The sequence below is a fragment of the Gorilla gorilla genome, chromosome 4, assembly GCF_029281585.2.
Source record: "Gorilla gorilla gorilla isolate KB3781 chromosome 4, NHGRI_mGorGor1-v2.1_pri, whole genome shotgun sequence".
In the NCBI taxonomy this organism is placed as follows: Eukaryota; Metazoa; Chordata; class Mammalia; order Primates; family Hominidae; genus Gorilla; species Gorilla gorilla.
Genome location: NC_073228.2, coordinates 50,838,668 through 50,907,497, shown reverse-complemented (window position 1 = coordinate 50,907,497; position 68,830 = coordinate 50,838,668). Strand labels below are relative to the sequence as shown.

The window sequence follows — 68,830 nt, the reverse complement described above, 5'->3', positions numbered from 1 at the left end:
GTGGCAGGGCTGTCAGAGGCCCATGCCCTAGATGCAGGTGAGCTCGGAAAAGCAAGTTTCTGACCTCTCCCTTGGGGAGCTTCACACTTAAGGTGGAGAATTTCCCAAATTGAGGTAGAGAAAAGATACATAAAATGGGCCAGGCCTTGTGGCTCACACCTGTAATCCCAGCACTTTGGGAGGCCGAGGCAAGTGGATCACCTGAGATCAAGAGTTCAAGACCAGTCTGGCCAACATGGTGAAACCCCCGTCTTTACTAAAAATACAAAAATTAGCTCAGCGTGGTGGCAGGTGCCTGTAGTTCCAGCTACTCAGGAGACTGAGGCAGAAAATTGCTTGAACCCGGGAGGTAGAGGTTGGATTGAGCTGAGATCGTGCCACTGCACTTCAGCCTGGACGACAGAGTGAGACTCCGTCTCAAAAAATAATAATAATAATTACTAAAATAAATAAAAAGATATGTAAAATGGTAGATGAGGAAGACAGCATGTAGCAGAAAAAGAACCAGAGAAGAGTAAACAATTGCATATTAACAGCGGAGCGCTAGAAAAGAGATCACAGACTCTCACTGCTCAGGTGTCTTGCTAGAGCCACCTTTGACCCAGAGACACTGATGACCTGCCTGCTCCCATATCCACAAATTCCAGGATCTTGAATCCCCCTGGGTTTCTGTGTCACTTCATGCCCTAAGTGTACTCTTACATAACCCCTCTGCCAGTGATTTGAGCCAGCCTGTGGCAATTTGTGTTTTCCAAAAATGACCACATCAATATATCCCATTGCATATGCTGTTCTTCAACGTGACATGGACACACCTCCATCTGGAGACGGGGTCTGTATTTGCTTTCTATTTCTGCTTAACAAATTACTGCAAACTCAGCAGCTTAAAATAGCACCCATGTATTAGCTGACAGTTCCACAGGCGTAACTGGATTCTCTCTGCAGGATATCACAAGGGTGAAATCAAGATGTCAGCCAGGCTAAGCTCTCATCTGAATTCTCATCTGGGGGTAATGTGCTTCCAAACTCTTTTTTGATCTTGGAAAACTTCAGTTCTTTGCAGCTGGAGGACTGCAATCCTTTTTCTTGCTGGCTCTCAGCTCCTAGAGCCCATCCACATTCCTTGTTCCATGACCCCCTTTCATCTTCAACCAGCAAGGGCACATTGAAATCTTCCCAGGCTTCAAATCTCTGACTTCTGTGACCAGCCAAGCAAAACTCTTGGATTTTTAAGGGTTCATGTGATGAAATCAGGTCTGCCAGATAATCTCCCTCTCTTAAAGTCAACACATTTCAGAACTTAATTACCAAAATCCCTTCACAGTAGCACCTAGGTTAGTGTTTGATTGAATAACTGGAAGAAGATATGTGTACAGCAGGACCAGAAATCTTGGGAAAGCATCTCAGAATTCTGCCTACCACAGGTCTATTCCCTTTCCCTTGAATCTAGGCAGGCCTGTGACTACAGAAGAAGTGGCACTGTGTGACTTCCCCTTCCAGGTGATAAAGTCAAACAGCCTCTTTCTGGCGGTTTCTCACTTGGGACATGTGTCTTGGGAGCCCTGAGCCAGCATATAAGAAGTCGGGCTACCCTGAAGCTACCGTGCTGGAGGGATCACATTGAGACTCTCCATAGAGATAGAGAGAGATGTCCAAGGAGCCCCAGCGAGGCCAGGTATGTAAGTGACTAAGACTTCAAATGACTCCAGCCCCCAGCCTGTAAGCAGCAATGAAACCAAGAGGAGCAGAGACAAGCAGTCCCCACCAAGCCCTGTCAAAATTGCAGATTCATGAGCAAAATGAATTTTGTCATTTTAAGCCTCTATACTTTGGGGTAGCTTAATAAGCAGCTATAGTGTCTGGTACATAGGCTGAGGGGGGCTATTTGTCCCTAGTAATAAAAAGGATTTTTGACTATCAGAATCTTTAGAGAATATTGTTGGCTGATGTCTTGTGGAATGTCCCTTACTTTGCCTTGAAGGACTTTATATTTTTTATATTTTTTACTTGAAATCTTGCAAGCAAAGACCACATCATTTTTGTCTTGTTTTCCTCCATAACTAACACACAACGTGACAATAGACTATGGTAGATTGTTTGCAAAAAATTGCTTCAGTTATTGCCCTCCCTATATCCATGCCCATTGCCATGTGACTTTGCAGTTCCTCCCCTCAAGAGAAGTCTATTTCCCCTGCTCTTGAATCTGGGCTAGGTTGCGACTTGCTTGGCCAATATAATACAGCCAAAGTGACTTCTCTGAACCTAAACCTCAAGATGCCTTGCATGTTTCTGCTCATGACCTTGGAACACATGCTCAAGCTAGTTGGCTGGAGGATGGGAGTCACAGACCCCATTCATCCTCATCACCCCAGCCAGCATCCAGCCAACTGCCAGAGGAAAAGCCACCTGGCTGACTTGCAGCGAACCATAGATGCATAAAGGGAACCAGAGCTTCCCAGTCTAAACTGCAAAACTGTTAAGCTAAATGAATGGTTGTTATTTTCAGCCACTAAATGTGGGTTCCTTTGTTACAAGCAAAAGTTAACTAATAGAAAAGTGAACCCACACTCTTTATAACAGATTGATTATCCCTTTACTCTGTCACCAAGGATGGAATGCAATGATGCAATCATAGCTCACTGAAGCCTCCAACTCCTGGGCCCAAGCAATCCTCCCACCTCAGTCTCCTGAGTAGCTGGGACCACAGGTGCCTGCAACCATGCCTGTCTAATTTTTGTTTTGTTTTGTTTTTAGTTTTTTGTAAAGACAGGTCTCACTATGTTGCTCAAGCTAGTCTTGAACTCCTGGCCTCAAGTGATCCTCCTGTCTCAGCCTCCCAAAGTGCTAGGATTACAAACATGAGCTACTGTGTCCCACCCACCCTATCCCTTCTTAATCCCAAAGAACAAATGGGTCAAAGTCTGAGTTTGATTTGCAGTAGGGAAGCTTTATTATAGTCAAGATCATGCAGGGTGTGAGAGCACCCCAGGCCAGAGAGAGGAAAGAGGTCTGTCTCCCCAACCCTGAAGGCATCAAAGCCAAGCAGGGTTGGAAGCCAATGGAAAGCCAGAGGCACATATGCCAAGTCAGTTCAGTCCCAAACGGGCACAGGGGCTTGTTGCCAGCTATTCCTGATGTCAGGATCCAATAAGCAGGCTTCATCGGGAGTCTGCCCATCTGGGGATGCTCAGCTGGGGCTGGGCAGGAGAAGTTTACAGAGGCTCTAGTATCGCGAAAGGAAGTCTGTGGAGAGATGGAAGGGAGATGAGGGGGAGAAGGGAGGACTGTAAGCAGGAGCAGAGAGGTTGGGACTTGGGGAAAGATGGGGAAACTCGAAGCAAGGACACTAGAGCTCAAAGAGCTGGACAATCCTGAGGTAGAAGGACCCTGGGGTCTCCCAATCTACTGGTCCTCATCTAATTCCTGAATCTCTGTGGCAGCAAACCTGACAGATGCACCCCCAAGTCTGAGGATGGGGGGCTTATGAGGCAGCCCCCTCCATTCAACAGATTTGTTAGTCAATTTTTTGTATATTGAGGCAAAAGATGGCCCCAGCCTCACTCCTAGATGTATATCCATGGACCTGCAGTGCCACTGGACTCACAAAACCACATTAGACACCCTGCACGGCAGCTCCCAAGCACCTCAAGTCTTCTCTGAGCTAAACATTCCCAGTTATATTACCCAGGCTTTTACTATAATTTCATATTACATTTTTATTTTATAAAATTCAATGTGTACATGGGAAAATGTTCCCTGATCTAGAGACCAACTCACCTGTGTGAGCCTTTCTTACATTTAGATTATGTTCATCCTTTTGGCAGTTGCATCATGTAATACTTGTGCAAGCCAACCACTGACTAAAATCCCTGAGTCTCTTTTCCACCTGAACTGTTGCTGATCCAGGTCCCCCATCCTCATGAAGGTTGAAAATACTGGCTGTGAAGCCCCACAGAGCTGAACCCTTCATTTGTGATTGTATGACTTTGAGCAAATTATTTTCTCTGAACTTCATTTTCCTTAAAATGGGGATTATAATAAAACCTACCTCATAGCGTGTGTCATGATAATGCACAATTTTCAACCCATCTCCTACACTACTGAGACTCAGCCATGTGTAGATTTGGTCCTAGCCTCATCCTAGGCTCTGTCAAAAATAATGATCAATTCAGAACCAAGGGTAGGTCTCTGACACCTCACTAGAGATTTCCCTAACATCTAGCTCTATTCAGAATCTGTGTTCCCCAGAGATTCAAAAATACTCAAAAAAAAAAAAAAAAAAAAAAGGTGAGACCTTGACTCTCCACCCCACAACCTAGGATTGTCCCTTACCTTTTGTCTCATCTTGGTCACCAGATTTTGAGGAAGAAGACTAGGAATGGGATGATTTTCCGCTTCCTCCTCCATAGCCGCCACCACTTCCACTCGCTTCTTCACCGCCTCCGTAGCTGCCTCCACTTTCACCTCCAAAGCCACTTCCTCCACCATGGCTGCCTCCACTTCCTCCCCTGGACCCACTTCCTCCACCATAGCCACCCCCACTTCCTCCTCCAGAGCCACTTCCTCCTCCATAGTTGCCCCCACTTCCTCCACTATGGCCACCTCCACTTCCTCCACTATGGCCACCTCCACTACCTCCTCCAGAACCACTTCCTCCACCGTAGCTGCCTCCACTTCCTCCCCTGGACCCACTTCCTCCACCATAGCCACCTCCACTTCCTCCTCCACCATAGCTGCCTCCACTTCCTCCCCTGGATCCTCTTCCATAACTGCCTCCACTTCCTCCTCGACCTCCAAGGCCAATTTTTCCAGCTCCGGAGGATTCACTAAGAAAGAAAGAAAACAAGAGAGTTAAAATGAGCGGCCCCCACACACATATATGAGGATGGACCTGGACAGAGTCAGGACCCAAACATGAATCTTTCTGTTTTCCTTCCTGGGAGGCAGAGGACAGAGTCTGGGCGGGCACCACAGCTGGGAGAGGAGAGCCTCCAGCTGAGACTGTGGAGCCCTCCCCTCCCTGGAGCAGGGAGGCAGCCCGTTCTCTCAGTGTCACCATCCTCCTTTCCCAAAGCCCAAATGCACTGAGGTCCCCCTGGCCCCCAGGATGAAGAAGTCCTCAACCCATAAGACCCTGTGTATAAGAACTTCCCCCAGCTGCCTCTATCCAGAGGGACAGAAGTAGTATCAGAGGCCTAGGGACCCCCAGGGGTTCCACCAAATCCTGGGGCACCTACAAGTCTTCCTGGCCTCCCTCAAGGAGGTTGTGGTAGGTCTCGATTTCCTTCTCCAGCCGCATCTTAATGCTGAGCAGAAGGCTGTATTCCTGATTCTGGCACTCGATCTCTTGCCGGACGTCAGTGATCTGGGCCTCCAAGTTACTGATCTGCTCCTGGATCATCTGCAGCTGGCCACAGTAGCGGTTCTTCGTGTCTTCCAAGCTCTTCTCCAGAGCTGCTTTCTAAGGGTTAGGAGAAGGCTTTAAGAGGGATGCTACATCATAACTCCTCTTCTTCCCACTCCTGGGCTGCAAAGACTTCCTGTGCCCCCGCTTGGCAAAGGGTCTATAGCAGAACTACCAACCTTGCTGAGCTGAGACTGCAGCTCAATCTCCAACTCCTGGACACCGTGCCGGAGCTGGGTCACCTCCTTGGCACTGGACTGCACCTCCTGACCACTACTGGATACCTCATGCTCGATCTGGGTTATCTGCAAAACCAAAGGCTCAGTAAGCATCAGGCTGTGCCAGGAGCTTCAATGAGTGAGATTCTGCCCCATTCACCAGGATCTTCACCTCCAGGGCCAAGGCTGATCTGAAGCCAAGGACAAGTCATTCTGAGCTCTGGGTACCCTCCAGCCATGGAGGGTTGTCCAGTCCTCTCAACATGACATTCCCTCTCAACAAAGTTGCAAGACCCTTCACGCTTTGTCTCACAACCATCTTTCTAATCTAACCTTATTCCAAACTTCCCCCACCTTTCAAACATACACACACACACACACACACACACACACACACACACACACACAGCACAGACCATGCCTTCATGTATGTGCCAGACTCTGGCTGGGCACTGGAGACTCAAGGACGAAGGGAACCACCAAGGAGCTCAGTACAGTATGGGAGACACACTGTATCCCTCTCCTATAGTCTTACATTACATAGCATTAGATTAAATTGTTCACATTCTGCTTTTGTTCACACACATCTAATAAACTGTGAGCTTCTCAAGGGTAGCAGTCTTGTTTGGCTCATATCAGACATCAATACCTCTGAGACATCAATACTTTACATATAACATGGCACTGAGAAGCTACTTTGTAATGATGTTTGTATGCAGTGAATGAAGATGGTTGAATGACTTCCATTGGAAGATGGATAAATGACAGCTGCACTGAGAGATGCAGAGATAGGAGGATGAAGGAATGGGAGGTGGGAGGGATGGAGATAGGAATAGATGGAGGGGAGGAGGATGAATGGGCAGCCCACTCTGCTCACCTGAGTCTCATATTGATTCTCGATGTCCTTTCTGTTCTTAGCAATGAGCTGCTCATACTCCTGACGCATGTCATTGAGGGTCTTGGTGAGATCTTTGCCAGGAGCAACGTTTATCTCCACATTGACATCTCCACTGTTCTGCCCAGTCAGCTGACTCATCTCCTGCCAGGGAGGAAGGGGAGATGAGGTCACGGATAAAGTCCTCTGCACCACCTTTCAGAATTCTCCCTCTGGTCCCCCCAGGGTACAAAAAGGGGACACAGTTGTGAAGCCAAAGCCCAACCACTACCATAGGTGATGCCAAGGAGAAGGTGAAAGTGTCCTCAAGAGCAAAGGAGAGGGTGTCTCCCAGGTAATGTTCCAAAGCTCCCCTGCTGTCTCTGCATTTCTGCTCCTCCCTCTCCCCGGTAAGCCATAAGCCCCAGCACCCTACCTCCTTATGATTCTTCTTGAGGGCCATCAGCTCCTCCTGCAGAGTCTCATACTGCATCTCCAGGTCAGACTTCTCCATGGTCAGATTGTCCAGCACCTGCCGCAGGCCATTGATGTCAGCATCCACTCCTTGCCGCAGGTTTTGCTCCATCTCAAACCTGCAGACCAGCCAGGGGTAGAAAACAATCAAGAGGGAACCAGGCCCTACCAGGACCTCCAGAGCACTGAGGTTCAGGGGTAAGGGCTGATGACAGGAGAGGAGAAGAGGAGCAGGACTCACTTTATCCTGAAGTCATCCAGTGTCATGCGAGTGTTGTCAATGTCCAGGAGAGTTTTGTTGTTGCCCACTGTCAGGTCCACAATCTGAAAAAAAAAGGACACAGCCATGAAATCATGCTGTGGACCACTGCTGAGAGGGCAAGAGGCCAGGCAAAGCCACAGGAGGTGAGGATTCCATCCAGGAAGATTCTCAAGAGGAATGAGGAACTTCCAACAGCTGGGACATGGCACAGACCCCTTCCAGCCTTCAGCGAAGATGTTTGGTGTGGCCTTCATTCATTCATTCAACAAATATTTGAAGATCTACTGCAAAGGGCATTGTAGGATTTAGAGATTACTGACATCCTGTTCCTCAGGGAGCCCACCATTGACTACAAAGTCAAAAGTGTCCTAAAAGAGTTCAAGGAAAGGAGAGGTGGCTTATGGCAATGGGAGATCAAGAAAGACTTCAGGAAGGAGGTGGCTGGCAATTGAATTGGGACCTGAAGGATGGCTAAGATGTAACATTAATAAATAAATGGAAGAGGTTTAGAGTAGAAGAAACAGCACATCCAGAGACATGCAGGAGTTAAAACAAGAGGAATCACTGAGAATACTGAAGAGCCAGACCGTGAGCTCCACCAGAACTAAGTCTAGCACATCACTATGTCTACCCAGAGCAACCCTGAGGGTAGGCACTCACTGAACTGAGTGGCTGAATAAATGGATAGATAGATAGACATGTGGGTGGAGGGAGGAAGGGATAGATGGAAGGATGGATGGATAGATAGCTTCCATTCCCAGATTTCTGGATCCTCTCCAACACTTGAATAACCAACATGTACAGTCAGGTCCAAAATACCTTAAAAGATCAAGATACACTCCTGAAGAAGCCCAGGAGAAGTACAAAGGAAGAGAAAGTATTGACTTAGACCAAACCTAAAGGAGGTTCCACATCCAGTCCCAGCTCAGCTCACGTTAACCCAGGTCTCTTCTCTGCTCTGCCCAAACTCTGAAAGTTGAGGAAATGGAAGTGAACACTCAGAGCACAGGCCAAAGTCCTATCCTGGGATCCCCAGAAACCAAACACAAGTTTGTTTCTGATGAAAGCGTACATTTCCAAAAGGTGGATTCCCTGGCTATTATCTGAGCTTAGAGTTTAGCATTTTAACTTTTTTGGAAGATAAAGAATGAAAGAGAAAGAGACCGAGACAGAGACAGTTTCCTGCACCTACCTGGTCCTTGAGATCATCAATAGTGTTATAATAAGGGGAGTAGTTCTTCTGGATAGCAGCAGGTCCCTTCTTGTCGTACCAATCCTGGATCTTATTCTCCAGGTCGTTGTTGGCCTCCTCTAGAGCCTGCACCTTATCCAAGTAAGAGGCCAGCCGAGAATTGAGTTCCTGCATGGTGCTCTTCTCATTAGCAGTCAGAATACCACCATCACCGCCTCCAGCACCACCTCCAAAGCCCCCAAACCCCCCAAACCCACTCCCATAGCCACCACCAAAGCCACCTCCAGAACCACTACCAAAGCCACCTCCAAAACCCCCAGAACTACTATAGCCTCCTCCAGAAGCACCACCAAAACCTCTGGAACCACCCCCAAAGCCACCGCCTAAACTACTGGCACTAAAACCACCCCCAGATCCTCCGCCGTAGCTGTAGCCAAAACTGCCACCACCTCCCCTCCCACAGACACGAGAGCTTCCCCCACCATAGCCACTAGAAGAGCTGAATCGGCCCCCTCCTCCACCGCCCCCTGAGGAGCTGAAGCGGCTGTAGGAAGACCTTATGCTGCCCCCGCTGCCCAGGCCGCCCCCGCCACCTCCGCCGCTGCGGCTCAAGTAGGACGAGGAGAACTGTCTGCAGCTCATGACACAGCTGGTAGCTCACGGGTTGAGAAGCAGTGATAGGAGTGCTACCGGCTCCCAAGTGCAGGGTACAGAGCTGTCCCTGGGGCTGCCTACTTATACCCCCAGCTGAAGGTGGCACGCCTGGGTGTGCCCTTGTTCTGTGCCAGCCTCCCCCCACAGACCGGAGGGAGGTCTGGGATACGGAGGCAGCCGGGCTGCCCCAGGCTCAGCGTCCTTTGGTGACTGCCTGGGGGTGGCCCAGCCTCTCTCCATTGTGTGGGATAATTTGATGACATTAGGCTGTCAGGGCCACCATAAATCAGCTGTACTGCCACAGGGGTGACCTAGATCCTGGAGTCTGGTCTCTGGCTGGCCCCAACAGCAGGTCTGAGACTTAGCCCCTTCGGGATAGAAACTCCCAAGAGCAGAGTCACCTCCTCTATTGATGGTCGTTACTGTCTGCACCCCTCATCCCTCCTTGCTCCCACCTTGTGCCCACTGTGAGCTGAGCTGGAACTAGGGTACTAAGGAGTTATCATAGAGGAGGGGGAAGCACAGCCCCTGCCCTTGTGGAGCCCCAAATGGATGAAAACCAATCCTTGCTCTCAGGATCCTCAAGGCTTTCTGCAGTCTGAGGCTCTGCCCTTGGGAGACTCCAGTTTGATGAGGAGGCAACTGGCATGGCCAAAAGATGGAGACGGGCACCGAGACCATGCCCGCCAGCACTAAAGGACAGCGTGCAGAGTTCACACAAAGGTCTGGAAGAAGAAAGTGGACCAAATAAACAAGGTGGTGCTGACACTAGCTCACCTCTGAGCAGGAATGCTAGTGGCTCGACTGTCCTGGTCCTTTTGCAGGGCCCAGCAGGGAGTGTGGAATTGACCTTGGTTGAGTGCCTACCCCATACAGAACTCGGGAGGGGATACAGAGATGTGTGACTTATCCCTGCTCCTGGCAGAAACTTGGATGTATATTCTGGTCACCAAGGCCAGAAGAGAATGGTAAAGAACATGCTGGTCTCCGGTGTGCCTACCTGAGCTCCATCCAGCTCCATGCTCATGAGCTGTGTGACTTTGATAAGTTACTTAAATACTCTGTGCCTCAGTTTCCTCCTTGAAAAAGGTTGATATGAATAGTTTGTCCATCTCCTAGTAAGAGACTTGTGAGAAATGCTCAAAAAATGTTCGGCTGCCTCTGATCATTCAGCCCCCTAACTCCCCGTTAACTCTGCCCTCACCCAGACCTTAGCCATGAGCTTCTAACTGCCTTCCCTGTCTCTCCCATTCCCTCTGACTCTTCCTGCACAGCAGCCAGAATGATCTTTCTAATCCATGTCTGACAACATCACTTCACCAGTTTCCCTCCACCCTCAAGATAAGGTCCACATTCCTGGCACTTAGGCCCATCCCCATCTTTCCATTCCTGCCCCATCTCCCACCATCCCCCAGGCCCCCTAGAAAATCACACAATGCTCCCCAAATGCCCTTCTTCCCTCCAAGAATACTCGGCACTTGCAGTGACCTCTGATTGAAATGTCCCACTCCATCTTTTCTACACAGAAAACTGCTCATCTTCAGTGATCCCTCTGACTGCCTCCTCCTCTGTCTTCCTGTACTCTCGCCCCCTGGGTTTGTACTGTGCTCTGTTATAGTGTCTCACACTTATCTCCATGGCTCTATGAAGCACTTGATGAAGAATAAAAGTTCATGTACTGAAAAAATAGAAGAAACCTCTCTCCGCGGGCAGCCAGAGCTCCTCTAAGCCTGCCCCTGCTCATCTCGTACCTGCCCCAGTGCCCAGCGCCACGTCTGATCCAAATAGGATCCCAACACATATGAGATGGAGGAAAGATACCAGTCATTCCAGAAAGATGCTCATTGCTGAAAAGGAGCTAAAGGTAAGGAAATCTCTTTGCCAGGATGGTCAGCAAGGGCCTGAAAGAGGCAACGCCTGCATGTGTAGGCGGCATAGATGACTGGTATTTCTTGAGGGCTTTTAAGTGATGCTCAACAACTGTTAAATAATACTGAAGTGGCCGGACACGGTGACCCATGCCCGTAATCCCAGCACTTTGGGAAGCCGAGGTGGGCAGATTGCCTGAGATCAGGAGTTTGAGATCAGGCTGGGCAACATGGCAAAGCCCCGTCTCTACTAAAAATACAAAAAATTAGCCAGGTGTGGTGGCGCACACCTGTAGTCCCAGCTACTCAGGAGGTTGAGGCATGAGAACAACTTGAGCCCAGGAGGCACAAGTTGCAGTGAGGTGAGATCTGCGCCACTGTGCTCCAGCCTGGGCGACAGAGCAAGACTCCATCTCAAATAATAATAATCATCCTAATCATAATAATACTGAAGCACTTGGAGGAAGATTTCCTTTTTCCATGTTTGTTTGTTTGTTTGTTTTGAGACAGAGTCTCACTCTGTCATCCAAGCTGGAATGCAGTGGCATGATCACAGCTCACTGCAGCCTTGACCTCCTGGGCTCAAGCCATCCTCCAGCCTCAGCCTCCCAAGTAGGTGGGACTACAGGCACACACCACCATGCTCAGCTAATTTTTTTTTTCATAAACATGAGATTTCGCTATGTTGCCCAGGCTGATCTTGAACTCCTGGGCTCAAATGATCCTCCTATCTCAGCCTCCAAAGTGCTGGGATTACAGGCATGAGCCACTGCACCTGGCCTCTTTTTCTATTTTTCAATCTTCTGATTAGTCAAGGATGAAATCTCATTTGGACACTATGGCTTCTCTAACGCCCCACACACTTGTCAATCACCCTGTTCAAAAAAAGAGAGCCAACTTTGGGCTCAGAACCTTTAGAAAGTAACAGCATCTAGTTAGAAGTTAAGTATTTCTGTATGTCATTTCCTTCTGCTTCTGGCAAGTGATTATGATTTTCCTTTTTTGTAGTAATGTAAGACTTCCTTTATAAATATATTTATTGAAATGAAAGGTGAGTTAATTTACCAAAATGTGTTAAATAAATATTTAAATGGGTGTTACAGAATATGTTACATTAAAAATTAAACAGGTAGTTTAAGTTTTGAAAATTAAAAGAGAATATAATTCTCTTTTATTCAATATTCAGAGAATACTGAAGGCATTTTATGAATAGTTAATACATGGAAGACTCTTAGATCAAGGCTAGTGGGTATAATTGATTCCCTTTCTACTTTCTCAAATGGTTTTAAACCATTCAAGGTCTTTGCCAAGCTCTGCTGGGAAGCCCAGAATCTGCCGCAATGTGTTCCAAGGCCTGGAAAGTTACCCTCTTCCCCATGCCCGTGCTGATGCCGCCACTCTGGTTGGGATGTAAGCCCCAGGTCCTGGGTCCCTGAGCTGGGTAGGGAAGTCAGTGGTGCTGTGGATGGGCCACCCTGGAGAGAGCCAGCAGAGTGGCACTTTCAGAACCCTGCTCTGTCATCTGCAAATGTATCTGTTTGGGGGATCCTAAGAACAGCTGAGACCCGCCTGACTGAGCAGAAGCTCCCAGCTGGGGCTCTCCTGGCCAGCTAAGCCTCTTGACAGATGGCCCTGGTTTCCAGGACTGGTGCCAAACCCCAACCCCTGTCCTCACCCACCTTCTCCACTTCCCACCCTCCAGCCCTGTCTTAAGCCTCACTCAGCCCGAAGCAGCAGGCTTCGTCCCTCAGAATTCCTCCCAGCTGCCAGGGAAAGAAAGCTGTGCATGAGGACCACTGTGGGGTGGACAGCACAGTAACTCCCCAGCCAGGCAGGGCTGGGCCACCTGCCAGTTTCACCCTCCCTTTCCCTGTGGTCCTCAAAGTTGGCCTCAGTTTCCTCATGAGAAGCCCCTTCATGCACTGTTGCCAAGGGCCATAAAGACAGAGGGCTGCCGCCTGTAATCCCAGCACTTTGGGAGGCTGAGGTGGGCAGATCACGAGGTCAGGAGATCGAGACCATCCTGGCTAACACGGTGAAACCCTGTCTCTACTAAAAATACAAAAAATTAGCTGGGTGTGGTGGCAGGCGCCTGTAGTCCCAGCTACTTGGGAAGCTGAGGAAGGAGAATGGCGTGAACCTGGGAGGCGGAGCTTGCAGTGAGCAGAGATCACGCCACTGCACTCCAGCCACTGCACTCCAGGGTGACACAGCGAGACTCTGTCTCAAAAAAAAAAGAAAGAGGGCTCCCTAGATGAATGCCCAACTGCTGCCCACATGTAGCCCCTGCCACATTGGCCCTCCTCCCCCCACATCTGGCCTTGTTCCAATACAAAGAGGATCTTGCTGTGCTTGCAGCTCCTGCGGTCCAGATAGGAGGTCTTGTTCCAGCTGCAGCAGGGCAGCATCTCTTCCCTTCTCCCAAGCTCTCTGTCTGGCATGGGAACCAGACTGGGCAAGATGGGGCCAGGGATGAGGAAGGCCAACAGCCATGGCCTGAGTGAGTGATTTCTTCTAGGTCATGTGGCATGGCTCACTCTTCCAGCCTCTCAGGGCTCAGGGTCTGCCCTCTGAGCCCCACCTTCAACACCTCCCATGGGAATCCTCCAAAGAATGAACCAGGAATGGAAACCATGGAGCCCACGGCACCCCGGCACCTGAGACCCAGCGAGAATCAACACTGCCTCTCTACAGCCAGTGTGCAAGGCTGCAAGGCTGCAAGCTAGACCCAGTGCCAGCAACCCAAATGCAGGCCCTCCCCTTGGGGAGTGGATGGAGTAGGAGAGAAGGGGCTGCAAGGACCCAGAGAGGTTGACAGAGGGACAGAGAGAGAACCAAAGATCCCACTTGCAAGGTGTCCCCAGAGGCAAAGGTATCGTCCACTGGGGACATAGGGACCTGGAGACAGCTCAAGGACAGCTTTGCTCTGGTCGTGGGAGCCCTCTTGCTTGCCTGCAAGCAGCCTCCCACACCCCCAACTTACTCCCCATTGCTGTCTGTCATTGATCCCCAGGTGGGGCCAGGGAGGGACCTGAGTCAGCATGTGGCTGGCTGCTGGGAGAGGGAGCACCCGCTGAGTCACGGCTCCTCCCCTGGAGCCTCCATGAGCCATCTAGGCAGGTGTGCACTGCCCACTGGTGCAGGGCTGTGGGTACCTGCACCTGTCTGTCAACACTGATTCTTTCTCATACAACAGGCACTTGCCATCACCCTGCCCAGCCAGACCCTATCAGACCACAGTGAGGGGATGGAGTGGGCCCACATACGTGCCTCCACCTGAGTCTAGGCACCCCAGGCTTGTGTCTGCTGGGACACACCTAGCAGAGAGGATGAGAGCACCGGCTTCGAAGCCAGGCAGGTCATGGTGTAAAGCCAGATTCTTCCACTTATTTGGGGAAAGTTGCTTCCCCTCTGTGAACCTGTTTCCTCATTCCAAATTCGGATTCATCCTTTATTGAGCACCTACTATGTGCCAGGCATTGGGCTGAGTGCTGGGGATAAAGTAATGAGTAAGCCCTTATCTTGATGGACAGTTATGGGATAAAATAGACCTGCAAAAATGAACATGTAATTCACAACTGAGGTAAGCACGGTTGGTGGAGGAATGGAGAGCACATAATAAAGGTGTGGCATGGTCTGGGGTACCAGTGACCTTCTCCCTGAGAAAGAGACACTTGAGTGAAGGGGGAGGAGAAGTGAGCCAGGAGAAGGAAAAAGGGGAGGGGCATACAGCATGTGGAAATATCCTGAGGTGGGAACAAGCAAAGTGACTGCCAGGGCAGGAGTCCTGTGTGGCTAAAGGGCAGTGGGTTAAGTCAAGCAAAAGATTTCAGTGGGGAAAAAAAAATAGTTCTGAGCTTGGCCAGGCACAGTGGCTCACACCTGTAATCCCAGCACTTTGGAAAGCCAACGCGGTCGGATCACCTGAGGTCAGGAGTTCAAGACTAGCCTAGCCAACATGGTGAAACCCTGTCTCTACTAAAAATACAAAAATCAGCTGGGCGTGGTGGCGGGCACCTGTAATCCCAGCTACTTGGGAGGCTGAGGCAGGAGAATCGCTTGAACCTGGGAGGTTGAGGTTGTAGTGAGCCCAGATCACACCATTGCACTCCAGCCTGGGTGACAGAGCGAGACTTGGTCTCAAACAAACAAACAAAAAAAAAAGTTCTGGCCTCATGAAGTTGTTGTGAGGCTTAAAAGAACTCATACTGTAAAACGCTGGTGTGGGTCCGGTACATGGTGGGACATCGTCCTGACTGTCGGTGGCACTGTGGCTGCTCCCAACTTCCCCATGGACCATCTGGGCAACTTGGGTTCTCAGCTCCCTTGCTTATTATTAGCCCATCCTTCTGGCCTATTGAGCCCCCATTAGGATCAAAGACCTGTGCCTGTGGGGCCTGGGGAGGACATTGAACGGTTGGAGGATCATAGTTCCTTCCGTCAAGGAACCTCCAGTGTTGCAGGCAAGACCCTCGTTGCTTTGCCTGCACTGTCGAATTTAATCTTCACCAACTGTTTTAGGAGGTATGAGTTAATTTTTAAATCATTTTACAGGTAAGGAATTGAGGCTCAGAGAGGGTATCTTGGCCACAGTCACAGAGCTAAACAAGGCAGAATGGAGCCAGGACTTGCCCTCCAGTGATCAGGAGCTACAGTGGACACAGGCTCAGAGCTCCTGCTCTCTGTCCCAAACCCCACACATGCACTGGGTCCCTCTCTACCTTCTTCCTCATGTTGTCTCTTTTCTTATTCTGTCTGTCTCAATTCACCCCATCTCCCCTACACCTACAACAGTTAAGTTTCGATAAGTATGTGTGAATGAATGAATGAATGAATGAATGAATGAATGAATGAATGCCCCTCCCTGCCTAGTACTGGCCCAGGGCCCTCACTATCCTCTCTATCCCTGACTCTGTCTCTCTGACTCTCTCCCTCTCCCTTTCTCTCTCTCTCTCTCTCTCTCAACTCTATATCCATTTGTTTCTCTCTATTTCTGTGTGTCTGTTTTTGCCCTCTCTCTCAAGCCAAGTCACCCCTAAAGTTCATCAGAGCACCTTAAAGGAAAAAGACTTCCTTTCCCAAGCCTGGCCTTACAGTGGCACAGAGGAAAGCCCTGTCGGGAAAGCTTGCGCTCAGCAAACGGCAATGGAGGAGGAGCTGGTGACTGCCCTGCACCTGCCTGAGGCCGGTGCATCGCCCTGGAAGTCCCTGACGTCCCCTTGTCCCCTTTGTGGCAGCCTCCAAGCTCAGTGAGGTGGGCCAGGGAAACTCCTGGGGTCCCACCAGGACATCGGGACCCCCCAGCCCCTGGGGATCAGGCCTCCTTGGGGCTGCCTCCTCTGACATCTTCCCGTAGGAATAGTCGCCTACATTACCCAAGCCAGGTTGTCTGTGGCTTTGGGGAAGTGCCATTTGCCTGATTAGGAAGGTACATATGCCAGTTGCTGCCTATAGAGTTCCCTGGACATATTAGAGATGTTTTCACCATTTAAAAAAAAAAAAAAAAAAAAAAAGCTCCCAAAAATAAAGGGGATTGAGAATTTCAAGGTCGGTTCCACCCCATAAAACAAAAACCATGCAGTAAGCTAAGAAAAATGCACACTGATCCCATAGGTCTCTCAGTTTTATCTCATCCCTGAGAAAGAACAGAACAAGAATGAAGCCACCCAGGACGTGGCAAAGCCTGAGCATGGACAGGACTTTGCCACTTTCAGCCTTAGGACCTGGAGCAAGCCAGTCTCCCTACGGTGAGGTTGGAGGAGTCTTCTCGGTGGCTCACCTAGGACTGCCCGGTTCTGAGTGCTGGGAGGGTGGAGGGAGGGTTTAGAGGGAGGCGGAGCCAGAGAGGGCACCTGATCCTCCCCAGGACTCAGAGACGCAATCCCAGCTGCCTCCACTAGACTGTACTATCGAGTCACTTTGCTCGTCTATTGTTTAGCTGAGCGGAGGCCAAGGGAAGGCGGTCACCATTGTTGAAGCTGCTGGGCTCACTCATATTTTGAGTTGGATGCTTGTGGCTGCCAGGCTCTGTGAACAAGAGCCCTGTTCATCAGCAGGATCCAAACACTGGCCCTACCCTCCCCAGTGAGGTATGGTGGGGAAATCCCGGGAGGAGAGGAGTCCATGTGAGACCCCGGGGGCCACTGCCCTGCTGCCCTCTTCCTCTGGAGCCTGACAGCACAGGGTGGGACCACCTCCCAGCCTCCCTGCTTGACTTCCTCCTCTCCTGGTTCTGAGCCTGCTTTCAGCCAGGTGGTGCCAGCCGCCATTCTTACCCGCAAGCAAGCCCAGGTCTCCTGCATATTCCCTTCAAACAGTAACGTCAACCACTCAGAGAGGAGGCTCGCCCCACCTCACCCCAGTCTAAGAGACCTCACGTTTCTATATTCCTCTAAAGCAAATCTCCTTTGGGCACAGACTTTAATCTGGCACCACCTCCAAGGTAGAGAGGTGTCTGGGGATTCTTAGGAAGTTGAGGGCGTTCTGGGCTTCAGTCCCCACTGGTGACTCTTGCCATATTTTGCTCTTTGTCCAGGCCCATGTGACCTCTCAAATGTGGGCCATTCCCGAGATTCTTTGCCACACTTGGGCAGGAGGTTCATTGCCCAACTAGGAACCTTAGGAACCAGAGTCCAGCACCCCTGGGAGTATCACAAAGCCCCTCCCCACACTAGGGTCCTGTACCCCCTAGGGCCCTCAAACCCACCTCTTCTCATTCTCTGAGGAAGCACCCTCAAACCTTCCTCCTTCCTGAGTTGTCCCCTGTACCCCTGAAACTCAAGTACTTCACCTCCAGGATGGCCCATCCTCACCCAGGGATCACCCAAGGTCAACCCTTTTTGATGACAAAACTTAGGTTAAAAGATATCCCAGAGTTTCAGAAGTACAAAGCAGTCCTCTTTCTCCTGGGGTGGAGGTAGGAACAAGAGAAACCAACATCTCTTCATTCCTTTTCCTAATAACTCACCCCATTACCATTTATAGGGTGCTGACTACGTGCCAAACACAATGCCAAATTCATTGCCTGCATGAGGTCATTCACTCCTGTATCAGCCCTTATGCAGTAAAGATATTTATTCCCTACCTTGTGAAAGAGGAATGTGGGGTTCAGTACCTTGCCCAAACTTTTCAAGGCTATTCAGCGTAGGAGCCAGGACTCCAACCCAAGTAGTCTGATTCAAAAGCTCAGGCTTTCAGATCCCTTGCCCAAATTTAGTCTTTTTTCAGTCTCTCCCCTACCCTTGACTCCCCCTACAAGTTTTCTTCAGGCAGCCAAATGAACGAGCTGTTGAAACTGACACAGGACTAGTCAACTCTTTCCTAGCTTGGGGCAGTGAGCCCCACCCACCTCTGGAATCTTCACCACTTACTAGGGTGAGGCTCCTTGCCTTCCCACTCCTTTTCTAGCCCCCCAAAGAGAAGGAAAGGCATTCCCCACCCAGGGGAGTCTCCTACAGTCCTGGCTCTTAAGGTATAGTCACTCATTGGATTCTTGTATCAACCTCAAGAAGCAGGGCTCAGCATCCTTACTATACAAGTAAAGACACTGAGACTCAGACTTTCCAAGCTCACATCTGTTACAGAACAGAGCCAGGGTTAGAAACCAGTCTATTCTCAAACCCTCTAAAAATGCTCTCATCGTGAATGGATAATCACCATGCCCTAGGGATAGTTTACCCAGTATCGCCAGCACAGCCATGACTTGAGCGAGCACTATGCCAGGCCCTGTGCTGGAGGCCTTAAATGCATTCTTCCAGTGAATTCTCCCAACAAGCCCATGAGGTAGATACTATCATTATGCCCCTTTTACAGAAATGGAAGCTGAGGCTGGGAGATGGTCATCAACTTGCCCTAGGTCAACCAAGTGTAAGGATTAGATCCAGCACCAGAGGCAAGAGCAGGTGGGGTGGAGGGAGACAAGACTGTCAGGAGAGCTTGAGTTCCTACCTTCGGTTCATGGACCTCCGGTAAGGAGCTCTAGGAGACCCGTGAACCCCATGACATTGTATGCAAATGTATGTATGCTTATTTGAAGGTAGGGGGCAGAAGGAAAGATCTATAGCTTTCAATATTCTCCAAGGAATCCCTGATCACAAAAACATTAGGAATCCTTAACCTAACATAGTGCCTGACATAGAGGCACTCAATATCTGGTGAATGAATGGACACACATGAAAATGAGTGAGTAAATGAATGAATATCCCTCCGTACCCTAGGAGACACCACATATGACCTGGTACACACATCTATCTGTGTCTTCTGAGATGGCGAAAGATATCCTGGGATCTGAGCCCAACCCACCCCCAGGACTTTTCTCCCAGTCCCAGGGGCCATAGCCAGGTGCTATGACAAGCTCCAAAGAGATGCTTCTCCCACTTTCTCCCCACCCCCACTCCTAACAATGACCAGAGAGAGGCAAGAATTATGCAACTCAGATAATGAAGCTGTATTGATTGCCAGGAGGGGGTGAAGGTGAAGCAGGGTCCAGCTGTGAAGTGCTTGGGCAGGAGAGGGGATCTTCCAGTGGGATCTGTGTCCACACGGAGGGCCTCCTAGGCCTGAGCGGGGCTGGGCAGCCTCAGTTCTTGGTGCGAAGGACCTGCTCGTGGGTGGACACCACCTTGCCATCGTGCACATCCATGACCTTGGTGCGGATTTGGCGGCTGGAGGAGGTCACTGGGGAAGAGGCGGGAAGAGGACGTTACCAGAGGTGGACAGACAATGGACTAATCAGGAGTAAGGAGGCCAAGAAGGTGAGGAAACTCAAACTGGCTCCCCATTGCCCTCTCCCCTGATTACTGCTTCACTCCCTGCTGTTGCCCAAGCACTGATACCATCAACACATTTCTTTCAGACGAGGGCTCCCAAAGGTCATAGACAGTCTTTGTCCTCAGATTAGAGTTTCCTAAGAGCTCACACCCGGCTGGTTCCATCCATGTTCACCCAATGAAGTGGTCTCAGTGGGAAGAGCCCTGTAGGGCCCTGTTCATGGTGCTGACCACAACAGCAGTAGGATCTGCCACAGACACCAGGTAGAAGCAAGAGGTGGGGGCTGACTCTCCTAGCCCTAAGGAGGGTTTAGAAAATAGCTTCTTCCACCCAAGGAAGTTCACAAGGGAAACTGGGTGACAGCACTAGAGCTCAGCCCCTCACAGAGCCCCTAGCCAATGCCTAGACCTGCTTGGGGTACAGAGGGTGGCCTGGAGCCCAGGCCTGCAGAGGAGGAAGGTCTTACCATCTCTGGATGACTGCGATCCAGAGGAGAACTGGGAGGAGGAGAGGCTGTGAAGACAGAAAAGGGCAGAATCATTGGATACATGGTGGGGCCATGAGAGTGCCATGGGGGGGGCGGACTAAGGGGAGGGCCAAGACTCACTGGGCGTCCTCGCCCTCCAGCAGGCGGCGGTAGGTGGCGATCTCCTGCTCCAGCCGTGTCTTCACGTCCAGCAGGATCTTGTACTCCTGGTTCTGCTGCTCCATCTCGCAGCGGAGCTGGGCCAGCTGCTCCTCCACGCTGCCAATCATCTCCTGGATCTGGGCCAGCTGCATGCAGTAGCGACCTTTGGTTTCCTCCAGGCTGTTCTCCAGGGATGCTTTCTGTGAGGGAGGGAAAGGGAATCAACGATTAGTGAGTGTGGCCATTCTCTCCCTGCCAGTCCTGGGTGCACCACCCTTCCTGGCACTATTCCTACCATGCTGAGCTGGGACTGCAGCTCAATCTCCAGGTTCTGCATGGTGCGCCGGAGCTCCGAGATCTCGCTCTTGCCGCTCTGCACCAGCTCGCTGTTGGTGGCCACCTCGCGGTTCAGCTCCTCTGTCTGCAAAAAAGAGAACGCCATTCACACCAGAAGGCCCCAGAAGGCAGGTGGTCTGGGTTCCTTCCACCTCAAATGACACCCACCTTGGTGAAGAACCATTCCTCGGCATCCTTGCGGTTCTTCTCTGCCATCTTCTCATACTGGTCACGCATCTCGTTCAGAATGCGGCTCAGGTCCACGCCAGGTGCAGCGTCCATCTCCACATTGACATCTCCACCCACCTGGCCTCTCAGGGCATTCATCTCCTGCACAGCCAGGGACAGTCCACAGTCAGGAGTTCCACCATGGCAGCGGATTGGTGTTCCTTAGGCCTGAATACTGCCCTCCCACCATCACAATTCTATCTCGACTCTCCCTTCTCTCTCTCTCTCTCTCTCTCTCTTTTTTTTTTTTTTTTTTTTTTTTTTTTTTTTTTTTTGGACAGGGTCTAGGCTTGTTGTGGACTCAAACTCCTGTGTTCAAGTGATCCTCCTGTCTCAGCCTCCCAAGTAGCTGGGACTATGGGCACGCACCACTGTACCCAGTCTCCCTGCATTTCTTTTAAGCTGACTTTTCCATGTAGTTCTCACCTCCTCGTGGTTCTTCTTCAGGTAGGCCAGCTCCTCCTTCAGGCTCTCAATCTGCATCTCCAGGTCAGCTCTGGCCAGGGTCAGTTCGTCCAGCACCCTGCGCAGGCCATTGATGTCGGCCTCCACACTCATGCGCAGGTTCAACTCTGTCTCATACCTGGAATGACCCCAGAGAAAAGGTATGAGACACCCATCCTGATCACAGCGAGGGCTTTGTTCTCTTCTCCCTGCAGCTTCTCCCAGAGCTGGTGCCTTGTGGGTGGTTTAAGGAGCCAATCTTGAAAACGGCATGGTTGAACACAGTGCCCATTGATTGCTCAGATATGAACATTCCTGCGGGCTGGGGATAAGGCAGTTCATCTTGCTGCAGAAATCAGGAGGGGGTTGCGCTTCTAGCTTCAGCCAACAAATAATGCAGAAGTCCTCCAACTATGATTCCTTCCTATACTTCAAGGGCAGCTGGGGAAGTGGAAAGTGCCTCTCCCTAAAGCAGCGGTTCTGAAACCTGGCTGTGGACCAGAATCACCCAGGTAACCTGCTATAAATAGCTGAATCAAAACTCCAAGGGTGGGGCCTAAGAGTCTTATTCTTTTATAAGCACCCCAGGGAGTTTTCATGCACCTATCCTGGTACTGGCTAGTTCTATTTGGGAAACATTGCTCCAAAAATGCCCTACTTTGGGGACACTGGATGTTCTGGCCCACCATTTCAAACTCACTTGGTGCGGAAGTCATCCGCGGCCAGACGGGCATTGTCAATCTGCAGAAGGACGTTGGCATTGTCCACTGTGGCTGTGAGAATCTGCAGGATGGAAAAGGCACAGGTAATTTGTCAAATGGACTTCACAAGCTGGACTTCACTGTAGCCTACATTAAGCTCTTGCTTCATGTTCTTGCCTGAATCCCCCTTTTCCCCCACAAAACTTGACCATAGCAGCCCAAAGGAAAACAGATGCCCCAGGCCTGTCCTAAGACTTTGCTAACTCATGGTCAACAGAGGGGGTAGATGCAGCCCCGGGCTTAGAATCAAAAGCCCAGGAGTTCTGGTCCCAATTCTGCCAGTGTCTTGCTGCAAAACCTAATGGGTCTTGGGGCTTCAAGTTCCCCACCTCCAGGTGAGGAGAATAATCTGAGGCTCCCTAGCTCTCCTTCCTGAGCTGACCTCTCTTCTGTCTGCATCAGCCAGCCCTGCCAGTCCTCTGCAGATACGCACATTCCTTTTCAAGCTCACAGGCCATGGGACTTCAAGTGGAACTTTCTCAAGAGATAAAACCCAACTAACACAGGGGAATTAGAAAAGAGGACTCAGGGGAAGAATAAGAAGATATATTGGCCCCTGAGTCTGGTTGGATTTCCCCACCTCATCATTGAATTTCCCTAATCCATGCAAGTCATTAGAGCCCAACAGACTCCCGCAGGGAGGGCTCCCAGGTAATGTGGGAGCAGGGAGGAGGGGGCTAGAGTCAGGGCACAAGCCTGCCAGGCTCTCTCTGTGCAGGGCACGTCAAGGGACCACACTGATTGTCTCTGCAGGCTCTCCATGCCCGCCTGGCTGTGGGGAGGCACCAGCCTGTACCAAGGCTTATGGGCGGCGGCAGCCACAGCCCAGACTAGTGAGCTAATGAGTGGTTTGGATGTCTTGCCTGGTCCCGTTAGAGCCTCACTCCTCCCCTGTGCTGGAGAACAAGTAGCTGCCTCCTGTGCTGGAAGGTAGGGCACAAGGGCCCCAGCCTTGGCTCTGCCATTAATTTGCTATGTGACCTGCAGCTGGTCACAGCACCTCTCGAAGCTTCAACTGCTTCCTCTAAAAAATGTAAGGATAGGAATCACTGATCTCACATGGTCTGAGGATTTGAGATCAGAAGGGGATGAGGAGGCTGGGGAAGGGAGAGCATCTTCTCACTGATCAGTCTTAGGGCATCCAAGACCTCGAAAGAAGGGATCTGGGGTGGACTCTGTCCTATAGAGAAATCTTAAGGTGTCAGCGGCCTGGGGCATGTATTGTTCCCAGAAGGAGCTAGCTGGAATGGTGCCTTCTGCTGCCCATTCACCCACCTTGTTCCTCAGGTCCTCGATGGTCTTGAAGTAGGGACTGTAGTCTTTGATCTCAGCAGGCCGCTGCCTCTGGTACCAGTCACGGATCTTCACTTCCAGGTCGGCGTTGGCCTCCTCCAGAGCACGCACCTTGTCCAGGTAGGAGGCCAGGCGGTCGTTGAGGTTCTGCATGGTCACCTTCTCACTGCCCACCAGAAGCCCATCACTACCAGCAAAACCACCACCAAAGCCAGCACCCAAGCCACCACCGAAGCCAGCACCAAGGCCACCACCATATCCTCCCCCGAAGCCACTACCAAAGCTGCTGCTGCTGCTGCTGAAGCCACCGCCATAGCCGCCCCCCAGCCCGTAGGCTCCCCCGGAGGAGAAGCGAGAGGAGACAGACAGGCCGCCCCCATAGGTGCTGGGGGCGCGGCAGGACCCTCCGGCAAGGACGGAGGAGATGCGGCTGGAGCCGCCCCCGATGCCGCCCCCGATGCCGCAGGAGCCCTTCATGGAGCTGGAGGAGGTGAACTGGCGGCTGCAGGTGGTCATGGTGCCGAGGAGGGAGGTGAGCGAGCGAGCAGTTGGCTGAGTGAAGAGAAGGTGCTCGGGTAAATTGGAAAGGGATGCGAGTGCTTTATACTCATGGGTAGGGGGCGGGCCTGGCACTTTCCATTCCCCTTGGCTTTCATCACCCACAGGCTAGCGCCAACTCCCAGCCAGGTCCCTCCTCTCCTCCGCCTCATCATGTCTGTCATATTTTACTGGAAACTCATTGTTTGGGGTGTTTTGGGCTTTCTTGTCCCGCCAGGCGTGATTCACAGGGGGAGGTGTGGGCCTGCAGGCTACACTTTCCCATTGGGCCCTGGGAGTCCCAGCCCTCAGGAACCCGCGTACTGGGCTTAGCCAGGGTGACAGAGAGCAGGGCCTCTGCACCTTAAACCTAGTTACCCGCTAGCTCTCCATGAACTGAATGGGCCTTTAACATCCACGTAGAGGAAGCCCGCCACTGCAGGGGATGGATACCCGGCTGGAAAGCACCGGCATGGCAAGGTCACCTTGGGCACAGACAGGCCTCCCTCACCATGACCCTCTATTAGAGACAAGGAGGTCTGGGGGGCCCTCCCAGGCCTGACCTGCCGTGCTGTGCTGAGAAGCCTGTCCCATCCCTGAAATACACCCAGCTAGTCAGGTGTATCGTGATTCCCACCCCAACATCCCCATCAAAGAGAAATCCAGGCAGCTCTCCCCAGCCCTGAGCACAGATCCTAATCTCCTCCCTATGGTGAGGATCTCACATCCACCACACCATAGGGCAGGTGGCCTCATGGAGGCCAGGAAACAGCCTGGAGTCAGGTGGGTCCTGGCTCTGCCATTTATGCCTCTGTGACCCAGGGCTTGGCACTTCTCAGAGCCTCAGTGTTCTCATCTGCAAAGTGGGAGTCATACCATCTATTCTGCTTAGTGCAGTCAGCTCTGAGAATCCAATGCGACAATGTATGTGAAAGGGTTTTGTAAACCGAGTACGGCAAGAAGCCTGGTTGGCATTGTTGTAGCCCAGGCTTAGCCCCAAAGTGGCTGGAGCTGCATCCAGGAACAGGCCTAGGGGGGCCTTTTATTCTTCCAGCCCCAGATAACTTCTCAGACCCCCAGAACATCCCTAGTGTGGGCAGCTCAGGCGCCCTCGTTTGAGCCCCTTGTGGAACTGGCCCAGGAGCTGTTCTGGGGAGGAGTAGAGGCTGGAGTGGAGTGGGGCTGTGCCAAGGGCAAGGCTGAGGTGGACACGAGGGTCCCTGACTCCTGAAGCCCCAAGGGTCAGGGGACATTTCTAGGAGTCCACTTGGTCCTGCTTTGGAGGTGTGCATATCAAAACTTCAGCAATCTCCCAGACAACCTCCCAAAGCAAACCCTTCCGGCCCCCACCCCACCCTCCCATCAGCCCCTTGGCTCCACAGACCCCGGCAGGCATGTTGGGAGGAATGTGATCGTGTCTGGGGCTGCCTGACGCGTCCTATCTCCTCAGACAGGCCCCAACAGCCCCTGCTGGAGGCTCCAATGCTCTTCCTGGGATCAACTGCTCCTAGAAGAGAAGCAGGACCCTCTGTCACCCCCACCCCCACCTTGACTGTCACCAAAGAAGAAGCCAGAGAGGGGAGCCCCCCACTACTGTGGCCTAGGAGCTTGGAAGACAATGCTGAGACAGACATCTGAGCTGTGGGCTCCCCAAACTGCCAGCAAAGGACTCTCAAGGATGTGAGTAAGCCAGGGCCCCACCCCGCTCCACCCGCCCCTGACAGACACTCCTAATCTCCCTGCAAAGAATGGTCCCCCCACCCTGGCCCAGCCCTACAATTTCCCCAGAGAGAGGCAACAGGGGTTTTGGCTGAGGGACAGATGCTTTTGTTGGGAGGCATGTTGCTGTTGGCTGTGGGGCAAGGGGAGGCTGTGCTCACTGGAGAAAAATGCTGCGTCCAGAGGGATCTGGGAGCGGGAATGGGGTGCAGAGCCCAATACCGGCTTCCTCTGTGCCCCACCACCCCCACCCACCACCACCACGGTGTCTCCTTCTTATGCAGGGATCAGGAATAGAAGCTCCGGAGCCCGGGACATAGGAACAGCTCTACTTTCCCTTTCATTTGATTCAATAAAACCCAAAAGAAACTCCTTCCTCCCCCTCCTCCGAGGGGAATCCAAAAGATAAAGATGGCAGGGAACCAATGACAGATCAGTCAATCACATAATCTTAAAAGGCACTTCTGCAGCCCCATCCCAACCCCACGCACCGACACCAGAACCCTAGCATGGAATATAAGCCTGATCCCCCACACCCGGTCTTAGAACCGTGACCCAACCTGGAGCCTGAGGCCAACCTCTCTACCCCTGCAGACAAGGACTCAGTGACCAAGGAGCTGCAAACAACCCGGCCAAGCAGGGAGCAGACTTAGAGGACACCACACTCCCCTCCCCTCCCTGATGCCGAAGAAGCATGGTACTCAGACATTTTAAGGGAGGGCATTTTCTGGGGCATCAGGGGTTAAAGGGTTGCCAGTCCTTACTGCTGAGGCCCAGAGTACCCCCCACCTCTGGACTTCTAGGCAGACTTTGTGTGAGCACCATTACCTGACCCTCCCTCCAGCCTGCCCCAAAAGGAGGGGGGTAAAGGAGGAGCCCCGGGCAGGACCTCTTGTGGTTAGTGAGTCTCCCTGCACCACCCTGCATGGGGGAGCCCCGTGCCAATCCAAACAGGTGAAGCTGGCAGGGCCAGGCAGCACCCCCAGAGCCCACGCCGTGTGCTGAGGACTGTGCTGGGGACCAGGAGATGGCATCCTAAGGAAGGAGGAAACCTCAGGACAGCCCCTGCCCTTGGAGTGCATGGCCTACTGGAAGAGATGATCCCTGCCTGTAGGAAGGTCCCAGCATGAAAGAGAAGCAGGAATGCACATCAACATTACTTAACATACAAACAAACAGAAGAAAAGCACAGACAAGAAAGATTGGTTTCCCACGGCTGCCATAACAAATTACCACAAATTTGATGGCTTAAAACAACTGGCTGGGCACGGTGGCTCACGAATATAATCCCAGCACTTTGGGAGGCCAAGGCAGGTGGATCACCTGAGGTCAGGAGTTCAAGACCAGCCTGGCCAATACGGTGAAACCCCGTCTCTACTAAAAATACAAAAATTAGCCGGGTGTGGTGGCAGGCGCCTGTAGTCCCAACTACTCGAGAGGCTGAGGCAGAAGAATCACTTGAATCTGGGAGGCAGAGGTTGCAGTGAGCCGAGATCGCGCCACTGCACTCCAGCGTGGGCAACAGAGCAAGACTCCGTCTCAAAAAAAAAACAACAGAAATGTATTCTCTCTGGAATACATTTCTGGAATACATTCTGGAAACCATAAGCCCTGAATCAAGGTGTTGGCAGGGCCACACTCCCTCTGAAGACTCTGGGGAAGAGCCCTTCCTTGCCTCTTCCAGCTTCTGGTGCCTCCCTGAGTTCCTCAGCTTGTGGCAGCGTCGCCCTATCTCTGCCTTCATCTTCACGCAGCCTTCATCTCTGTCCTTTTCAGTCTCTTGTAGGACACTCATTAGATTTAGCAATCACTCTAATCCGGTAGGATCTCATCTCAAACCTTACCTTACTTACATCTGCAAAACCCCTATTTCCAAATAAGGGCACATTATGAGATCCCAGGTGGACCCGATTTGGAGGAACCCTATTTGACCCACTATACTGCATAACAGACTGGGTGCTTGTCATCTTGCAAAGCAATAGTAAAAACTGGGTGGAGAGATAGATGGTTGAGATGAGATGTGGGGGTGGCCCAATCTGGAAGGCTTCTGGGAACAGCCTTTAGCGTGACACATCAAGTCGCCAGGGACTGGATGGCAGGGAGCCACGGAACTCTCAGGTCTTGAGTCCGTACTTGACATCATCCACTTTTTTTTTTTTTTACACAGGGTCTCCCTCTGTTGCCCAGACTGGAGTGCAGTGGTGGGATCACAGCTCACTGCAGCCTCAATCTCCTGGGCCCAAGGGATCCTCCCACCTCAGCTTCCCAAGTAGCCAGGACTGCCACCATGCCCAGCTAGTTTTTACTTTTTTGTAGAGACAAGGTCTCACCATGTTGCCAGGCTGGTCTCAAACTCTTGGGCTCAAACGATTCTCCCACCTCAGTCTCTCAAACTGCTGGCATTACAGGCATGAGCCACCACACCCAGCTTCTTTTTTAAAAAAATTTTTATTTTGAAATAATGTTAGACTTGCCTGGATACAGTGGCTCACACCTGTAATCCCAGCACTTTGGGAGGCCAAAATGGCAGATCACTTGAGGCCAGGAGTTTGAGTCCAGCCTGGCCAACATGGCGAAACCCCATCTCTACTAAAAAATACAAAAAGTTAGCTGAGCCTCATGGCAAGCGCTTGTAATCTCAGCTACTCGGGAAGCTGAGGCAGGAGAATTGACTGAACCCGGGAGGCAGAGATTGCAGTGAGCCAAGATCGCACCACTGCACTCCAGCCTGGGCAACAGAGCAAGACTCTGTCTCCCAAAAAAAAAAAAAAATGAAATAATGTTAGCCTTTAAGAAAAAGTTACAAAATAGGACAGAGAGTTCCTGTGTATCCTGTGTATCCTTCATCCAGCTTCCCCTAATGTGAACATACTACATAAGAATCATACAATTTCTGAAACCAATAAATTAACATTGACACAATACTTTTTTTCCCCCCAAGATGGAGTTTTGCTCTTGTTGCCCAGGCTGAAGTGCAGTGGTGCAATCTCAGCTCACTGCAACATCTGCCTCCCAGGATCAAGCGATTCTCCTGCCTCAGCCTCCCAAGTTGCTAGGACTACAGGCGCTCACCATGAAGCCCGGGTAATTTTTTGTATTTTTAGTAGAGACGGGGTTGAGCCATGTTGGCCTGGCTGGTCCCAAACTCCTGACCTCAGGTGATCCACCCGCCTCGGCCTCCCAAAGTGCTGAGATTACAGGCATGAGCCACTGCACCCAGCCGACACAATACTATTAATGAGCTGCAGGCTTTATTGGAACTTCCACCAGTTTTTCCACACATGTTCCATTTCTGCTGCAGGGTCCAATTTCAGTCTCCACATTGCATTTAGCTATCACGTCTCCTTAGTCTCCTCCTATCCATGACAGCTCCTCAGTCTTTTCTTGCCTTTCATGACCTTGACACTTTTGAAGAGTACTGGGGTGATCAATTATTTTGCAGAATATCCGTCAGTTTGGGTTTTTCTGATGTTCTCTCGTGATCACATTGAGGTTATGCACTTTGGCAAGAAAACCACAGAAATAAGGTTGCATCCCGTCAGGCATGTTGGACAGATATGTCATGTGTCTTACTGCTGGCACCATCAGGCATGTTGGACAGATATGTTGTATGTCTTACTTACCGCTGGCGCCGTCAGCCTTGTTCACTTGGCTAAGGGGGTGCTGCTGGATTTCTCTACTGTCATGTTTCTGTTTCTCCCATTGAAATTAATAAATACCTTGAAGAAGATACTTAGAGACTATGCAAAAATCACGTTTCTCCTTAAAATCTGACCCACTAAATTTTACCTCCATCAGTGGAGGGAACGAGCTCACATCAAACTGAGTTTAAGAGCCTCATTTGAAGGAACTCCTTGAGGGACTGTGGCTTGCAGGAGAGACTTTGGGAGATCCAAGCCCAGAGAAAGAACTCTTTCCTGCTCTGTTGTCCCCCCCCAAAACCAAACTGGGCCACCTCAAACCCGAGATCTCTGTGCCCCAAGACAGCAGTCTGCAACCTTTTTGGCACCAGGGACCGGTTTCATGGAAGAACATTTCTCCTTGGATCTAGGGGGTCGGGGGTGGGGATGGTTTCAGGATGAAACTGTTCCTCCTCAGATCACCAGGCATTAGTTAGATTCTCATGAGGAGTGCACAACCTAGATCCCTCGCGTGCACAGTTCACGGTAGGGTTTATGCTCTTTTGAGAATCTAATGCCACTGCTGATCTGACAGGAGGCGGAGTTCAGGCGACAGGAGGTGGAGCTCAGGCAGCAATGCTCACTCACCAGCAGCTCACCTCCTGCTGTGAGGGTCCTAACAGGCCACAGCTGGTAGAGTCTGTGGCCCAGGAGTTGGGGACCCCTTCCCTGAGACACTCCCGTGCCGGCTTCCCTTCACAATGTATTATTGTGGAGAAATAGCACATATTTTCTCTCACGATTGTCAAGAGCCTTGCTGGGCCCCCGCCAGCCCTCGGGAAAGAAGTGGGGAATCTGGCTCTTCTCATGTCACAGATGGGAAGTCTTGAGTCCAGAAAGGCCCGGAGTCAAGTAACAAATTGGAGCCCCCCTTGTGATTCCCAGGACCCCAGAACCTGCCAGGGGCTGAGCTTCTCCTTGCCTCCTGGCAGAGTCCTGCACCCCTCCCTCTCCTCTCGGCCCCTCTGCACCCTCCCCTGGAGTACTCCCACCTCTGGACTTCTAGGCAGCCTTTGTGTGAGCAGCATTACCCGACCCTCCCTCCAGACTGCCCCAGAAGTAGTGGGGTAAAGGAGGAGCCCAGGGCAGGGCCTCTTGTGGTTAGTGAGTCTCCCTCTACCACCCTGAATGGGGGAGCCCCGTGCCAATCCAAACAGGTGAAGTGGGCAGGGCCAGGCAGCCCCCCCAGAGCCCCACCCCCTTCACCTTGCCCATCCCTCTCCCCGCCAATTCTCAGAAAACTGTGTGGAGAGTGGGTAAAGCTCCTAGAGCTCAGGGCTATCACTTGCAGAGACAGTGGGCTGGGGAGGGAGAAGCCTCTGCTGCCAGAAGGGCAGGGCTTACTTGGAGGCCATAAGTCGGCTAGCAGGCAGGATTGCAGCACAAGGGAGCAGGAGCCTGGAGCACCTCCCGAGGCCCCAGGGTCCCCTTTCCCCCAGAGAGCAGGAGCCTAAAGCACCTCCCGAGGCCCCGGGGTACCCTTTTCCCCATACAGCTATGCCGCCTGCTGATTTCCCAGGCCAGCCTGCCCATCTGGGCTGACACAAGAGATGGGCTGAGCCAGCATTTCAGTGTCTGTGTCCTTGTCTGAGCCTCCGAGCTGTGCCACAAGGCTGACAACAGAGCTTGGCCAGCCCACATTATAGAATAAGAAAGCTCAGAGGTGGAGGAGTTCCCCCAAGGCCCACAGCAAGCCACCTGCTCAGTCAGGGTTCCACCCCAGCTCAGCTGGCTGCAAGCCTCACTTTTTAATGACAGGTCCTCTGCTGCTAGAAAGTCCCCAAAAGTCAGAGCCAAAAACAGCCTCTAGACCAGGCTCTTAACTTTACAGATAGAAAATGTGAGTCCCAGACAGGGGAAGGAACATGTCCAAGGTCACACAGCAGAAGTGTCACCCAGGGTTCTGAGCTAGGCAGGGTAAGAATATGCCTGGGGTGAAAAGGGCTGTGCCTGCACCCCAGAGTCATGTTCAGGTTGTTAAAAATGCAGACAGTCAGGTGGCCAAAGGCAAGGAATAGATTAGTTTACAACCCTGCCGCTAGCTCCCAGTTCAGGCAAAATGCAGCTTAAATGCTCCAGCCCATCACTCATGAGGCCCCACTGTAAACTGGGTCCCCTCCCCAACAGGCCTGTCCCCTTGCTGGTCCCTACATCTCCATCCATTTCCAATCTCTGCCTGAATTTCCACATATGTCCTCTCTTCCTACCCAAACCCCTCATGTTCTTTAAGGCCAAGCCTCAGTTCCACATATGGTTTATGCAGATTCCTGCAGACTATGTGGCACAAAGTAGGTGCTCAATGAAGGAAGGAAGGACAGAGGGAGGGAGGACGGAGAGTAAGAGGAGGGAGGACAGAAGGAGGACAGAGGGAGGGAGGAGGGAGAGCAGGAGGAAGGGAAAGGGAAGAGAGTAAGGGAATCTAGAAGAGGGATGGATGGATGGATGGATGGATGGATGGATGGATGGATGGATGAATGGACATATAGATGGATGGATGGATGGATGGCAGGTGGACAGATGGATAGATGAGTGGAAGGAAGAGAAGAACGAGGGAAAGTGGAGGGATGAACGGCTGGGGTGTGGTCAGACAGGGAAGTAGATGAATGGATGAATGGAAGGAAGGAATAATAATGGGTAAAAGGATAGAGGGATGAACAGGAGGTGGGTGGATGGTGGGTGGGCAGGTGGGTGAAGGATGGTGGAGCACTGAGAAAGGACAGCCAGCCCAGCTGGGGACAGAGGGGGCCAGCATCCTAGAGGAGCTCTTAACTGATCTGAACCTTGAAGATGAGTAGATGCTGAGCAAGCAGCGGAAGTGAGGATAGACATCCCATTTGCCCAAGGAAGCACCCGGGCAAAGTGCAGACGTGTGAAAGACTGGTCTGATGGAAACTGCAAGCAGTTATGTATTGTTAGTGTTCACAGCTCAAGGCTGGGCCTGCCTGATGAAACTGAGAGCCTTAGGCCAGGTGGTGATAAAGGTGCTGGGAAGCTCAGACTTTATCCTGACGACACTGGAGCCACTGAAGGGTCCTAAGCTGGTGAGTGATGCTGTCGGATGTTTCACAAAGGCCACCCTGGTCTCCATGCAGAACATACTTTGCCATGGTGTGGGGGACCAGTAGGGAGAATTTGCCATATCCAGGTAAGGGATGTTGTTGGCTCAGACCTCTCCTCTCCCAGGAAGCCCCACCCCATCAGCTTAGGTCACCTGGCTTTCTCCCCATCTCTCAGCCCTCCCACTGCCTCTGTGATCTGTGCCCCCACCCTTGATTATACCTCCCCATAGTGCCTTAGGGGGCCACAAAGTGTTTTTCACATAGTCAGTCCTCAGCGTTACTCTGGTCTGATGCAGGAGACACAACCCTTGCCTGTGGGCTGTCCAGTCTGATGGAGGAGGGTTGCAGAGCCCAGAGTTTTCCCTGTGCCATAGGCTGAGGGGAGCCAGGAGCACAGGAGCCACAAGGTGGGGTGGATCAGCACACAGAAGGTTTCTTGGAAAGGGTGCGCTTTGACTCAGGTTTTGAAAGAAGGAAGAACCCTGGAGGGTGGAGTGGGGAGAGGGCGTGGCTGTGGGAACTCCAGCACAGTGGTGAGTTGTGGGGAGAGTCAGCACCTGGGAGTCGGAATGTCTGTGTCAGGAGTCCTGAGCTCTGGTCAGCAGGACAGAGGGAAAGGGAAATAGGAAGGGAAGCCGAGTAGTTGTAGCCTCATGGATAGAAAGAGTCATTTCCCACAGTCAGAGATGTGGGAACAGATTCAGCATCTTGCACCCCACCTCCCTCCCCCAGACGTGATACCGCATGGGATCAAGGAAGGAGCAGGGCCTCCCGATCAGGAAGACCAGCTTTCAAGTCTTGGCTCCATCACTGACGAGCCATGTGACCTTGGACAGGCCATTGCAGCCGTCCAAGCTTTGGTTTTCCATCAAATAGGAATAGAACCAGTTCAGCCTGGCAGGATTATTGAGAGGAGTGGGTAAGTCAGGGCAGGTGGCCAGCATGGTACTTGGCACAGAGGAAGTGTTTGGTAAAAGTTCACTTAAATTAAGCCCAAGTTAGACCAAAGGGAGTGGGGGGTGCAAATGGAGAACAGGTGTCAAGATTCAGCCAAAGACCTTGGGGCAGAGAACAGAGAAGAGTCCAGGATGTTACTGGAGCTCCTGTTGCAGGAGCTGGGAGCTGCTGAGGTCAGCCGGCCAGGTGATGGGCTGGTGAGTCTGCAAGGGCCTGGCCAGGGTGGAGGCTGTGGGAACAGGGCAGGCCTGGAAACTGATGAGGAAGAGTCAGCGGATGGTTTAGGTGTGAGGGGAGAAGGCCTGGGGGCTTCCAGCAGGGCCCACATTCTGTGGCTGGAATGAGGGGATGGGGAAGCAGCCTCTCAGGTTCCAATGAGGCCATCCTGGCTGTCAGTGCAATATTTGCAAAAAAATGACCATTTCTGTCTCCCAGTTCCAAAAGAGGGCATGGATGGCTTATGATAGAAGACATATTTATAATAAAACTAAAAATATCCAGCAAGGATAGAAGAAAAATAAATCAAGAATTAGGTAACAGGATATATTGATGGGCACATTTTGGTTGCAAGCAATGGAAACTCAGCTTGAATTAGCTTCTAAATGAGGCAATTCAGGGCTGGGCATGGTGGCTCACACCTGTAATTCCAGCGCTTTGGGAGGCTGAGATAGGAGGATCACTTGAGCCCAGGAGTTCAAGACAAGCCTGGGCAACATAGTGAGATACCATCTCTACAAAAATAAATAAATAAAATAATTAGCCAGGCATGGAGGCATACACCAGTAGTCCCAGCAACTCAGAAGACTGAGGTGGAAGGATTGCTTAAGCCCCAGCAGGTCAAGGCTGCAGTGAGCCATGACCGCAGCACTGCACTCCAGCCTGGGTGGCAGAGTGAGACTCCATCTTAAAAAAAAAAAAAAAAAAAAGACAATCAATAAAACAATAAATCAAGCCCCAATTTATAACGTTTATTTTTTTCGTGTTGTAAATACCCCCACTGTGGCCAATTTCAAGCAACCAACAGGGAGTCACTTAACACAGGGTTGGGAAGAGACGTGCAGTAGCTCACTGCCTTATAGCATGTCCACCATATGGATAAAATGGTCATAAGTACCTCAAGAGCACAGATATTAGTACAATGTAGTAAAATAATTTGGAAGGAATGAGTTTTCAGTATGCATTACCTTTGTTCTCAATATAATTCATTTAATTTTAAGTTCGTATAATTTAATTTTTGATGAGGGCCATATTTAACAATCACCTTGCAAAATTCCTGAAATTTTAATGTCCAGCTCTCAAGAGCCAGCATGAGCCGGCTCCAGCGTGCCAATGAGCCTCGAGGTTTAGGCCATAAGCAAGAGACTAGGAGGGACAAAGGGAAAGCTTCTGGATAAAACAAAGTGAAACAGGGAAAACCAGATTGGGGGAGGATATTGGTGAGGGAAGGGGAAGAAGAGTTGGTGGGCCCCCACGGTCAGGGAGACAGCCTAGGTGGACAGGAGCAGAGGCAGCATCCAGAGGCTGTGCAGCCTTCACAAGGCAGACCAGGCACTGTCTGCCTCCCAGGGAGCCTCATGGGAGCCCCGTGGGGGTATCCAAGTCTGTGCTGCCTCGTTATCTCAATTATCTCATCAGTGTTCTGCTGGTTGTTCTCTCTGTCAGCATCTAGCGAGGACTGTTCTACTGCAGCACTCAGTGTGCATCTGTCCTTTGACTGTCCCAGCTTGAGTGATGTCTGTGTGTCCCAAGACTTTGTTTACCTCCCGTCTAACTTAACCCATATGAACAACACCCCCTTCAAAGAACTGGAGGAGTGACTGGGGGAAAAGAAATGATGGTGCTGGGGGTGTTGGAGGTACTGGAGGTGGTGGTGGTGGTGGTGGTGGTGGTGGTGGTGGTGATGGAGTTGGAGATGGTGGTAATGATGGTGGTGATTGTGGTGGTCATGGTGGTGATGGTGGTAGTGGTAGTGGTGGTGATGATGTGGTGGTGGTGGTAGTGGGGGTGGGGGTGGTGATGGTGGTAATGATGGCAGTGATTATGGTGGTGATGGCAGTGATGGTGGTAGTGGTAAAGGTGGTGGTGATGGTGGTGGTGGTGGTGGTGGTGGGGGTGGTGATTTCAGTGGTGGTGGTGGTGCGGGGGGAGTGGTGATGGTGGGGGTGATGGTGATGGGGGGTATTGGTGTGGTGCTGGTGATTGTGGTGGTGATGGTAGGGATGGTGGTGGTGGTGATGGTGGTGATGGTGGTAGGGGGGTGGGGGTGGTGATGGTGGGGATGATGGTGGTAGGGGTATTGGTGTGGTGCTGGTGATTGTGGTGGTGATGGTAAGGATAGTGGTAGTGATAATGTTGGTGATGGTTGTGGTGGGGGTGGTGATTTCGGTGGTGGGGGTGTTGGTGGTGGTGGTGGTGATGGTGGTAGTGTTAATGGTGGGGGGTATTGGTGTGGTGCTGGTGATTGTGGTGGTGGTGGTAGGGATAGTGGTAGTGGTAATGGTGGTGGTGGTGGTAGGGATAGTAGTAGTGGTAATGGTGGTGGTGGTGGTAGTGGTGGCCGAGGTGATGGTGGTGGTGATGGTGGTAATTATGGTAATTATGGTATTGGTGGTGGTGGTGATTATGGTGGTGATGGTAGGGATGATGGTAGTGTTAATGGTGGGGTGATGGTGGTGGGGGTATTGGTGTGGTGCTAGTGGTTGTGGTGATGGTAGGGATAATGGTGGTGGTGGTGATGGTGGTGGTGGTGGTGATGGTGGTGGTGATGGTGGTAATTATGGTAATTATGGTATTGGTGGTGGTGTTGGTGATTGTAGTGGCAATTGGTAGGGATGGTGGTAATGGTAATGGTGGTGATGATGATGGTGGTGGTGGTGATGGTGGTAATAATGGCAGTGATTATGGTGGTGATGGTAGTGGTAATGGTGGTGGTGATGGTAGTGATGGTGGTAGTGATAATTGTGATGGTGGTGATGGTGGTGGTGGGGGGTGGTAATGGTGGTGGTGGTGGTGATGGTGGTGGTGGTGGTGATGGTGGTAGTGGTAATGATGGTGGTGATGGTCGTGGGGGGATATTGGTAGTGGTGGTGGTGGTAATGATAGTGATGATTATGGTGGTGATGGTGGTGGTGGTCATGGTGGCGGGAGTGGTGATGATGAGGGTGGTGATGGTGGTGCTGGTGGTGTTAGAGAAGGTAAATATGACAATGAAACCCCTGAGTCAAGTCTCTTGTTCTGTAGAACAGAACAGAACCAGTTTAAGCAGTCATCACCTTGAGCTAGCTTAGGGGTAAAACATATCCTCTTACAGTCTCATTCCACCAAAGTTAACATGTATTGAGGACTTACCAGGGGCCAGGTCTTAACTTCATCATGTCTTCTAATCCTCAGAGCAACACTAAGGCAGGTAGGGAGTGGGGCTGGGGTTCAAGCCCAGGCAGATCTGCTCCTGGGGGTGGGTGGAGGGTGGTTATTCTCACTGTAGAGAACTCACTAAGGCTGCAATTCTTGTGGCCATGTGGGCAGATAGGGCAAACACCAGCCACTGTTTAAGCCTCTGTAGGTCCACAGCCCAGTCCCCACCCACTTACCTAGAAGAGGAGGAGAGAGAGAGGAAGCATCAGCCAAGGCCCAGCTATTGAGAAAGAGCTCAGCCAGTACGGGTACTGCCCATCCCCTCACACATCAAAGGCACCTCTAGGAGAAGGAGGACAAAAAGCACCATTGCCTGTGTAGGTGCTGTAAATAAGTATCTTATTTAAGGCCAAGGTGGCTCCTGACTTATCACTGAATCCCCACCCTGCCCCCACCCCGAACCCAGCACAACACCTGGCCCAGAACAGCCTCTAAGTGGACTTGGACTGAATTCACTGGCCTATGGCTAGCACCCACCTTCTCTGCAAGCCTGATCAAGTCAAACAAGACCAGGGATCTTCTCACCAGGGAAGATCTATGCAGAGGCGGCACAGGGTTGGGGGTGCGTGCAGGGCATTCTGACACCCCACCTACTGGTCACGCACCCTTGAGTAAGTCGCTCAGCCTCCCTGAGCCTCAATTTCCTCACCTGTAAAATGGGATGAGTCAGGTGCGTGGAGATAGCGAGGAGGCCTTGCAGGGAGCATGCAGGGAGAAGGCACTGGCTCCAGCTCATCTTTAGGAAGCAGAACACAGCTGCCTGTCTGCAGCCTTGCTGCCAGAATCAAATCAGGCAATAAAGGGTTGGGCAACATTAAAAATTGTCGAACAGGAGAGGGAAGCAACAAAAAATGTTTATTGGGTACATACTGTGTGTTTTATCCACCCTTTATCTCCTTTATTCCTCAAATGAACTCCTTCAGATAAATACTAATACCCTAAATGTACGGATGAGGAAACTGAAACTCACAGAGACCAGGGGCGGGTGGAGGATCCCTCCAAGTTCACGCTGGAAGTTCAGCCTCAGGTTAGCCTCTGCCCTCCCCCCAGCTATTTGACACTACCTCCTGCAAAGGACTGTGATCTGATCTTTTTAAAAAATGTTTTCTTTTGGTTATCAGTTTTAATTTGTATAGTTATATTATTATCTAAGCATAAAGTAAATTAAAAATCTATCTTACGATCACATAAAATTGACAGGCCAGAATATTAGTGCATGCAATCTGTTTCTAATTAGGAAGTCGATGTGGTATTCAACAAATTAATTGATTCTTTGGTTCTTAAATTGTTGTTTAGTTTCTTTATTCATATACACACACACACACAATTTTATGTACATGTATTAAAATGTGTGTGCACTCTTTTTGTTCCTTTCCTGTTTTTCTTGGCTCCCCTTTTCCCCTCAACCACTGCCACCCACATCAGCCTTCAACCCCACCCCCACGGTAATCTATGTTCATAACTCTGTATGTATCTTTTCATATTGTTGGTGCTTATATAATCTCACAGACACAAGCACATGCATTTACATAAATGAGGGATGAGGGGTTGGCTGTTTATTTCATATAAGTGAAATCAATATCCTACATGTACATTTCTGCATTCCACATTTCTCTCTCCCCAATCCCTGGAGGAATCCCTCCTTGCCATCCAATAAATAGCTCCAATTTATTGACTATAATGGCTGCTTAATACTCCAGGGTAGCAGTGGACCATTATTTATTCCACCTGTCCACTATCAATTTTTAAAAATGTGTTTGCCATCTTCTGTCACTACAAATAAACAGCAGTAAATATCTTTGCACATATGCCTTTTTATACTGGTCTGTTATTTCTATTAATTTAAAATTAAGTGAAATCCCTTAAATAATTTGAAAGTCATCTTTGCTGTATAATCACGTATAACAAAGCTGGAAAAGAACCTGATAGAATAAAAGGTCTGGTGACAGAACAATGGATGAGTGTTTTCATTTTCTATATTTTCTTTTGTTTCGTCACACTATTCATATGGTAGATAAAAGCTAGAGACGTATGGGATTTTTTTTGTTGTTTTTTGTTGTTGTTGTTTGAGACAGGGTCTCACTCTGTCACCCAGTCTAGAGTGCAGTGGCACACTCTCGGCTCACTGCAACCTCCACCTCCTGGATTCAAGCGATTCTCCCACCTCAGCCTCCCAAGTAGTGGGGCTACGGGCACGCACCACCATGCCTGTCTAATTTTTGTATTTTTTGGTAGAGATAGAGTTTCACCATGTTGGCCAGACTGCTCTCAAACACCTGATCTCAGGTGATCCTCCCTCCTAGGCCTCCCAAAGTGCTGGGATTACAGGCGTGAGCCACAGCACCAGGCCGACGCATGAGTTTTATGTGTAATAATCCTATCATGGTAGGAGAAAGAGGGACCCTTGCAATCAACAGTGTGTTAACTAGGGGTGAAGTCAGAAATGGCGTCTCCTGGATAGCTGCCACTATTGCTTTAACACCCCTTGATCTGCTCAAAGCCCTTCGGGGGGCTTGGACTGTTGGGGATTCCAGGATGCAGACAGCACATCAGAGGAGGGGCCAGATAAGGAGCTCCACTGCCTCATGCCTCAGTTCTGTAGATGGGGCTCCATCCCTCCAGGGCTCAAGAAGATATTTGCTTTCACATCCATGCCAGCTTGTCAATACCTACCCATAGAGACCTCCCTGTGCCAACACAATGAGAAGCACATGGAACCCAGAGAAGCCTGCCCTCAAGAAATTCTCTTCTGAGCAAGTTCTGTGGAGTCCAGAAAGAGCAGAGACTTCTAAACCAAACCTCCACGGCCTGACTCCACAAGTCTTTACTGAGTGTCCCTTATGGGCTGGGTACCATCCAGGGGCTGTTGGTAACTAGCAAAACAAAAGTTTCATTACTGTTTATGTTTCGGGGAGCAGACAGAAGGTCTTAAACCACAAGCTACAGCAGTGAGAAGACAAGCACAAGAAATTGCTTATCTCATACGTTAGGAGGGACACTGAGCTTATTACGGCTCTCAGAAACAATGGACCCAAAGAAAGCAGAGCTTTACAAGCATACCACTCATTCATTTACAACAGCAGATGCACTTTATGGGCTGCCATTAATTCTCACTCTAGTCATTGTTTTTGCACCTCATGCAATTTTCTAAAACAATATTTCCCAAACTTTGACAGTAAGTCAAGCATAAGGAATCTGAAGGTACCTTCAAATTAGACAGATTTCAAGGAACACTGGGAGTACTCAACCTTCTCAGCTCAGGTGCCAGGATCTTAGGAAGTGGGAAAGACCAGGCAAGAGCAAAAGGCAGTCTGATTTGGGACTTGAATCTTAGTTTGAGAAATCCAGGCAGCAAGCCATTTCCAGATGGAAATTCTGGTTCCCTTATTGAAGGGAAAACTCATATTTCTGCACAATATTGTCCTTCTGTTTAAAAGGGTCTCATGATTTTTTTCTACAAGATAACAGCAATGAAGAAGAGATAAGTGATTCCTGCTCTCCAGGAGTTTTGCTAAGTGACTGTGAGACCCCAAGAAAGTTTTTTTTTAATTTTCCTTTAACTACTGTAAACCTGAATTTCTGCATCTGTCAGGTAGAGGCCTTTCGTGATGAGCTTTCCAAGGATCTGCTCCTGGGGGTTAGGCACTTGGAAGATACGGGTACAGACAACTTCTTTAAAATAGCACCCATGCCCAGGCTGGGCATGGTGGCTTACGCCTGTAATCCCAGCACTCTGGGAGGCCGAGGCAGGCAGATCACTTGAGGCCAGGAGTTTGAGACTAGCCTGGCCAACATGGTAAAATCCTGTCTCTACTAAACATACAAAAAAAAAAAAAAATTAGCTGAGTGTGGTGGCACACACCTGTAGTCCCAGCTACTCGGGAGGCTGAGGTATGAGAATTGCTTGAACCTGGGAAGCAAAGGTTGCAGTGAGCTGAGATCACACCATTGCATTCCAGCCTGGGTGACAGTGAGACTTTGTCTCAAAAAATAATAAATAAATAAAAAGATAAGATAAAATAAAATAGCACCCCATGCCCAGTTGGAGGGTATTCTACATCCTCTCTTCTGACATCTCATTAATGAACAACTCATGAACGTGTGTGCCAGCCCAGGAGTTGTTTAGTAACCCAGGCCAGGACTATGTGTCTGTGTAAGGGTCCTTCCACAACATCATCTTTAAAAGAATCAGCTGAATCAATTTACCAAAGAGGTTTTTAAAGATAATGCTCACAGTTGATGAGCATGTTTTGAAATAGGCACTCCCATTCCCTGCTGGCAAGATATGCAAATTGGCACAATCTCTCTTTAAATCTATTTGGCCATTCAAATCGAGAACCTTAAAACATCTGTATCTTCTCATCTAGTATACATCTAGGAATCTAGCCTAAGGAAATAATCAAAAATATTTGTGGGAGCTGAGGCAGGAGAATCGCTTGAACTCGGGCAGCAGAGGTTGCAGTGAGCCAAGTTCATGACATTGCACTATCCAGCCTGGGCGACACAGTGAGACTCTGTCTCAAAAAAAAAAAAAAAAGAATGCAAAATGGTATAGACATTTAGTGTAATTGTTGTTGTAATTATAGTTGGTAAGATATGTTTACTTCATTTTTACTTCATTTATACATATATATGTATAAGTACATAAATATATATGCATAAATGTATTTTATTTATATATATATGCATAAATGTATATATGTATAAATGTGTATATATATATATATACACAGTCACGGATTACTTAACAACAGGAATGCATTCTGAGAAATGCATTATTAAATAATTTTGTCATTGTGTGAACACCATACAGTGTACTTACAAAGACCTACATGGTATAACCTACTTCATACCAAGGTTAGATGGTATAGCCTATTGCTCCTAGGCTATAAACTTGAACAGCAGGTTACTGTGCTGAATACTATAGGCAATTGTAACTCAGTGGTTGGTATTTGTGTATCTAAACCTATCTAAACACAGAAAAAGTACAGTAAAAATGTAGTATTATAATCTTATGGGACCACTCTTGTGTGTGTGTGTGTGTGTGTATATATATATACATATATATATATGTATATATATATATATATGTATGTATATATACCATCCATCACTGAAAAACAACATGTTGTTATATGGTGCATGACTGTATATAGAGAGAGACAGAGAGAAAAACTTGTAAAAATACTATCAGTGGTTACCTTTGGTATCGAGATTTGGGGTTCGCTCTGAGTCATAGGCTCACCCTAGGGCTTGGGAGACAGGGTGACCAGAAAAAGGGAAACACGTTCGCTAAACAACCAATAATGCCAACAATGATTGTGCATTATAGAGTAATGAATCAGGCTCAGCAGCCTTGAAAGATGAATATGGTTTTGTCATGTAAAGCAGAGACTTCAGATTAAACTCAGGTTAAACATGCAGTTTATCTTCACCTCCTAAACACTACTAAAATTACTATAAATGGATAAAATCCATGGGGTCAAAGAGATCAGGAAAGTAGATTATAGCAATCAAATTTTGGAATCTGGAAAACAAAGACAAATAAAGCCCAGCGCTTGCCCGGAGAGAAGCCAAGAGACAAAGCATATTTACACTCTGGAACTTTTTAACTCTGAATTTTTAAGAACTCTGGAAACTCTCTGGAATAGGGGGCACCAGGTACCTCTGACAGTGAGGAACAAGTGAACTAGAAATGGGAGGGTGAGCTAGAGATCTGTATAAAAAGCAGAGAGGCGGCCGGGCACGGTGGCTCATGCCTATAATCCCAGCACTTTGGGAGACCGAGGCAGGTGGATCACGAGGTCAGGAGACTGAGGCCATCCTGGCTAACACGGTGAAACCCCGTCTCTACTAAAAATACAAAAAATTAGCCAAGTGTGGCGGTGGGCACCTGTAGTCCCAGCTACTCAAGAGATTGAGGCCATCCTGGCTAATACGGTGAAACCCCGTCTCTACTAAAAATACCAAAAATTAGCCAGATGTGGCGGTGGGCACCTGTAGTCCCAGCTACTCAGGAGATTGAGGCAGGAGAATGGTGTGAACCCGAGAGGCGGAGCTTGCAGTGAGCCAAGATGGTGCTACTGCACTCCAGCCTGGGGGACAGAGCGAGACACCATCTCGGGAAAAAAAAAAAAAGCAGAGAGGCCCCTGTAGCTCCTCTCTCCCCTCCTTGTCTGATCCCAACCACTCCACGATTACTCCAGGAGAAACTAGATGTTTATGCTGGAGAATTTCCCCAGAGGGACTCTGAATCCTGAGACACCAAGAAGGGCCAATAAACTACAATCAATTAGTAACAGAGTAGCTGAGACTGAGACCTTCTCTGCCCCCTTCCCGCACTCAGCTTCCAGAAAGCTGGTAGCTTTTACAATCCAGACAGAAAATTAGAGGTATTCCTTCTGGGGAAGACCCTACCCAAGAAAAGTCCTACAGATAACTGTTCCCCATTGAAACAGCTTATTCTCCACCAGATTACTCTATACTGAGACCTATCAGTGGCAAGCTCCCATGCTATCCACACACATATACACATATTCCAATCAGTTTCTCAGTGACTTACTCTTAAATATGAACGACTACCAAGGACCACTAGACATCTGAGAAAAGCCTCTGGCATGAAAGATGGAGGCAAGACAAACAGCAAGAAAGGAACTGAGGAAACTGAGCCGATGACAGAAATAGAAGCATTGCTGGAGCCAGGACTAATAGGCTCAAAGAGATAGAGAAACTATTGCATCTTGAAACAAGAACAAGAGACTGTTGAAAAAACATGCAGAGCTATGAGATATGAAAAATATAAAAGACTGCTGTTGTTTTTAAGACAGGATCTCACTCTGTTGCCCAGGCTAGAATGCAATGGTGTGATCTCAGCTCACTGCAGCCTCGACTTCCCAGTCTCAAGTGATCCGCCCACCTCAGCCTCCCTAGCAGCTGGGACTACAGGCACAAGCCACCACATCCAGCTAACTTTTGTATGTTTTGTAGAGAAAGGGTCTCACCATGTTGCCCAGGCTGGTCTTGAACTCCTGGGCTCCAGCAATCCAACCACCTTGGCCTCCCAAACTGCTGGGATTACAGGCATGAGTTGCTGTGCCCGGCCAAATACAGCAGATTTTTTAAAACTCTGAATAATGGAGTTAGAGGTCAAAGTTAAAGAAATTTCTCAGAAAACAGCAGCAACAACAACAACAAAGAAAAGACAAGATGGAAAATAAAACAGAATACACAGGAAAAAGAGCCATTTCAGAAAGAGAGAAAATGGAGGGAGGAAATCATGAAACACGAAAATTTGCCAGAATTGAACAACATGAGCTCCCACATTAGAAGTTTCTGCTAGTGTCCAGCCAGTGGATGAAGTTACAGCTGCATCAATTCAACACATGGTATGTCAGCCTGCTGGAGAGAAAGAGAAGAACTGAAAAGCTTCTAGGGAGGAGAGTGGGAATAGGATAATAAGAAATGATCTCGAATCAACGTGGCATAAGACTTCTCAACAGCAACACCAGAAGCCAAGAAACAGTGAAACTGTACCTTCAGACGCTGAGTGCAAATGATTTCCAAGCTAGAATTCTATACCCAGCCAAACTATCAGTCAAGAGTGAGGATAAACTAAAGATCTTTTTGACACAAATGGTCTCAAAAAATTTAATCCCGATAACTCCCTTTCCAGGAAACTACTTGAGGATGTGCTTCACTAAAACAAAGCGAAAAATAAAAACAGGAAGGAGGAAGACATTGGATCCAGAAAACAAGGAATGCAACACAGGAAAAAGAAGGAATTTCAGGATGATGGTGAAGAGAGATTCCAGGATCACAGCTGAGCAGAAGATCCAGACAGCACCCAGAACAGACAAGAGCAGGACAGAAGGCCCTAGGAGACACATCTTCATGAGGATGAAATTGATGGAACACCCAGGGTTCTAAAATACTGAGGAGATTTATACTTCCAGCAGTGAATCAGGAAACAAATTAATGATCAATACATAGAAAGTTTAGGCAAATTGAAAAGGAGATATTTATTCCAAGGAAATTTAATATAGCATAAAATGTAACATAGTATAATATATGGTTTGACTATGAATAACATTTAAATAGTCTTAATAATGTAAACATTTATCTAACAAAAATATGAATATATTGAGAAGGTGGGAAGAAGATATTTTAAAAAGAAGTGGGCAGGCACAATGCTGTATAACAGATCTACATCCTCATCCTTCACAGCCAGAAGTCAAGCGATTAAAAACTGAAACACAAAAATCAAACAGTAACAAGGTAAAGCCTGTTATTTAGAAGTAAGGAGACAAATCCCAAAAGAAACAGCTGAAGTTGAAAGGGGGAGGCAGGAACAGAGCTGTGATATCCAGTCTGGGGATGGCTTTTTCATTAAAAAAAAAAAAAAAGAAAGAAAGTCTTACTCACAATAGCAAAGACTTGGAACCAACCTAAATGTCCATCAATGATAGACTGGATTAAGAAAATGTGGCACATATACACGTTGGAATACTATGCAGCCATAAAAAAGGGTGAGTTCATGTCCTTTGCAGGGACATGGATGAAGCTGGAAACCATCATTCTAAGCAAACTATCACAAGGACAGAAACCCAAACACCACATGTTCTCACTCATAGGTGGGAGTTGAACAACGAGAACACATGGGCACAGGGTGGGGAACATCACACATCGGGGCCTGTCAGGGGGTGGGGGGCTGTGGGAGGGATAGCATTAGGAGAAATACCTAATGTAAATGATGAGTTGATGGGTGCAGCAAACCAACATGGCACTTGTATACCTATGTAACAAACCTGCACATTGTGCACATGTACCCTAGAACTTAAAGAATAAAAAAAAAAAAAAAAAAGTCTTGGCTGGGCGCCATGGCTCACGCCTGTAATCCCAACACTTTGGGAGGCCAAGACAGGCAGATCACGAGGTCAGGAGATCGAGACCATCCTGGCTAATAAGGTGAAACCCTGTCTCTACTAAAAATACAAAAAAAAAAAAATTAGCCAGGCATGGTGGCAGGTGACTGTAGTCCCAGCTACTCAGGAGGCTGAGGCAGGAGAAGGGCATGAACCCGTGAGGTGGAGCTTGCAGTGAACCGAGATCACGCCACTGCACTCCAGCCTGGGCGACAGAGCAAGACTCCGTCTAAAAAAAAAAAAAGTCTTATGATGTTGTACATACATAACTTTTTTTAATTTAAATATTTAAAATATGGAAGGCATCCAGGAAGAAGGAACGGCAACTGAGAGGTATGGGCCATATCTCAGTCAGGTAGGGGTGACTCAGGGGTTTGGAGCTGGGAGGGGCAGGAGGACACCAAGCTGAGTTGAGACTGAAGGCTGAGTGCTGCAGGGGAATGGGATCCATCGCAGGCTGTTAAGCAGGGGAGTCCTGATCTCATCCTTGTTCTTGATCTTGACCACATTCTGGTGGAAATCATTCAGTGGAAATTGAATGTGGATGAGATTGACTCTCAAGGAGACCCAGTTAGGCTGTGCCCAGGTCTAGGGAGAGAGGAAGAAGATCTGAACATGGCAATGGCCATGGGGCAGCAGGTGTTTCCTAGGGTGCTCATCAGCACACAATTCACCAGCTGAGGGGAATGAGGAAGGAGGAGTTGATGGGGTGTGAGGAGAAGCAGGCTGGGAGAAGGAGGATTTCAGGTCTGACGAGGACACTGTTCTTAAGGCAGAAAGCACTCCCTTCCACCCTCCAGCGTAGAAACTGTGTGCAGATGTGGGAGAGCCCATGGGTAGAGTTAAGATTCAAGCATGGGAGTCTTTGGGTTAAAATACCTAAAAAGGTAGAGTGGTGTTAAAAGAAAGGCATGGACTTTGCAGACAGACAGAACTGAGTTTGAGCTCCAGCCGTGCCACTTACTATCTGCATGATTTTATGCAACTTACTGAAACTCTCTGAATTCTGGGGGTTGTCAATTCCAAAATGGGCCTGACCATACCCACCTCACAGGGTTGCAAGGACAATATCATAAATAACCTCTGTAGAATGCCTCCATGGTGTCAGTCAACACGTGTGGACACTCCCCCATCCTGTGTCCCACCTCCCACTTCCACAGAGCATGGAGGTCTTCCAGGAAGACCCTTCAAGATCTTCTGAGATTTGTCCCATTTCCCACATCTCTCAGGCTGTGAGGCTCCAGAAGGTTTCTGGAAAGCACCTGCAACTCCCCTCCCATCAGTTCAAGAACAGAGATCACACAGGTTTGCATCAACCAGAAAGTCAGCTTTATTAGCCCACCACCAGCAGAGGAGCAGGGGAGATAGCTGGGAACTGCGCCAGGAGAGCAGGGTCCTGACCCGGGCCTTCAGGAGGTGAGGCCAGCTGGTGGGCAGGAGGCTGTGGTAGAGGCAGCTCAGTTCTAGGAGCTCTGGCCCTGGCTGAAGCTGGATGAGCTCTGCTCCTTGAGGATGGGCCGGGTCTGACGGCTCGAAGAGGACGAGGAGGAGGTGAAGACTGTGGGAGAGAGAAGAGGAGGTGAGAAGGGGTCTGAGAGCTAAGCCGACTCCAGGGCAGGGAGAAGGGAGGGCTGGGAGCTCTGAGGAGAAGGGCCCAGCCCCCACTCCATGGAAACAGGTAGAGGGGCTGCAGTGCCGGGGAGCCTCAGGAGCCTTACCCTCGCGGGAAGAATAGGATTGGCCAGATGCTTGCTGGGAGGAAAGGCTGTGGGAGAGAAAAGGCAGGGCAGTCAGTTGTGCTGAGAGCAGCAGGGGGGCTAAAGGGTCTGGGAGGCAGAACTGAGGGGCCTGGGACTCACTGGGCATCCTCGCCCTCCAGCAGGCGGCGGTAGGTGGCGATCTCCTGCTCCAGCCGCGTCTTCACATCCAGCAAGATCTGGTACTCCTGGCTCTGCTGCTCCATCTCACAGCGTAGCTGGGCCAGCTGCTCCTCCACACTGCCAATCAGTCCCTGGATCTGGGACAGCTGCATGCAGTAGCGGCCTTTGGTCTCCTCCAGGCTGTTCTCCAGGGATGCTTTCTGCAAGTGAGAGAGAGAAAAAGAGTCCATGGAGGTGGTCACTCCTGTTCCTTCAGGTCTCTGGGCATGTTTTTTGAGAGATGCCTGGATTTTGATCCCAGTTGGGGTACTGATGGGCCAGACAATATGGAGAAAAGCTAGTCCACTATTCTAGGGCTTAGTTTCTCTATCTATATAACGGGTCCCATGAGTCCCCTGGTCCCGTCCTGAGAAAAGAAAGGTGGAACTAGATTGTGGCTTTTTGAGGGGGTGGTGGCCATTACTGGTGACTTGGGGGCTGCTGCTGTGCTGGGTCCTTCATACCATGCTGAGCTGGGACTGCAGCTCAATCTCCAGGCCCTGGAGCACCCTCCGGAGCTCCGTCACCTCACTGCGGCTGCTCTGTACCAGTTCGCTGTTGGAGGCCACTTCTTTGTTCAGCTCCTCGGTCTGAGGCAGGAAAGCAGAGTGAAAGGTGAGGCTCTCCCAAAGCCCCCAGCTGGGAAGTGCTGCAGGCTCACTGCGGGCCCGAGCCCCACCTTGCTCAGGAACCAGGCCTCAGCGTCTCTGCGGTTTTTCTCTGCCATCTGCTCGTACTGGTCACGCATCTCATTCAGGATGCGGCTCAGGTCCACGCCAGGTGCAGCATCCATCTCCACGTTCACATCTCCGCCGGTCTGACCTCTCAGAGCAAGCATCTCCTGGGAAGGGATGGCAGGAGGCGGTCAGCTCAGCAGACTTCTCTCCTGGCCCTGGGTGCATCTGGCAACCCCACCAAACCAGCCTCCCACCCCAGAAGCCAGCAGTGACCGCACCTCCTCGTGGTTCTTCCTCAGGTAGGCCAGCTCCTCCTTCAGGCCTTCGATCTGCATCTCCAGGTCAGTCCTGGCCAGGGTCAGCTCATCCAACACCCGGCGCAGGCCGTTGACATCGGCCTCCACAGTCTGCCGCAGGGCCAGTTCGTGCTCATACCTGGCAGGACAGAGGTCAGGTCCTCAGGCTGCAGCCCTGAGGATTCTGAGGCTCGGGGTCTGCTGGCCCTGCTGGGTGGACAGCCCCACTCTTTGTCCCTTGCCCTCTGCCCCCAGCCCACCATGCTGGCTGCTCACTTGGTCCTGAAGTCATCGGCTGCCAGCCTGGCATTGTCAATCTGCAAAATGGGCTGCGCATTCTCAATGGTGGCCGCAATGATCTGGAGTGGGGATGGAGGACAGGAGCCCTGGTCAGCCAAGGACCTTACTACTTGAGCATGAAAGGCAGAAAGGGGCAAAAGGAACCGACCCAAATCTGGAAGTCTTCTGGCTGGCAGGGCTAGCATGCCTTCTCCACCAGCTCAGGATACATAGGGATGCACTCCATCCCAATCACCCCCTTCCTGGGCCCAAGGCAGGGAAGCTGAACTTGCAGCTGAACCCTTGAAGGAAATAAGAGATTTAGCGTAACAGCCCCAGTCCGGGCACAGAGATACTGAAAAGGGACCCTCTGCTACCACTTCCCTGGGTGATCCTGGCCACTCCCCAAAGGTGCCCAGTCTCCCTGTTTGTAAAGTGTAATTGCTAAAAAGAGGTATCCCAAGAGCCACTATAGCCCCAACCTCTCTCAGTGCTCCATACACCAAAGTCACCCACCTTGTTCCTCAGGTCCTCGATGGTCTTGAAGTAGGGACTGTAGTCTTTGATCTCACTGGGCCGCTGCCTCTGGTACCAGTCACGGATCTTCACTTCCAGGTCGGTGTTGGCCTCCTCCAGAGCACGCACCTTGTCCAGGTAGGAGGCCAGGCGGTCGTTGAGGTTCTGCATGGTCACCTTCTCACTGCCCACCAGAAGCCCATCACCACCAGCAAAACCACCACCAAAGCCAGCACCCAAGCCACCACTGAAGCCAGCACCAAGGCCACCACCATATCCTCCCCCGAAGCCACTACCAAAGCTGCTGCTGCTGCTGAAGCCACCACCATAGCCGCCCCCCAGCCCGCAGGCTCCCCCAGAGGAGAAGCGAGAGGAGACAGACAGGCCACCCCCGTAGGTGCTGGGGGCACGGCAGGACCCTCCGGCAAGGACGGAGGAGATGCGGCTGGAGCCGCCCCCGATGCCGCCTCCGATGCCGCAGGAGCCCTTCATGGAGCTGGAGGAGGTGAACTGGCGGCTGCAGGTGGTCATGGTGCCGAGGAGGGAGGTGAGCAAGTGAGCAGTTGGCTGAAAGAAGGAAAGGTGCTCAGGAAGGCTGAGAGCGTGCTGTGGCTGCCTCCAACCCCAGAGACCTTTATATGCACCTGGGGAAGGCGGGGCCCTCCTAACTGCTGACTCCAGGTTCCCCTCTGGATTTCATCACTCCCGGTCCCGTCCAACTCCTCACTCTGGATTATTCAGCCCAGGATCAACTCTGCTGTGTGCCGGCTCAGAGTTCCCACCCAGCTTTGGGGGTGTGGGGCCGAGAGAAAAACACACAAATGCGAGTCGGCGGTGACTCAGGCTAGGCGGCCGGGAATCAGGCTCCCGTTCCTGGAGCCCTCGGGGCCAGTCGGGCCTTGGCACAGGTGGCTTTGTGGCAACTGCATCCCCAGGCAGTGAGTCAGCCCTTCAGAAGAACTCCCTGCCCCACAGTGACAGCCTTGGCTGAAAGAGACCTCAGTGATGCCATCCTGGGCTGTCTTGGGGAGCAGTTGCGGGGATCCCACATGTCCCACTCTGGGCAGGGGCAGAGTTTGTGTCTTCACTCTGCTTGCTGTGTGGCCTGAGGCTCCCCACCTCCCACCTCTGGGCCTGTTTCCCCTCAGTGACTAGGCTGGACTGGGTGACTGCAGAGTCCCTTCTGGTTCTAAAAATCCTGTGACTCTCTTTCCCCTCTTGGATCTAATTCCAGTTCCAGAGTCTGCCTTGAGCCCCCGGGATCTCCAGAAGTGTGTGCACCATACAAACAGCACTGGCCATGGAGCTAGACAGGCAGCACTGGGTCCCTGCTCTGCCCTTACCAGCTGTACAGCACAGGCTGGTCCTATAGCCCCTTGGTCCTCAGTTTTCTCATCTGTAAAAGGGGATGACACACCACTAGCCACAAAGAAACATGCGCAAAGGACCCCACCGGCCCTTCCCCGAGGGCCAGCCCTGCCCCTCAGCCTCCCCAACCTGCCCCTCCAGCCACCTGCTCCTCACACTCACCTCTACACGCTGGCACCCTCCCGCACCCCTAAGCAGGGCCCTGCGCCCCCCACACTCCCAGCTGAAGAACACCACAGCCCCACACCTAGCTCCGCCACTCCTCTACCACCCTCTCCTAATCACAGGCACCCCACCTGCAGGCTGGTGGGAGGGAGCCCCATCCTGCCACTACAGCCAGGTGTGACCCCTGACCCCACCGTGGGCCTCAGAGTACCCCCCTACCCTGTAGAAACAGGACTAGCTGGGGATCCGTTCCCAGCAGTTCTCTCTCCTGTGTCCACAGATCCCAGGCTAGGCCTGGCAGCTCCATTCATCCAGCTGAGCTGGGGGAGAGCACTGGTTATGGGCCCACTCAGGCATGCATGGAGAGCCCGGTGTGTGCCATACAGTTCTGTGAGCGAGGATGAGGGGGACGTTATTCCTGCCACCAGTTCTCAGGTGAGAGAGCTGGGATTCAGGGAGGGTAAGTGGGCTTCCCAAGACACCAGTCACTGGAAGCTGAGATGTGAACCTGTTCTCCTTGCCTAAGCCGGTTCCATCATCCTGAGCCCTCTCTCTCTGCATCTCAAATTTACATAATTTTCTTGATCAGAGGGGACAGTGGGGGAACCAGAGATAGCTGGAGATTCACTCAAAGTCACTCTGCTTTAAGCTGCATAGCTGCAACTAGAACCCAGACCTCTGGCCCTCTCCAGGCTCCCACCATGCCTGCAGTCGGGGCCAGTATACCCAACTCTCACCCACCTCCCCACGATCACTGGCAGGAGGTCTGCCCGCGGTGGGCGTGGCCTTGGCCTGAGAGCCTGGTCCAGCACCGAGGACTGGAGGGAGGATGGAGGGGTCTGGGCACCAAGACGGAGCCTCCTCAGGGTGCTGTGGGGCATCCCTCGGTGCTGGCCACTGGCCTTGCTCTGCAGTGTCTCTGTTGAGGTGAGGAGCCCAGAGACAGCCTGCTTCTGCCCGAGCTCTGCTGGGGCAGGCAATTCCTTGTCTCAGCAGAACCAGGGTTTTGTCACTGCTACATCTCCCCTGGTCATTCATCCCAGAGGTAAGAGCAGAATGGATGCACATCCCTTCAGAGTCAAACCTGGGAAAGGGAACCTGACACTCCTCACCCCTACCCCAAAGAGGGGCAAAGGGGACCCCGGAATCTTGGACAAAAACCTCAGTGTTCAGGTGTCAGGTTGGGCCTGGAGTTCTGGTCCATCCACAGACCCATCACCCTCAGAACTGAAAATGGTCTTCAAGGTCACCAAAGGCTATTAATACCCCAACTGGAGAGGGCAAAAGCCTCATCCAGGTTAAGCAGCACAAAAGTGAGAGAGCAGAGACTCGAGCCAGCTCTAACTCCCAAGCCAGGATTCACACCGACTCTCGTAGTAGAGTCTCTGAGAACTCTTCACTCTCTGCCCCCATCGTGTGTGCGTGCACACACACCCCTTTCTCATTGGCTCACTGCCCCCCGCCAAATTCCCCATTCCAGGAGGTGTCAGGGCGGGATTATACACAAGCCCAGCACTGCAGACCTGGGGATCTGCATGGGCTGAGAAGCTGCAGGAAGTTGCTGACCAATGCGCCAAACTGCTCAGCCAACTCCATAGATCACGCACCTACTGTGTGTACAGCTCTCGGGGGCTGGGGGTGAAGAGGGAGATGATGACAGAGTCTCTGACCTTAGAAGAACTTATCATTTGACCCTGGAGGGAAAACTAATGCTGGAAAATACAGAACCTGGCTAGAAACCCTGGGGTGCTGGGCTTGCCTGCCATGCCCACACCACAGGAGGCAGCTGGGGTAGGCATTGCCCTGCTGAGCCTCAGCAGTAGAGGAGGGGGCTGCCCTCCTGGCCTTGATCCCTGAAAGTCTCCTAGCAGAGGGAGGCACCAGCAGGGCCTCAGAGGATCTGAGTTGACAGAGGAGGAGGAGGAGGAGGCGTTTCCTCTGCACCAGTGATGCACACCTGCCCCAAGGTGGCCAAGAGCCAGGACCACTAAGCCTGGTGAGCACAGAGAAGCCCAGTGGGCATCCTCCAGGCAGAGGATTCCTCCCCACACCCTGCCTCCTTCCTCCCTCCTTCGTACTGCCCATGTCAAGCATGAGGCATGAGATCATGGCATACCTGAGGCAGCCAGGAAACACCATTGGCCAATGCCACACCTTGATTTGCAGTGATTCTCCAACCAGACAGATCGTCAGAGTCCCCATGAAGATTTGCAGCCCTGCTCCAACTCCCGCATCAGCAGCGCTCAGGACAAGCCTGCTGGTGGGGCTGTTTTACAAGCTCCCCAGCCAACTCAGGCTGGGAAGGCAGGAGGCAGCTTAGGGGGCTAAGGAGGGGGCAGAGAAGCTGAGGGGAGAGAGGGGGCTGCTGCAGGGCCCCCAGCCTCGGGTGGACAAGCCAGAGCCACAGGCTTCAGGGCAGGAGGAAGGAAAAGTAGAGCCCCACTGAGCCAGGACAGAGCAGCCTAGAATCGGGGCAAGCAGGGGCGAAATCTTGGGCAGGACATTCAGCCTCTCTGAGCCTCAGTTTCCTTCTCTGGGAAATGGGAATAACAGCCTTGCCTCACAGGCATATTAGGGGATTCGAGGCCAAATAAATAAAGCACCTGGAAAAGGCTGGTGGCTAGCGTTATGTTTATGAGCAGGTGTTTATAAAGTGCCTACTATGTGCCTGGCACTGTGCTGGGCACTCAGACTCAAAGAACAAGACAGAGAAGCCCTGGAAACATAGTCTTCTGGGGGAGAAAGTGGTAAAGACAATCCCAATACACTAATGTCAGGCCACGATGGGGTACTGGGGCCCTGCAGAGAAACAGAGAGAGCAGGGTCCCTGGGGAAGAACAAATGTCCAGGCCCAGGCTCTGCCCCTGTGACGGCTCCCGGGATCTGGGGAAATCTGTGAGTGCCAGGCCCACCTTTGGGGCTCCTCTCCCCTCCTGCATGTTTGATGCCCCCCTTCTGAAGGTGGGGCTGTCATAGCCCTTCACAATCCAACCACAGATCTGCAGCTTCTGCCTTGATGATGGGGTGAAACATTCTGTGCATTGGGCAGGGTGGGTGTGGACGAACTGTGAGTCCCTCCATGAGTCCCATAGCTGGGTCTCCAGTCCAGCCCAGGCACATGTCCTCAGCAGCCTGGGCCCACTTGGGGTGCCTGTTCTGCACAAACAAGGAGCCCGGACTCCTGTGTGAGTCTCAGGAAACCCCCAAGAGGGGCTCCCATTGCCCCCACCCCAGGAATGTGAGCAGGAAGCTGGTGCCTCCAGGGAAGGCTGCGGACCCCAGGGGGGTGTGGGAGAAAGAGTGGGCCTCTCTCAGGGATGTTTCTTCAAATGGTCACTACAGCTCAGGGTGAGGACGGGCCTCTGTCCAGCTCAGTTATCCCCTCAGCTCTGTGCATGGGGGGAGACCTGCCTGGCTCTGTTCCCTCTGTTCCCCTCATCTCCCCAAAACCTGGGTTGCCACAAGAGACCCACACTGCATAAAGGCTGAGGGACTGTTGTCAGTCCCTCAGGTCCCCTCGGGGCAGGCACTATCTCTCGGGGTCAGGACCAGTGTCTCCTCCTTCCCCTGGCAGGATGTCCTGCAGGGAGATGGATGTAGTGGGGGACACTCATCTCCCCCTGGACATGCTACCAGGTCAGCCCCTGAAAGGGGGATCCAGAGGTAGGCTACCACTGGCATGGACCTGGCCTGAGAATCATATGTGTGTGTCCGTCACTCAAGACCAGGTGTGGCAGCTCCAAGGGCAACCACAGATCTGCAGCTTCTGCCTTGATGACAGGGTGGAACATTCTGTGCAGTGGGCAGGGAGTGTGTGGATAAACTGTGAGTCCCTCCATGAGTCCCATAGCTGGGTCCCCAGTCCACCCCAGGCACACGTCCCCAGCAGCCTGGGCCCACTTGGGGTGCCTGGACAGACAAAGCCGCTCGAGTCTCCCCACCATCCCCTGGCTCAGCTGTCTGGGCACACCGGGGGGCTCCCCCATTCTGGCATCCTGAGCCCCTCACCCACTTTGTGGAGAAGGGTTTCTTCCCCAGCAGAGGGGCACAGTCTGGGGCTGTCTCTGGCCCTCCCCACACTCTGACCCCTCCTCACTTGCCCCATCAGTAATTGTGGACCCCAGGATCTACAGAGGGGAGAGAGAGCCCTGCCTGGAACCTGAGGTGGGGCAGGAGGTGGGGTTGGGCTCCTCTTCCCGGCACGGAAGCGGGGCCCACTCCCCTCCCGTGCCTGTCTCCACTATTGACCCCCTAGGCTCCGGGACAAGGGCTGAGTCACTGCTCCTTGGAGCCTCAGTGTCCCCATCCACACAACGAGGTGCCTTCCCCCAGGCCCTCCCTGCTTCCTGGGACTATTCAGATAAACGAAGTCACCCTCCGGAATGAGCCATCTGCAGCCCAGGGCTGGTTCTTCTGATTGTGGCGGGATGTGTGGTGGGGGCCTGGTGCAAACAGTGCCTCCCTCCTGCCCTCCATGGCACCACATTTGCTGCCAGACAACAGGGAGACGTCAGCCTCTGTTGGAGCAGAGCCTGCCCTTGCTTTAAGTCTTGCAGATGCTGCTGCAGGTACGAGTCCCCGACTCCAGGCAGCCATCTCCCCTGCAGAGAGAAACTCTCTCCCAGGATGTCTTAGCTCCAAGGTCCAGGGAGGGCCTGTGACCAGCCCAGTCACCCATACCCCAGCGGTCAGTACCCACCCCCATCCCTGGCCTCTGCCAGTCCCAAACCCCCACCAACCCAGGCTCAGAGGGCTCTGGTCACTCCCATTTTCCTCAGGCCTGGGCCCCACCCCCAGCCTCCAGGCATGAGGAGAGAGAGGGTGTTTGGGGGCCCTGGTCTGATTCTGCAGCAGCAGAGACACCGCAGGTCCAGCAGTGATGAGGTGGAGGCACCCTCCTCCTCCCACGACCCCCCTGCTTGAAGAAAACCAGGAAAGCAGGCCAACCCACCTGGCAGTTTCTGGATTTACTAGAAGGAAGATTTCCAGGTGTCAGGCTCACCTCCCACAGACTGTTCCCCACAGCCACGTTTGCTGCCACCAGCAAGAGCTGGGGCTGGTGCTCAGAGGGTGCCGGGAGTGGCTGGAGCAGGACTGTTCCTTCTCATTTTCCCAAGAGGCAGTTTCTACCCTCCCTCACGCCACCACTGTCCCTAGTGGGGAACCAAAGAGGACCCAGACTGCCAGGGAGAGTGGCACTGCTCCCTGGGCACAGCCACCCCATCTGCAGTGCCCCCCACTCCACCCCGTCCCCATCCCGAGCAACAGCTGACCATGTGAGGAAGCATCCCTGAGAGAGGCCCCACCCTTTCTCCCACACCTGCCTGGGGTCCGTAGCCTTCCCTGAAAACACCAGCCTCCCACTCACATTCCCAGGGCGGAGGCAATGGGGGCCTCTCTTGGGGATTTCCTGAGACTCACACAGGAGTCTGGGCCCCAACCACCCAGCCTGCCTCCCCCACCCACCCTCCCTTTGTGCTTATCCCAGCCCTTGCCCACCTCCTGCCCCATCTAGGGGTAGGGCACGGCCCACAGGACCGAGAGGAACACCTGATTGAGTGAGTCATCTCTGAGGATTCAGGCTCCCACACCTGAGATCTTCCCATCCATTTATGGATGAGAAAGCAAGGCTCAGTGAGGGGAAGTGACTGCCTAACTTCTCGAGGTCACAGAGCTACTCACAGGGCAAGCAGTGGCCACCTAGGACTGCACCTGATACACCAATTCCACCCCGGGTCTAGCGCAGCCTGGACCACCCCCTGAAAATCCCCAGCCCTTGGGAGAGGCAAGCACCCCCTTCCAAACTCTCCCCAGACTTACTCTTTATGCTGGTCTAAGCTGACCCCTGACCTGCCAATCAACAACGGTGGGTATCCAAGCACCATCTCCCCTCACCCTCACTCCTTCCCATTTCACCCTTTTGTCCCTAGTGCCCACTTCAGGGGCCACAACAAGGACACATTTCATAGCTGAGTCAACAAGCTTTATTGTCATCAGGCAAGGAAGCATGGGGAAGGGACTGAAGCAGGGGGCTGAGGCTGGAGAGGCCGGAGACTGTGGGGCAGATGGGGCGGCTGCCTCCCTGCCTCCTGGGTGGCTGGCCGGGGTAGCTGAGTCCTCAGCGGGTGGTCTGGTGGACCTGCTCGCGGGAGGAGATGACCTTGCCATCCTGGACCTCTTCCACAATGGTACGCACCTGACGGGTGGTCACCGCTGCAGGAGAAGCAGGGGCTTTAAAGTGGGTAGGGGCCAGGAGACCCTCGTTTGCCCCCTAACCCTCATGGACAGGAGCCGGCTCTCTCCCTCGTCCTCCCCCAGGTGCTGTGAGTGCCTCCACTGGCACCTCGACATCACACTGCACACACATCCCTCCTGTCGCTGCCACCACCTCCCTTCCATCCCATCCCTCTGCCAGTGGCCCTGTGTGAGTCTTGCCTCCCCAGATGGGTTATTTGATTCTGATCCAGTGTGTCCTGCCACGGAGGAGCCATGTAGACTCCATGAAATCTGTCTCCATTTCTCTGCAGTCTCCAGGACATAGATTTTCTACCATCTCCCCCATCAGACTGGGATCGCCAAGACAAAAACCAGGCCCCTATCTCCTCCATTAGACTAGGAACCCTAAGGCTAGAATCATATATTCTCCATCAGATTGGAATTTGGAGGACAAGGACCATGTCCCTATCTCCCATCAGGCTACAGTCCCCAGAGACAGGACTGTTTTTGCTCATTAAAAAGCTGTCAAGAGCAAAGATCATGAGACCATGTTCCTATCTTCCCATCAGATGACAATCTCCAGAGCTGGGACCTGTCTCCTCCATCAGACTAGGATCTCCAAGGTAAGGACCAGTTCCCTGCCCCACCCCCATCAGACCAGACAGTGTCTCTCTCATTTGATCTTTTCCTGAGTATCAATCCTCAGTGCTAATGGGTCACTTCTCCCTGCTGAGGGACAGCCATCAACTCCTGGAGCTCCTGGGGACCCTGCCCCAGCAACGTGCAGGTGGGCTGCCTGTCCCATGCACCCAACCCCCAGGGCCGAAGCCACAAAGATGCTTACGTTCTTTCTTGTACTGAGTCAGGCTGAAAGAAAAAAAAAAAAAAACAGAGAAGAAATTAGATGTGGGTCTGAGAGCCCCACCCCTGCCAAGAGGCCCCCAGCCCTGACCCCAGGTGCCCCCACTCACTGGGCATCCTCGCCCTCCAGCAGGCGGCGGTAGGTGGCGATCTCCTGCTCCAGCCGCGTCTTCACATCCAGCAGGATTTTGTATTCCTGGTTCTGCTGCTCCATCTCGCAGCGAAGCTGGGCCAGCTGCTCCTCCACGCTGCCAATCAGCCCCTGGATCTGGGACAGCTGCACGCAGTAGCGGTTCTCTGTCTCCGCCAGGTTGCCCTCCAGGGATGCTTTCTGCAGGAGGGCAGGAAGACCAGGGGTCAGTGAGGGTGGTCAATGCCCCCTTCTGGGCCCTCCCCCATGCGCAGGACTGTTCCTACCATGCTGAGCTGGGACTGTAGCTCAATCTCCAAGGCCTGCATGGTGCGCCGGAGCTCCGAGATCTCACTCTTGCCACTCTGCACCAGCTCACTGTTGGTGGCCACCTCGCGGTTCAGTTCCTCTGTCTGCAGACAGGACACAGGACAGGGCGGTGTGAGCCTGGATCCCTCTCCCAAGTCAGGCCTCCTCCCAAATCTAACTGTGGAGAGAGTGTGCCTTCTCACCAGCTTCCCACATCCCAAAGCCCAGAAACATGCCATTTGAAATGTTAACTTTTTATGGCTAATCCCTGCGTGTGGGAGGCACAGACCGGAAACTTGAGAACAAGCCAGAACATGTAGCCTGGCTCTTGATGCTAGTTCCTGACTTCTTGAGGGAGAGGTGGGGACTCCCAAGGTCTTTACCCTCTGCCTTTACTCTGTGGGAGCTCCCTACCTCCCCACCCACCCGCCAGATCCCAGCTTGAGCTCAGCTCCATGTCTGTTGATGCAGTGGGTGACCCTGTGGTCCATGCAGCTTGCTGAGGAGGGGCACCTCCAAGACATCTGGCCGTGGGCTTACTGTCAGTGCTAAGGCCCCTGAGCCCCAGCCCCTAAGAGAGCCCTCTGGCCTGCAGCAGCCCCCACCTTGCTGAAGAACCAATCCTCGGCATCCTTGCGGTTCTTCTCTGCCATCTTCTCATACTGGTCACGCATCTCGTTCAGGATGCGGCTCAGGTCCACGCCTGGGGCAGCGTCCATCTCCACATTGATCTCACCACCCACCTGGCCTCGCAGGGCGTTCATCTCCTATGGAAAAAGGGGATGTGGATGTGCGCATCTGGACCCATCCTGACCTCTCACTCCCAAGCCTTCCCCCACAAGGGGACCCCACTTCCCACAAGGACCCCTCCTTTGTTCTCCCTCTGCTCTATCTGACCCTCTAAATTATTTTTATTCATCTGTTCAGTATTGCCTCCACCATCAGACTCTATCTCCCCCATTAGACCAAGGACTCTCCAAAATAAAATCTAATTATTAGGCCTATGCCCCCAAAATTTCCCCTCTAATTTCCAAGCTTCTATGTAGATGTTCAGCTTTGAGAGTTTGAAATGGGACAAGAAGATTTCCTTGCTTATCCCCCACCCTCATGAGGGAGGCAGGGTAGGTAGAGGGAGCCTCTGCAGGCCCCTGGGAGGTTCCTTGTGTACAGAGAAGCAGTGTGGTACAAAGAGGAGTCTGCCCTGCACACTGGACCCCAAGGATCAGGGCTCTGCAGACAGGGAAGCCCTCTAAGGTGACTAATCCCGGTGCACCTGCTCTGCTCTCTCCCACGGCCTCAGCCATTGCCCAGCCCAGGGCTCTGCCACCCACTCCTCAGCATCTTTGACCTTCTGCCCCAGCCACCTCACCTCCTCGTGGTTCTTCTTCAGGTAGGCCAGCTCCTCCTTGAGGTTCTCAATCTGCATCTCCAGATCGGCTCTGGCCAGGGTCAGCTCATCCAGCACCCTGCGCAGGCCATTGATGTCGGCCTCCACACTCAGGCGCAGGGCCTGCTCTGTCTCAAACCTGCCGTGGGAATCAGAGACTTCAGCCCAGTCTGCTTGGACCTGCAGATCCAGGTCCTGGCTGCTCACCTGCCTTCATTTTGCCAGGACTCTAAGGAGTTGGAAGGGCTGATGAGAGGGTCGAGTGGAAATGAATTCCAGCCCCGGGACCCCGGGACCATCACAGGGCCAGATCCCACGCCCACCAGCTTCCTTACTTCTCTCTGCCTCCTGCCTCCCCTCCTTCTCTTCTATTCCCTGCCTAAGCTCGGCAACCTTCAGAACTGGCTGCCTTCACTGCATCCTGGACTAAGGAGTGGGGCTCCTAGGACTGCCCCACCCTGAGCTCCTGGGCCTTGCCACAAGCAACCAAGGAATCCTGGGGTCAGGAGGGGTACCCTGAGATCCTCCCCCAGCTGGCCCAGGCTGCCCAAGGCCACAGCTAGGACTCACTTGGTGCGGAAGTCATCAGCAGCCAGACGGGCATTGTCAATCTGTAGCAGGATGTTGGCATTGTCCACGGTGGCTGTGAGGATCTGAGGAGAAGGGAGAGTAGTCAGGTCATTGGATGGGGGTGGCTGAGCCCACACCAGGGTTCTGAGCAGATCTTCCTGCCTCAGGGCCTCTCTTCTCGCCCAGCCCCTCCCTTGCCCCGTGCTGTATTATTGGCAGAGGAGGGGCAAACAGGAGTCTGAAGGGCTGAAAGGTGCCTCTTCTTCCCCTGATATTCAGTACCCCACCAGACCCCCATGGCAGGCTCAGCCTTAAAGGAGAAGAGACAGCTGGCTGGGAGTATGAGGCAACCAGAAAAGAATGGGAAAATGTCCCCAGGGCAGAAGCTGTCCCAGAATTCTAGAACAAGGGAGGGGATGTGGGCAACCCCCTCGTTTTACAGTCAGCTAGAGGGTGCCCCTGACAGGCTCCCCCAAAATGAGGCTAAAGGAGCCCTCACTAAAGAGTGGTTCCAAATCAGAAGTCAGGACCCCTCCTAATCCCTAACCCTGGGCGCCAGCCAGCAGCCCCGCCCCCTGGGGTTTGCTGAGCCCGTCTTAAGGGACAGCAGGAGGAAAGGAGAAGCCAGAAAAATCCCCAAACAAGACACATCAGAGGCCTTCCCCACACTGAGGTCCCGCCCCCTCCTTTCTGCCTCCTCCTGCAGCAGGTGCTATCAGGAGCTCACTCAGACACCCCCACTCCACATCACCCAAAACCCCCTCCTGTTGACCCCTGCTCCAAAGGAGCAAGACACCACACATCCAGCGGCCCACGGGCCCAGCCCTCCATCTGCATCCTCCTGCCTCATCCTACAACCTCTCCAGGTGGCGGAGCTCCACGAGGGAGAAACTGAGGCTCCAAGGGGCTCCACGAGGCCTCTTTGTTCCTGACTCAGCCTGCTGTCCCCAGAAAAGGGGGATGTGAGCCACACAGGGGCCCCAAGGCAGGTTCCCAGAAGCCAAGCCACAGCCAAACCACCCTTGGCTCCCTGAGACCCTATGGCTAGACTCCAGGCCTTTGGCCAAGGCAGGAGTTGGGGGGAAGAAGTCATGCCCCCCGGAGACCCCTCCCACCAGCAGGCCCTACCTTGTTCTGCAGCTCCTCAATTGTCCTGTAGTACTGGCTGTAGTCACGGGCTGGCCCCGGGGCCTGCCTCTGGTACCAGTCACGGATCTTCACCTCCAGCTCAGTGTTGGCCTCCTCCAGGGCACGCACCTTGTCCAGGTAGGAGGCCAGGCGGTCATTGAGGTTCTGCATGGTGGCCTTCTCACCTCCAGCCAGCAGCCCATCAACACCCCCAAAGCTGCTGCCATAGCCACCACCAGAGCCAAAGCTGTAGCAGCTGGAGTAGCTGCTACCCCCGAGGGTGCTGCCCAGGCCGCCAGCAGATCCCAGCCTGCAGGAGCCAGCACCCAGGCCGCCAGACAGCCGGCAGGAGGTGCGGGATGAGCCGCCCCCCAGGCCGGAGGAGCCCTTGATGGAGCTGGAGGAGGTGAACTGGCGGATGGTGGTGGTCATGGTGGGGGCAGCAGGAGGCAGGCACACAGGAGAAGGGCTGGAGAGGAGAGAGGCAAGTTGTGTAGGGCTGCCGGGGTTCGCCCGCTTCCTTTATAGGCCACCAAGTGGGCGTAGCGATTACAACAGGCTTGCTCCTCTGTTTCCATTCCCCTGGGCTTTCATCACCACTGGCCACCTGCCAGCTCCCAGGTGGCTGAGGGCCCCCCTCCCCGCCCATCATCAGGAATTTGCCTCATTTCTCCAAATCCTCATGCTGGGTGCCGTGCGTGTGCGTGCCTCTGGTCTCAGGCCCGTCACCTGTGATTCAGGCGGGCCCTCCAGCTATGCTTTCCCATGACCTAATACGGAGAAGAGGAGAAGGCAGGACGTCACCGTCCCCAGGCCCTCCCAGGCAGCCACCACCCCAGCCCGGCCCGCCTCAACCCTGTCTGGTGGGGAAATGGGTTGCAGTGTCAGGTGACCCCCCCGCCAAAGTTGCTGTCTTTCACCCCACACTGCTCCACCCACGGTGCTGGCCCCGGGGCTGGGTGCTGAAGAGAAAGAGGAGACCGAGAGCCTATCCTGCCTTGGAAACTAAGCCCAAACCCACCAGGCCCACCTCACAGCATAGAAATGCCATCAAGCCTCGGAGACCAACCCACATCACAGATAAAGAAATTGGGGCTCCAGAGGGGTGCAGTGTCCACACTGGCCCCTTCTGCAGAGCCTGACACCCAGGAATGCACTCTAGGGGCTACAGTTCCATCCAGTCAGCTTCTGACCCTGCCCCATCCCTAGAAGCCCTTGCTAACCCAGTCTCTTCGTGTAAACCTTTCCCCAGGTTTACACTCCAGGCTGGGGTGGGCAAACAGGGGCTCAGCTATAGGATGGGGAAATGGTGGGCTGTGCCAAATGAGAGGGGGATGCCCCCTTCCACTCCCCTCACCCTTCTGTACCCCAAGAGACCTCAGGGTCAGGTGACGGGCATTTATCTCAGGTCTCAGCCCACAGGAAACCTAAAGGACATTGCCCAAGAAGAGGCTCTTACAGAGACCCCAGCCAGCCCCCTTCCCACTCCAGGCTCCCCAAGATGTGGCTCCTCAGGTGGGCCATGTGCCCCACCCCACAGCCCCACCCTGCCCTGCCCACCACCCCAAGCCCGGCCCTGGGTCCCAGGGTCCCGCCAGGCCCGCTGGGTGGAATGTGGTCATGTTTCAGACTGTCGATGGCTTCCACTTCCCAGACAGGCCCAGACGGCCCCGCCAGCAGCCGAGAGACATTCCTCAATAGCCCAGTGGCTGCCAAGCCACCAAAGCAAACAGGACGCCCCCTACGCGTACACACACAGCGGCCACCCCGCCCCACACACACCCCGAGCTGGGGCAGAGCCGGTCTGGTTTCCTGGGCTGGCTGCGTCACTGCCACCCCCTCTCACTCATCAATGCCCTGGACCACTCCTTCAGAAGCCCCTCCCCACCGAGCCCCTCTCCTTCTGCTCTTGAACGCGCCCTGGGCTGAGGCAGGGAGTGCTCCCCAACAGGCGCCATCCTTGGAAAGTCTGTGTGGCCCTCCCAGGGACCAGCCACAGGTGACACGGACTCAGGGGCTGATTCTTAGAAACTTTTCCCAATACAAGGGGCTGTCCCATCCCTCCACCCTTAATCTTTCCGCCTCCTCCCCTCTCATCTTTCCAGGAGCCCCAGGCCTGGATGGAGTGGGCAGAACAGATTGGCAGGTGGCAAGCCGATACCCAAACACTCAATAAACTCTCCACCTCCCTCAGTCCCTCAGCCCACACTGCCCCAAACCAATGAGCAGATCAGATCACACGAGGCATTGGACTTGGAGCAAAGCTTTAACAGTAGGCACTGGACAAACCCAGGAGGCCTCCTCAGTGAGGGGCTGCAGAAAGTAGATACAGAAAGACAACAGGTCATGCACCGGGGCCCAGAGGGACACTCGGGGCGTGGCAGTAGCATGCTGGGAGCTGGAGCTGATGGCTGTGCCGTGGCCCTCGAGGTGGGGCTGTCGCAGGCAGAAAGGGGCCTCAATGGGTGGAGAAGTGGACCTGCTCACAGAAGGAGACCACCTCTCCAACCTGGACTTCCTCCACGATGGCACACCTGGTGGCTGGTCACTGTGGCTGCAGGCGATGGAGGAGGGAGGTACAGGGAACATCAGGCAGGAGCTCTTCCCCCCACCTACCCCCGCGTCTGTGGTCCCCCCAGTCTCCCACACAGAAGGGTCCTCAGCCTCTCCCCTGCCTTGGGGTCCACACCGTAGGACAGGGCAGCTTCTTACCTTCCCGGGTGGGCTGCGAGGCCAGGGACAAGGAGTACTGAGTGGCCAGCCTGCAGGGAGAGAAGCACCCATCAGCCCAGGGATGCCAGCCAGCCCAGGCACCTGCAAGCACTGCTGGGGTGAAGTAGGCCCTGGCAGAGGAGGTTCCCCTAAATTGGTGAAAAATCACAGTTGGGAATGCACAGAAATTAGCACAGGCCCAAGAATGAAAGGGCAGGGGTTCAGCACAGCAGGAAGAAGAAAAAGAAACAGCACAGCAGTAGGCCTGGCGGCACTCTGTGGCTACTCACCAGGAATTTACAAGGAGAAGCTGAGCAAGTGGTTTTTCCATAACCCAGAGGGCCCAACAAAGAGACCCAATTAAAGCAGGAGAGACTGTTGTTAGACTATAGATGGACTTCACCATTTCCGGGGAGCAAAAAGCTGCAATGTGTGACTAAGCATGGAGACTCCGGGACACTCTCAGCTGAAGGCCTGATCACCCTTCCCAACTGCAAACCCAACCACCACCCACCTTGCTCTTCACCACTCACACAGTCATCAGAACCAGAAACCCAGGGCCATCAATGCCTGCTCCTTCATGTGTTCTCCCGACACTTACTGAGTCCTGACTGTGAGCCATGCGTACCCCGAGATCCAGGCATCCAGTCCCGCTGTTTTGAGCTATAACCTCTCTTCTGCGTGCACCACCTTCCTTCCCCTGCCCCCCTACCCGCCACCGCGCAGGACTTCTCTGGCCAGACTCCCTGCTCCAGCCCCCTGACACATCTCTCTGGCCCCGCCCTGACCCCTCTGATCCATTTCTCCCTCTGCAGCCAGAGTGAATGTTCTAAAATCTCTTGATGTTCATTTCACTCTCCTGCTCCAAATCCCTCCATGGCTCCCCATTGCCTGTGTGATCTAGTCCAGACGCTTTAACTTGGCATTCAAGGCTCCTCAGCCAGACTCCAGCCTGCATCGTCAGTTTCACCTCCTGCAAACCCCAACAGGTTCCGACATTCACACCTCCTGAACTTCGCTGGTGCTCAGACACCAACTTCTCCCTGGGTGAAGCGGGCCCCCAGCCCACCCCAACAGGCACCCTGGTACACACTCACTGGGCATCCTCAACCTCCAGCAAGCGGCGGTAGGTGGCGATCTCCTGCTCCAGCCACATCTTCACGTCCAGAAGGACCTGGTGCTTGTGGTCCTGGTGCTCCGTGTCGCAGCAGAGCTCGCACAGCTGCTGCTCCATGCTTCTGATAAGCCCCTGCAGCTGGGCCGGCTGGGTCCTGTAACACACCTCCATCTCCACGAGGCTGCCCTCCAGCGATGCTTTCTGTGGGCCAAGAGATAGGTGGTGTGATGAGTTGGACCTGGGACCCTTCCCCATGGCAGAGCACTACAGAGGAGCCCCTCCTGTATGGGGCTGTGGGTGCTGCCAGCACAATGGGGTGGTAGTACACCCAGCCACTGAGTGTGAAGGGACAGGCTGGGTGGGGACTCTGGTTCTCCAAGCAGGGGTCTACAAGGCTGGGCTCACCCTGGGGTGACAGGTACAGGGTGGGGAGGGGACAGAGGCCCTACCTTGCTGAGCTGGGACGGTTCAGGTTCTGCACAGAGACGTAGAGCTCCATATCTCTATCCAGCCACTCTGCAGGGCTTCTGTGTTGGTGGCCTTCTCGCAGTTCAGCCCCTCTCTCTGGAAGGCAGAGTGGGCCACAGGGGTTTAAGGAGGCTTTCAGAAGTGGGGCACAGGAAAGGGGCTGCTCCTGAACCCTCACCTCCCAGAACCATCCCCTAGCCTCTCCCTGGCCTCTATGTGGCCCCAAAGGCACCTGCACACAGAGAGCCTCTGCACCCACATTGGAACTTGGAGGAATTCAGCCTGCTCTGCGGTCATTTGCATTTCTTTTTCCTACCGAACTGCAGCACCTCAAAGACAGGCACTGGGTGTTATTCTTTTGCGCCTGTTGCTGTCCCTAGGATACCGGAGATACTCAGCCTGTGCTTGCCAAGGTTATACATATGTATTCAAATACGCACATCCTGTAAACAGCTGTGGTGGAAACCCAAGACCAGACTTGTAGAGACCTGGATCTATTTTGCAGGCCACAGTGAAGGGCTGTGTGAGCTTGAGTCCTCTCTGAGCCTCACATTTTACATCTAAAACATGAGGGGCTGGTCCAACTGGTTTCAAAAAGTCCTTCCAACTGGGACAGCCTGTGGATCTGCCAGTGCTCCAGCTGCACCAGCATGCAGCACATGTGCCCACACGTGTACACACCTGCTTACACACGGCCACCCACCATGCTGAAGAACCAGCCCTCGGCATCCTTGCAGCTCTTCTCCACCAATGTCTTGTCCTGGTCACGCATCTCATTCAGGATGCAGCTCAGGTTCACTCCAGGCACAGTGTCCATCTTCACACTGACATCCTCGTCCACCTGACCTCAAAGGACGTTCATTTCCTGGGCAGAGAGGACAGCAGAAGCTCACCCAAGGCCATCCTGGAGAAAGACCCTGGGGCCTGCCTTCTTTCCCTCGGAGAGACAGGTACAGATGACAGACAGACAGACACAGATAGGCCAACAGCTCCTCACCCTGAAGGTGGAGGTGGATGTTGTCATTTCTCAAACACACAGGGCTGTGAATATCAGCAACCTCCCCCAACACACACCGTGACGCAGGACTGGAATTCACCCATCCCCAACAAGTGCTAAGCCCCGAGAGATGACAACCCCCCAGCACGGTGGAGGATGACCACGGGTGACCTCACTCACTGCCCTGACCTTGCCCCCACCACTGCCTTGCCCCCACCACCAACCCCACAGCACAGGCATGCAGAAAGCAACCCTACGCTGGTGTCACCGCGCCAGGCCCCGTTAGCAAATGTTAATCTGCTGGAGGAAAGCAATTGTATAACCAGCCTCAAAGCCAGGGGGAAACACCTTCCGGGTGTCCTGCTTCTCGGGGAGTAGGCTCCCCCAGCTCAGAGCTCGGCTGAGAAGGAAGACACAGGACAGGGCATGTAAGGCCTCCTGACTGCCCCAGCAGGACCTTGGATCTCTAACCTTGGGTTGAGCTTTGGAGTCCCTGGGACCTAGAGCCTTCTGGAAAGGAGAGGCAGGAGAGGGGGCAGAGAGGTGGGGTGGATACGAGTCCAACAGACCTGAAGGAGGGTCCCTGTGCAGCCATAGATAAATCCCTTAACCTCTCTGAGCCTCCGTTTCTTCAAAGGTCAAAAGGAAGTAAGAGTATCTTTCTCCCAGCTGTTTTATCAGCTGAGATAATGGCTGTGAGTCACTTGTAGTGCTGGGCAGAAGTTCCTTGTTTTAATGACTATCACTATTATAATTAATTATAACAAGCATTGTGTTAATTATAATTAGCATTGTGTGTTCTTAAACTGAGTAACTTGGCCGGGCGCGGTGGCTCACGCCTGTAATCCCAGCACTTTGGGAGGCCGAGGCGGGCGGATCACGAGGTCAGGAGATCGAGACCATCCTGGCTAACACGGTGAAACCCCGTCTCTACTAAAAATACAAAAAATTAGCCGGGCGTGGTAGTGGGCGCCTGTAGTCCCAGCTACTCGGGAGGCTGAGGCAGGAGAATGGCGTGAACCCGGGAGGTGGAGCTTGCAGTGAGCCGAGATCGCACCACTGCACTCCAGCCTGGGCGACAAAGCAAGACTCCGTCTCAAAAAAAAAAAAAAACTGAGTAACTCATTAGTTAGTTAACTGCAGTGAGCTGAGCCTCAAGGGACAAATGAAGTCTATTTGGGACGAGGGGCTCCTCCAGGCCTCACGCAGTGTCCTCTGAGGGTCAGGGCTAGTCATCCATAAAAGACGGGAACTGGACTGAAAGCACAGCCCGGCCCAGGGAGGTTCTGGGCCCCAGCCTCGCTTGCTTCCAGGTGAATTTCTGCTGCGTTCCCTGAGTTGACCTCACCTGCTTGTGGTTCTTCTTCAGGTAGACCAGGTCCTCCTTGAGGTTCTCAATCTGCATCTCCAGGTTGTCCCCGGCCAGGGTCAGCTTGTCCAGCCCCTGGGGCAGCTCCAGAGACCCAGCCTCACTTGGTGCAGAGGTCATCGGCAGCCAGGTGGGCATCATCCACCTGTAGCCAGCACGAAGCTGGAATTACCGACCACAGCCACCAGGATCTGGGAGAGACAGGGGCTCCATAAGAAAATGCCCTTGGCAGCCTCCAGGAGACCCTCCAACACCCTTCCTACAGGCTTTTCGGAAGTGAGCCAGGGTGAGGGTGATGAGAGTCCCTGTGGTCTTCTCTGAGCACCCTCCTGGGAATTTCTGGGGAGCCAGGGTGAGGGTGATGAGAGTCCCTGTGGTCTTCTCTGAGCACCCTCCTGGGAATTTCTGGGACCCAGCCAAGGCCCTCAGGGGGTTAAAGGATGATGGGGGTAGGATGCCCAGGCATGGGTAAACATGGATGCCAGGAGACAGACCCTTATGCAGCTGTCTCCCACCATGGGGGTCATGGCCTAAGCTACCTAGGCCTCACTCCCTCTTCCCCAACTAAATTCACCTCTAGGCTCAGCTGCCACCTCCTCCAGAAAGCCCTCTTGGATTCCCTTTCTGCGTCTCTTTTCCAGACCATACCTCCTC

General features: G+C 52.4%; 4 protein-coding genes and 1 pseudogene across 4 annotated transcripts; all 5 read right to left on the bottom strand.

Moving 5' to 3' along the window:
* Positions 1-2,926: 2,926 nt before the first annotated feature.
* KRT9 (keratin 9) lies at positions 2,927-9,133 on the bottom strand. The gene is made up of 8 exons (XM_031011467.3): positions 8,425-9,133; positions 7,212-7,294; positions 6,933-7,089; positions 6,500-6,661; positions 5,584-5,709; positions 5,238-5,461; positions 4,333-4,826; positions 2,927-3,243 (listed from the first exon to the last, which is right to left on the bottom strand). The coding sequence occupies exons 1-7, from the start codon at positions 9,064-9,066 to the stop codon at positions 4,373-4,375; spliced, it is 1,848 nt and encodes a 615-aa protein (XP_030867327.1). The 5' UTR covers positions 9,067-9,133; the 3' UTR covers positions 2,927-3,243; positions 4,333-4,372.
* Positions 9,134-19,368: 10,235 nt separating this feature from the next.
* LOC101149133 (keratin, type I cytoskeletal 14) lies at positions 19,369-23,997 on the bottom strand. Its single transcript, XM_031011466.3, has 8 exons — positions 23,388-23,997; positions 22,052-22,134; positions 21,334-21,490; positions 20,848-21,009; positions 20,639-20,764; positions 20,323-20,543; positions 20,182-20,228; positions 19,369-19,622 (listed from the first exon to the last, which is right to left on the bottom strand). Exons 1-8 carry the CDS (start codon positions 23,919-23,921, stop codon positions 19,525-19,527), a joined length of 1,428 nt encoding a protein of 475 aa, XP_030867326.2. The 5' UTR covers positions 23,922-23,997; the 3' UTR covers positions 19,369-19,524.
* A 23,001-nt stretch (positions 23,998-46,998) lies between these two features.
* Positions 46,999-50,004, bottom strand: KRT16 (keratin 16). The gene is made up of 8 exons (XM_004041672.5): positions 49,380-50,004; positions 48,861-48,943; positions 48,567-48,723; positions 48,291-48,452; positions 48,076-48,201; positions 47,552-47,772; positions 47,411-47,457; positions 46,999-47,250 (listed from the first exon to the last, which is right to left on the bottom strand). The coding sequence occupies exons 1-8, from the start codon at positions 49,908-49,910 to the stop codon at positions 47,156-47,158; spliced, it is 1,422 nt and encodes a 473-aa protein (XP_004041720.3). The 5' UTR covers positions 49,911-50,004; the 3' UTR covers positions 46,999-47,155.
* Positions 50,005-56,884: 6,880 nt separating this feature from the next.
* On the bottom strand, positions 56,885-62,277 carry LOC101145065 (keratin, type I cytoskeletal 17). The gene is made up of 8 exons (XM_004041671.5): positions 61,514-62,277; positions 60,386-60,468; positions 59,798-59,954; positions 59,034-59,195; positions 58,407-58,532; positions 58,100-58,320; positions 57,973-57,995; positions 56,885-57,125 (listed from the first exon to the last, which is right to left on the bottom strand). Exons 1-8 carry the CDS (start codon positions 61,943-61,945, stop codon positions 57,031-57,033), a joined length of 1,299 nt encoding a protein of 432 aa, XP_004041719.3. The 5' UTR covers positions 61,946-62,277; the 3' UTR covers positions 56,885-57,030.
* A 1,558-nt stretch (positions 62,278-63,835) lies between these two features.
* LOC134758470 (keratin, type I cytoskeletal 42-like) lies at positions 63,836-68,269 on the bottom strand (annotated as a pseudogene).
* Between the last annotated feature and the right edge of the window lie 561 nt (positions 68,270-68,830).

Bases quoted from the DNA above. Each gene is read 5' to 3' on its own strand.
- KRT16 (XM_004041672.5), bottom strand. From the start codon at position 49,910: ATGACCACCTGCAGCCGCCAGTTCACCTCCTCCAGCTCCATGAAGGGC. The intron at 47,773-48,075 runs GTATGAAGGACC...TCTCACTTGCAG, and splicing joins TGCAGTCCCAGCTCAGCATG to AAAGCATCCCTGGAGAACAG. The intron at 47,458-47,551 runs GTGAGTCCCAGG...TCTCTCCCACAG, and splicing joins CTGGAGGGCGAGGATGCCCA to CCTTTCCTCCCAGCAAGCAT.
- KRT9 (XM_031011467.3), bottom strand. From the start codon at position 9,066: ATGAGCTGCAGACAGTTCTCCTCGTCCTACTTGAGCCGCAGCGGCGGA. The intron at 6,662-6,932 runs GTAGGGTGCTGG...CCTCCCTGGCAG, and splicing joins TCAAGAAGAATCATAAGGAG to GAGATGAGTCAGCTGACTGG. The intron at 4,827-5,237 runs GTAGGTGCCCCA...TTTCTTTCTTAG, and splicing joins GAGGGAGGCCAGGAAGACTT to TGAATCCTCCGGAGCTGGAA.
- LOC101145065 (XM_004041671.5), bottom strand. From the start codon at position 61,945: ATGACCACCACCATCCGCCAGTTCACCTCCTCCAGCTCCATCAAGGGC. The intron at 59,196-59,797 runs GTGAGGTGGCTG...CTTTTTCCATAG, and splicing joins TGAAGAAGAACCACGAGGAG to GAGATGAACGCCCTGCGAGG. The intron at 58,321-58,406 runs GTAGGAACAGTC...GCCCTCCTGCAG, and splicing joins TACAGTCCCAGCTCAGCATG to AAAGCATCCCTGGAGGGCAA.
- LOC101149133 (XM_031011466.3), bottom strand. From the start codon at position 23,921: ATGACCACCTGCAGCCGCCAGTTCACCTCCTCCAGCTCCATGAAGGGC. The intron at 20,544-20,638 runs GTAGGAATAGTG...CCTCCCTCACAG, and splicing joins TGCAGTCCCAGCTCAGCATG to AAAGCATCCCTGGAGAACAG. The intron at 20,229-20,322 runs GTGAGTCTTGGC...CTGTCTTCACAG, and splicing joins CTGGAGGGCGAGGACGCCCA to CCTCTCCTCCTCCCAGTTCT.